Source organism: Trachurus trachurus, assembly GCF_905171665.1.
Source record: "Trachurus trachurus genome assembly, chromosome: 16".
Classification (NCBI taxonomy): domain Eukaryota; kingdom Metazoa; phylum Chordata; class Actinopteri; order Carangiformes; family Carangidae; genus Trachurus; species Trachurus trachurus.
This window is the reverse complement of record NC_139902.1, coordinates 6,987,383-7,043,125: the sequence shown is the minus strand read 5'-3', so window position 1 is coordinate 7,043,125 and position 55,743 is coordinate 6,987,383. Positions and strand designations below refer to the sequence as shown.

General features: G+C 43.6%; 2 protein-coding genes across 2 annotated transcripts; both read right to left on the bottom strand.

The window, feature by feature from the left end:
* Positions 1-3,586: 3,586 nt before the first annotated feature.
* Positions 3,587-7,084, bottom strand: LOC310998991 (S-adenosylmethionine-dependent nucleotide dehydratase RSAD2-like). Its single transcript, XM_083989275.1, has 6 exons — positions 6,814-7,084; positions 5,221-5,382; positions 4,887-5,119; positions 4,649-4,798; positions 3,937-3,969; positions 3,587-3,752 (listed from the first exon to the last, which is right to left on the bottom strand). The coding sequence occupies exons 1-6, from the start codon at positions 7,070-7,072 to the stop codon at positions 3,588-3,590; spliced, it is 1,002 nt and encodes a 333-aa protein (XP_083845401.1). The 5' UTR covers positions 7,073-7,084; the 3' UTR covers position 3,587.
* A 5,066-nt stretch (positions 7,085-12,150) lies between these two features.
* On the bottom strand, positions 12,151-54,432 carry mtmr11 (myotubularin related protein 11). Its single transcript, XM_083990138.1, has 17 exons — positions 53,886-54,432; positions 44,786-44,855; positions 35,394-35,530; positions 35,152-35,221; positions 34,666-34,805; positions 28,853-28,937; positions 25,822-25,969; positions 25,410-25,497; positions 24,725-24,813; positions 23,771-23,898; positions 22,655-22,733; positions 21,628-21,698; positions 19,958-20,130; positions 19,571-19,741; positions 19,217-19,435; positions 17,840-18,157; positions 12,151-14,303 (listed from the first exon to the last, which is right to left on the bottom strand). Exons 1-17 carry the CDS (start codon positions 53,940-53,942, stop codon positions 13,854-13,856), a joined length of 2,493 nt encoding a protein of 830 aa, XP_083846264.1. The 5' UTR covers positions 53,943-54,432; the 3' UTR covers positions 12,151-13,853.
* Positions 54,433-55,743: the final 1,311 nt, after the last annotated feature.

The window sequence follows — 55,743 nt, the reverse complement described above, 5'->3', positions numbered from 1 at the left end:
AATAAGTGAAACAGCCCCTCCACAGGTGTTCCCATTCCCAATAACATTAATTATGACTCTCCTCTATTCAAGTGTCCCATTAAGTCTTGTGCACAATAAGGAGCCTCACTCTGAAGCAGCCAGAAGGCATTCAGCCATTATTAACTGGATCATTCACACCCGAGTCTCTTCAGATCTGTGACGTGATCAGCAACACTTTAACAACCCCTCAGATGGAAACCAAGTTTCTTTAACCATGTTAGCATGTCCATAAGTCTTTTATATGTACATACAGTAGGCTATATATCAAATACAAGACATGAATGAGTTAACCTGCAACCCTGAAACCTTGTCAATACAGAGCGCCAGAGTTTGCATTAGCACAGCTGTGTAGAGTTTTGGTCCATTTATAGAAGTAACAGTTGTTTGTAAATCTGGTACAATACACTCATTCCGGGGATATCAGATATTTTGAACTGAAATACATCGTGGGCAAGGCAAGGCAAGGCAATTTTATTTGTATAGCCCATTTTTACAAACAGTTTGTCTCAAAGGGCTTTTTACATGGCATCATAACAACATCCTCTGCCCTTAGACCCTCACATCCACTGAGGAGAAACTCCATAGAAAACCCTTTTAACAGGGAAATACAGGAGAAACCTCAGGGTGAGCAACAGAGGAGAGATCCCTCCGCAGACATGCAATAGATGTTGTTACAGACAAGAAAACTTTTTATAAGGGGCAGTTTGGTATGTACAGCACATACTCAGCAATTCGAGAATACTGATACGACACAACAAACTCCACAAAAACTCCCAAGTGTGGGTCTGACTGAGGGTGAGATATGTGACAGAGTCACTGGTGTTTCCTCTCACGTTAATCGTCTATTCAAAATCATAATACACATACACGTCTCTTCCACCTGTCAACCTACCAGCAGTGGTGGGCGGGGCTTAAGGCCTGATCCAAAATTTCTCTTTGAAGAAATTAGGGAATAAATTATTCCAGCAAGCTCCTCTTTTTTCACGTTTTATGTGGGAGAAACATAAATATTAATATTATTATTATTTTGTTTAATAATGTGTCTGGAGGGGGCCTTTAAACCTCAGGTTTTTTTGGCCACTTGAGGGCAGCAAGCTGTTAACACAACCTTGAAAATAGAATATGAAAATGGATTAATTGACAAATCCTCAGTCATCCACCCTGTAAATAAAGATAAATGCATCTCTGTTTCCTCTCAGGATGTTGTTGTTCCCACCTCTGACTGATCTAAAACCAGCTCATTCATGGTAACATACAGTATGTGTGTGACATTGTGCCTCTGGCATTTCAGGTCTTTTCAGTCGGATGTCCATTGACGCTCCAGCTGTCGTCCGATTGTCATCAGGGAGCGGGCAGATCAGATGAGGCCTGTCTTCTTGCTCTAGGCTTTCAGCTGCTTTTGTCTATTTGAATCATCTATTGATCAGCTGGGCCTTCGGGGCTGCTATCTGTGGGCAACAGTTCCTCCACCCTCCACCCTGCTCAGCCTGATAGTGGGGAGGGATAAAACAGTGTGAGGGTGACGACGTGGCACATTATCACTAGTGGAAAGTCTTGTTTGCTTCACCATGTTGCCCAAAGAGCAGCAGAACATCACTATATAATGTCTTTTTTGCAGAGAACTCCTGCAATGACATAGCTGAGTTTATATACAGAGAGTTTCTATAGGATTTAGTAGAATATCAGCTATTAATGTGATGTTTTTCTCTGTTTGGTGTTTTCCTCTTCTTTGTGTCGACACTATCCACATATTTCAAGCAGATAACTGAATGTGACAGTTTGTTCCCATTTTCTGCCAAATTCAGCACCAAAACCAGAAAATATTGTTAGCACTGCCGTGTGTGTTTCACCTCTGTCGCTGCTGGAAAACATTGAACGTTCTAAACGCTAACATTATACCATGCTAATATGCTCACAATCACACTGCTAACATGCTGCTGTAGTTGTCGCAGAGGCAGCCGAAGGCAGGGGTGACAGGATGGAAAAAACCATGGGTGTACCCTGCAGTAGAGTTTAGACAAACATATCACACTAACAACATTATCTGAGTTGTGGCTGCAAAAACAGTCATAAAATGATCAAATTACCAGGGACGCGGCAAAAAGCAAATCATTTGCAAATCATCAATGAACAACAACTGAGGTCGATGGTTAGGTCAGCTGCTCAGCAGGAGTTTGGTCATAAATCTGAGTACGGTGTGAAAGTCGGACACCTTACAACATAGTTAAGGACCACACTTCTCCTCTATGGACACTGGATGTTGCCACACTGGACATTAATGGTCCAGTAGACTACAGAAAACATGAATGAACTGATCATCATGTGTCATTAACAACAGAAGCAGCAACAGAAAGAGAGGAGGAAGAGGAACCTGCTGGTGATATGACAGAGCAGATAAACACGGCTGCACACTTTCCCCCGCAGCAGCCGGCAGCTGGCCTGGCTGAAGCCCTGACACACTCGATTATCATCTCAGCAACGTGAAATATACCTCCAGAGAGAAAATGCCGTGTTTGTGTATTTTGTGTATCTGCAGCTGTTGTCTCTGCTTGTTGTTTTCTTTACCTTCCTTAAAAAAAACCTCCTGCCTGGCTGACGCACAATACTGTTTCCAAACAGGATCAAATTTCCTGTATACGTCCACATAGTGAGGGACAATTTAATAATGTGCCTCGGCCAGTTCTTATCTGCTGCTGTAAATGCTGTGATGAATTGTACACTCTAAAACCACACATAATGTCTCTGTAGGAACTGACATTTTATAATCAGCTGGATGTCAGTTTTATAATAATGTTATTTAAATGCTATGAATGTGACTTTTGTCGATAAAGGAGAAAATTAAAAAATTAGTTTTAGATTTTGAGTTTGAGCAAACACCTGTCACCATCTGGTGGACATTGCAGGTAATATGGTAAAAATGTTGTTGTCCAAACATATTGCTCATTAAATATATTTAACTGCTCCCTTTGTCTGACAGTTTTCACATTTTACTAATTAACTGTAAATCAAAATCTCTTTTGTTTTTCTCATTATGTAAAAATCCCCAGAGGATTCATGTTTGTTTTTTTCATTTAAGCACTCGTGTTAAACAATAATTTTTACTCTTTTTGCCACTCATTGAGTAGCATGAGTTATAAATTACATTTAGTTTAGTTTTTTTTATATTCCTAGAGCTGTTGTAAGTATTTATCAGTGTAACCTCATGCACATAAGTGTCCTGGCTGATATCTTTTCTGTACTAAGGCACCGGCCTGGCTGATTAGAAATGTAGAGTGTAGGCTCCATGTACACACACACTTTGCCTGGAAATTAGTTTATTCTGTTTGTGTCATCAAAAAGATTCCAAATGTAATAGAATTTGTATTTGTATAGTCCCAAACTATACCAAACATTATCCCAAGGCACTTTACAGGGTAAGGTCAAAACCTTTCAATGTTAGAGAAAATGATATTTGGTCACAAACCTCCTCATTTGCAGCACAAGGAAGCAACGAGTGTCAGATAAAACATTCATCATAAGAGTTTAACAAAGGTACTGTAAGGTCAAAGTAGTTGATTAGCAGAATTTTACCAGTCCAGTTTCATTTCAGCTTTGCTCCACACGTATTTTCCTCCTCTCGCCAAAAACATCTTTTCATCAAAGCCACTAAAATGAATGGCGTCCTCTACACCGACATCTAGGATGGACATGGACGGGTCCTTCCTTCCCTCTCGACAGTCCAGGAAACGCATCTAAGAAATAAAGAGGGTAAATCAGTTTGGGAATAGCACACAGAATGATTTCTAACTGCTTCAAACTTAGTTTTAGTACTGGAATGAATGCACTTTCCTCTAGTAAAGCCGTTACACTGACTGAGGTTACATGCATGTGGCCTGTAACAATATTGTGTGTAGAGCAATGACTTCAGGTACTCACATATTCATCCAGGAGGAGGTAGGAGTTCCTCATCTGTGAAGACAACAGAGATCACAGATTAACATCTTGCTTTTCTTGGGTCTGAATTTTCAATTTCAATCCCAACAACACTATTAACTGTACATGCATACAGTTTAATTATATGTGAAATCTATTGGGAATTGAAAATAGTTCACAAACTGACATGTGTCAAGCCCATACCAATATCTTATGTAGATAACCTATACAGTATATCCATATATCCAAGCCTGTGAGTATATGACACCGGTTTCTCACAATGAGAAGATTTGACATTAAAATGAATGAAAAATAAGATACAAAAAGGATATAATAAGAAAAACATACAAATCATACATTTGTATATGTTAACATATGTTAACACATGTTGTACATATACCATACTAAATTCATCACAGGAATATGTACTTTCAGTATATGCACAAATACATTTTACCATATTATTAAATTGAATCTTCACATATAGGCTATATGACAAAATGAGACATTTTATAACATGTGATGATATATACTGTATATATGACCGCATTACTAATAATATAGAGACATGTGATATGATATAATCTGTGTCAGGGGTTCAGATGTAAGACGTTTGTTTGAACTGAGATGTTTTCAGGGAATGGGTGTTACGTTACAGTGCAACATTTAAACATTTGTACAGCCACAGTCATCGCCCTTGTTTGGAGTCTCATACCGTCTCATTGGACTCAGGGACCAGGCAGGAGATGCTGCTGTGTCTGTCCAGAAACTCCTGAAACTGCTGGTCACTGATGACGAACCTCTCTGCCTCTCTCAGGGCGTCCTCTCCTGCGTTCTCCCCGTCAATCAGCAGACACTGGAAAACCTGTGCACAGAGACGATGATGAAGATGAGGATGAGTGCACGAGTGATAACACAGACTCACACCGACCCATTCTCTCCTCTGTCTTTACCTTCCAGCGGACCGGGTTGAGCTCCATGATGTGCTCCGTCATGTCTTCGTCGACGTTGAAGGAGTTGATGACCGAGTTGATCTTGAAGGCCACTTTGTACCGCTGGCACCAGCTGTAGATCCTGTAGAGGCTGTAGAGGTGGCGAGACTTACTGCCCTGAGTCCTGCCAATCAGCTGGTTGGTCGCTTCATCAAAACTGTCACAAGAGATGGCCAAGATGTCCAGATGGTCACCTGAAGAGAGAGAGTTACAGCAACTTTGAACATGTTTTGCCCTCAAATGAAGGAGAAATCTGAGTTTGTTTGGGAGGATTGACACTGATTTGGCCGTGTACCATATTTCTGGAACCACTTCTCTTTGATCATGCTCCCGTTGCTGATGATGCTGACACTGGGCAGCTGCAGCTCCTGTTTACAGTACTGGACCAGGCTCCCCAGGAACTCGCCCTTGTCAGGCAGGAAAGGCTCCCCTCCTGAGAAGTTGATCTTCTCCATACCTAAAAAAACAAACAGACCAGAAATACAGCATGCACACGGTACTGTATGACTGCATGTTTGTATTATTGCTTTTTGACAGATATATCAGCATATTGATCACCCAAACACACATAGCATCATTACATACACCCACAGGGAAGAGTTAGGGGAGACGGGGGCTTGTTGTCACACTTTTCTCTTACTGTACATGTTTCTTGGAATCAATACATCATGTAAAGAAAATGTGCACCAGATGAAAGACCAATGTCTCAGGTATATATTTTGTATTCATGTCATCTTCATATCTTGTGTCAGTGCAGAGTTATAAGCAATCAAATAGAGAGTGTGAACATGTGACATGTTGCCCCACCATTGGGCAAGTTGTCACACTATATGGGGTAAAATGTCACACTGGATTTTGCAACTAATTAAACAAGGACAAAATTATTGTTGTTCATTTTTTTGCTTGAAAGTGAACATTGAAGTCAGTCAGAAAATGTTTATCATTGAGCTTGAAAAAGTCATTGAACACAGCTATGAACAAATGTTAACATAAAATATTATGCAACATGCACTGGATTAAAGTCCTTACGAACTGCTGGCATGTAGGCTTTGGCTCTCACCCTCAAATACCTGTTTTACCTTATAAGCTCAAAATTACAGATAGAATTAAATTACAAAAAAGAAAGCATTCTTAATTATGTTTTCACATGTGACAACTTACCCCAAAATGACAGAGACAAGTTGCCCCAAACTACCACGTTTGCTAACACTAGCTCTAGCTTAAAGTTAGGTTAAAATAGAACAATGGCTGAGGTATGACAGGATAGCTTAATCTCTCTTTTAACAAGTCCATGCATCACTGTTAGGATTTTTTTAATCTGAAAGACGCTTATTTTGAAATATATAAAGTTGATATATTTTACTTTGGGTTGTGCAAAATGGTTAATTGGTGCTCATCTCAGTTTACAATGTGCTATTGTATGACCCCTGACCATGTAAAAGAAGAAAACTAGTATTCCACTTTTTAGTTTCCCCCTCTGGTGGAAAAGATAATTGCAATGTGACATCTTACCTGTGTGACAACAAGCCCCTACATAAGACATAGCCTACAGTGTTCAAAAACACTTGATGTATGATATACAGTTTCTCACATTCATGTTGACCTTTACAATTATATAATCACAGTTTCTTCAGGTCAAAAAGCCTAAATAAGTCCATGCTGTGAGTTTGTCCTCCAGACTTTGAGAGTAACTTTTTCATTACAATGACTGTGTGAAGGGAGAATGAAGTGTCCACTGAGCCATGTCCCTGTCAGCAGGAAGAGTCCTCATAAACCCCAGTAAGAAAGTGGAGAGAAATAACAGTGTAACTTCATTTATTTGACATTTATCTGACTGAGGTGGACGTGAGACCCTCAGAGAACACAACATCTGCTCTGACAGATTTACCTGCTTCCTTCAGAAGACTCAGGCCCCTCTTGGCTTCCTCCAGAGGCAGGACGAAGGAGGTCTTTGCAGTGTGGAAACAAAACCCACATTTGTAATTACATTTGCGCGTGAAATGATAGTTGACACTTGTTGGAGTAGTGGGCGCTTCCTGGACTCTCCTCCTGTCCTCTGGTGTCCAGACAGGTGAGTCTCTTCCCTTGGAGGCTCCTGATGTCCAGCGCTTGACCGCCGAGAAGACGCTCAGACAGAAGTGGCGCATGGTGCTGATGCAGAGCTGCAGCAGCAGCTTCAGACACAGCAGCAGGCGGGAGACCATCATCAGACTGAGACAGGGTGGGGGGACGGATGTCCGGAGGAAGTGTGAGGAGGGCTGCTGGACTGTCTGTTTATAAACTTGAAAAAAATAAACTCAGCCTGGTGTGTGTGGGTGTGTGAGTGTGCATGTGTGTGTGCCAATGTGGTGCTCAGCCAGCAGATAACTGTGTATGGTGGTAGAGTGATAACATGTGTAGGAAGACATTATGATCAGGTCTTGAGCCATTAAAGAGGTGCAAGGTGTGTGTGTGTGTGTGTGTGTGTGTGTGTGTGTGTGTGTGTGTGTGTGTGTGTGTGTGTGTGTGTGTGTGTGTGTGTGTGTGTGTGTGTGTGTGTGTGTGTGTGTGTGTGTGTGTTCCGTTCAAATATAGTCGTTTTCAGTGAGGTTTGGTTCACCCCTCCCCTCAGTAACACCACGCTGCGTTCTATTTGAGTCTTATTTTATTCATTTTTATCTCATTCAGTTTCCACCTTTTAATGGCCCTTTGCCCAAGTGATGTCAGACGCTACGTAACTGTGACGCACCCAGCAGGAGAGGACTCAGGAAAATGTCTCTCTTTATAAAAAAAAAAAAAAAAACGTCTCTCTTTATCAGCTTCAACCCACGAGACAGAGTTCCTGCCGCTTACTTCCGTTTTTCCCCTGTAGTTAATGTAAAACTGTGAACATACTGACCAGTCTTTTTTTCAAATGCTGGATTTATAATAATAATAATAATAATAATAATAATAATAATAATAATTATTATTATTATTATTATTATTATTATTATTGTTGTTGTTGTTATTATTATTATTATTATTATTATTATTATTATTATTATTATTATTATTATTATTATTCAATGATAGCTTGGCAAAATCTAAGTCTGTCACTGTTTCTTCATCACCATGTAGGCTACTGTATTGCTCTGCAATATTATCACTACCTGCTGCAATACTCTTACTCATTTACATACTTTTAATATTTAATGTCTATCTATCTCGTATCAGTACTACTGTGTCTTGTGTCATTTTTAGGTTACAGTGACACAAAAAAGATCTCTTTTGAACCCTCAGCGGGTGCTGAAGGCGTTTTGAGGCCACGTCAGTCTCGTGCTCTCCTGCTCCACTTCAAGCTCATTGGTGAAACTCGTGCGTCTCCTCTTCTCTGATTGATGCAAATGTAAAAACTCCTCAGCTGCGCCGCTCTGTGTCCAGTCTCTGCTGCTGCTGCTCCTGCTGTGGAGGAGGAGGAGGAGGAGGAAGAGGAGGAAACCGGAGAAATCGTCGAAAGCGATTCAAACGCACAGACATAGCTGCACGAAATGGAAGTAGCGCTTTGTTTACCTCCCCCCACATGCCTGCGGATGATGATGATGATAGTGATGATGGTGGTGATGATGGCGCATCCTTTTCATTTGCATATGTAAAAACGTGGGAGGGGAGGTGCAGACTGTTGTTGTGGTTTTTTTGTCCCAGATTTAAAGACAGTGTCGTATTTGCTGAATGACGATGCGCGCCAGAAAGCAGGTCGATGAAATCTGGATTTTACCATGAGAGGAACCGGCATGGACCTGCTGTGGAGGATCCTCGCAGCTCTCAGCTTCGACTGCTTTAAAGACTCAGCGTCGTCAAGGTGAGTGGCAAAAAAAAACCTATTTCAGCCAGAATGCAACATAATCCAGAGATACCTGTTTATTCCTGTCATATTTTAGACTTCACCACCCTGGATAATCCAGTATTGTGTAATCCTCACTGCGAATGGCAGCTCTTAAAAATAGGCTACATGTGTATTTCTGTCTCTGGGGACAGATTTGAAATGATCAGGCTGTCAACCAATCAATCAGCCATTCACTCAATCAATGAGAGATTGATTTTTTTTTAAATAGGCTACTGAAGGGAAATATCATCCCTCACTTTCCCAGTTGTTATGACAACAGGTTTTCTGAGGCTGGTGTTGCACAACTTGGTCTCAGTGGATCTAAAATCCCATAAATCCGGGTGTAATCTGTCCCCCTTTTAGGTGTGTCCACTGGGGAATCCAAGAATATCACCATAAATGATCCTGTGTCTAGTTCAAATGCCCGAGGGTGCCCTGTGCAGCTGAACACACCACTCGTGTTGGCATTTTACCTTTTGTGCACTGAGACTGTGAATGTTGAGCAGAGCTCCGGCTCCACAGCAACAGGCGGCACCTGAGTCTAAATGTGACACAGATAATATAGAAAGAGACAGATTCATGTCAGCACACACATGCGTGACTGGCAGCGACTCCAGCAGCTACACCCTAACTGATCTTCAGGTCTTGTTTTACCAGTTTGGCCTTTCTTTATTCCTCCCACATCTGTTCATCTTTTTCTCTGGAAAACCCTCCGGCTTGATCTCATGCTGCTGTATCGGATAATAAATATGGTCATTATTGACTCATCTGATGATTATGTCACTGATTATTTTAGAAATTATGGAAATTGATACCTCACAGGCCAAATGGCTATATTCAGTTGCCTGTTTTTACTTCACCAACAGCCCACAATATACCAAATATATTCATCCTGTTAGGTATGACCAATGAAAGCAGCAAAACAGCCCATTTGAGAGGCTGGAACCACATGATGTTTAGTGTTTTTGCGTAAAAAAGGTTCAAACTGTTTGTGTTTAATCAAACAAACTGCCACATTTCTTAAATCAGTTAACGATTGACATATTTTTGAGAGAGTTTGGGTTGTTTTCTGTGGCAGTGAGGAATTAATTCTTGTTCTAAGATCTTGTGCTGAAAAACATAATTTGTAACTCATTTTGTCAATTAGCCTAAAATGCCAAACTGCTTATTCCAGCCTCTTGAATGTGAGGCTTGTTTGTTGCTTGTTTATTTTCATTATGTCAGTAGGCTAACTTGAATATCTTGAATTTCATTTTTTGACTTTTTTTCCCCCAGACAAAACAGGGAATTTAAAGGGAGACCTTTAGTTCAGTAAACTGTGATGGGTTAGTGATACACTACTAACTAGACTAGACGAAACAATTAACTTAATGACAGATTGGTCAGGATTTTTATTGGTTTAATTTCTACTATAGCGCAGACGACTGAGGGTTGTTAGTGGCCACATTACCACTGCTGCTGCCCTATGCAGACTGGATATTGAGCAATGATAGCCTACTAACAGCAAGAGTTCCAGCAAAATAAATAATATATGATGAAATTAATTTACTTAAATCTTGTCAATTATTACTTTTATTTTTGGTTTTACCCTATTTTAGGCAGGCTGGGCGTTTCCCCCTGTTTTCAATGTTTATGCTAATGTAAGATAACAGTCTCGTAGCTCCAGCAATTTAGCTAACGGACGGATAAAGGAGTGATATAATCCAACCCTGGGCTAAACGGAAACCGTTTTTTCAGCAAACACTGATTTATCTTTTAGAGGTTAATATGAACTAATACATTTAGGTTTCTATCTATCTATCTATCTATCTATCTATCTATCTATCTATCTATCTATCTATCTATCTATCTATCTATCTATCTATCTATCTATCTATCTATCTATCTATCTATCTATCTATCTATCTATCTATCTATCTATCTATCTATCTATCTCTATCTATCTATCTATCTATCTTAATGCCCAGTGCTTTGCCTCCAGTAGTCCACCTACATGAGGAAGATCTCTTTTAGATCTGAGAAAATAAAAAGCATTGGGAGCTACAAATATTTGTAATTGTTTACCTAGAAAAACTTGATTATTAATGATTATAAAAGTAGGTTATTCTTGTGTTGGTGATTGACTGACTAATCTTCAGCTCTGCGATGCATCCACCTCACATCCTCTCTGTCCCCTTCCTCCTCAGGTCTCCCACCAAGCTGAGCAGCAGTCAGGCCGGCAGCCTGGAGAGCAGCTCCCTGAGCGGCTCCCTGTCCCTGGGCCCCGACGTGCCCCACTGCCAGTGCTGCATCTCCTACGAAGTCCGCCTGAAGCGCCTGTCCTGCGGCCACCTGTACTGTGACACCTGCTGCGACCAGATCGTGAACCTGGCCTTCGAGGACATCGAGGGCCTGTCCGACTACCCCTGCCCCATGTGCAAGTCCATCCGCCAGCTGGGGGGCCTGGGCCCGTCCTCCTCCGGCTACTTCTGCGGGCCCTACAGCATGCTGCAGGACCACGGCAGTCGGTGGGGATGAACTTTGAGCTCTGGCGTTGGAGGGATGTGGACTCTCTCCTCTGATGTTGGACTTCTGACCTATTTGGTTTTTAATGCACTGCCACTGCCATCCAAGCTACGTGGTGACTTTGGACTACATCATCTTACTTCATTCGGTCTTGCTCTGTCGTCTGTGATAACCAGGTGAAACATGAGAATGCATGACTCTAACATCCGTAGGTCTGAAGTGGCAAAATGCATAGACTGTTGGAAACTTGCATGTCATCATGACAAATGTGGAAGAGGTGTCTCTTATAATTCAATAATAATTCAATTTATTCCAAATTGTCATGCAGCAATGTAACATTCAAGAAAAACACCTTGTTCATATTTTTAATAGCATGCAGGTTTTCTACCAACTCCTGTATAAAAAAAACTACTGAGTTTCATTCTGTTGAATCTGTTGTTGAGAACTGGAGCGACCAAACCAGAGCTTTACATGGATTAACTGTGCAGCAGATATTTTGTAACTTAACATTTCCTGTCAGACCGGTTCTTCCTTTGTACATTTCCTCTTAAGATATTGAGCATTTTGCACATGACTGTCAAATACTTTTACTCTGACTGTACATATCATGCTGGACGGTTGGATTTAAAATTTTAATTCTACTGTACAATGCCATGCTACTTTTGTGTTCCAGATCATATTGTAAATATTTATTTTGTTAAAAAATAAAGTCTGTGAGCTGTGTACGAGAACGGATGGTTTCATTTTTGTGGATCAGATAAAAAAGTATGGACAAAGTTCAGAGTTTATGAACTGATAACTTTTTATTTATCAGGATTAAAACATGCTGTTACAAAAAAAATATATGTACATCTGGCAAATTTAAGTGAAGTTCGTACCAAAAGCATTAAATTATACAAAGATGCAGGCCGGCAGGTGTAAGCAGCTGGATTTGATTTCCCATGCAGCTGGATGATGATATTGTGTTTTTTTTCTCCATGGAAGACAAGCAAATGCATTGGCATCACACCTGGAAAGCTCTGAAATTGTAGCTGATATCAATATTGATGTGATGAATATTTACACCAATTTAATAATTCATAGTGCTATCAAGTGAGGTACCTTTATGACAGAGAGTCAACATCAGTCACATCTGACTACTGTTATCCTGCTTTAAACTATCTAGAAAAAAACATGCTTAAAAAGAAAGAAAAAAGAATAGAACAGAAAAAATACCAAAAGGTGCAAATTCATTCGTCCGTGGGAATGACGGCAGTGCATCTACTTGACACCCACATCATGCGAACGACAACCTGTTTGGATTTAAAGGCGCAGGAGCAAATACCTCTCTTCTGTGATTTAAACACAGTCAGACACTTCCAAGTCCTTGACCTAAATGCTGGCTGCATACTAACACACAACCAGACAGGACTAAACTAAACTGAAGGAAATAAGCTTCCCTTTTGCCTCCAACACTGATACCTTCTAAAGGTACGACGACCGAAAACAAAGGCAGAATAACATTCTTGTTTTTCAGTTCCACCGAAATGATGGAGAAATTCTCAGAGTAATACTAAATTTGGTCAGAAATCACACTTATCTACATGAATGACATCAAAACAATTGACCCATAATGGTCAAAAAATACTTGAAAAGACTACGGTTTAGATAGGATTATATAACTGCAGGCCTGCAATGAACTCAGTCGTGCAGGAACTGTAATGTACTGCAATAATATTCAGTGACTGCGGCCGCATCCAGACACATACAGGCTAACATAACACTGAACTGAATATAGGCCTCTCGCTGCTCCCAAGCATGCATGCAAGTAGAGAGATAGGAGAGCAGTACCAAAATAGCTCTGATGCCCTAAATTCCACATTAAAGTCACTGGTCTCAGCGCCTGGAGTTCAAAAATGACAGTTTTAAGAAATAATCTAATTTAAAAAAAAAACAAAAAAAAACAATAATTCACTTTTCTAAACACTGATATAGCAGATGTATTATGTCTTTGCATGTTTACAATGACAAAGAGCTAGAGACACAGCCTGATGGTCACACACAGTGGAAAGCTGTCCGTTACACAGCGTTGTGTCCTGTCATGTCAAAGTGGCCTCAGGAACCACCTGATGACATCACTATCTGTGTCCTGTCCCGCTGCTGGGACACGTTCAGGATAAGAAGCTTAAAATGGAAACTACAGGCTTCTTTCTTTCTTTCTTGAAGGGTGGTTTGACATGTACAAAGTGTGTCCTGACAGTTCACCGTGTGCTTGTGAAGCTTTCCGTCGTACGTTATGAAGCCTCTTCAGCCCTTATTCTTCTTTTGTGGGTTTGCTTCACTGCAGTTGGATACATTTCATTAAAGGAAAAGTGAAAACCAGGATTTGTTTTTTAGCAAATATACAAAAGTTGTCACATTTTTTTTAATACAGTACAGAGAATAAGTAGCAGAGTAAAGAACTCTTACACCGACGATTTCAATCGAGTGCAGTTCACTGTGCTCCTCAGTACATGGTAGCAGAGGGGGTTTGGTCAGGTTCATACTGTGCAGACAGGCTCTCAATAATGCATAAGAACAGTGAGGATGAGGGTCGGACATCAGGAGGGTATGGATCCGTTGCTCTTGGACAGCTTGGCGTTATTGGATGCTGGGTAGTAGCGCTGGTCGGGGCGGCCTTCTGTAGATGAAGAATGCCCGAACAGGAAGGTGTGCTTGCTGTTGCCTCCGCCGTCTTTGTGGCTGGTCCTGAACGGCGGGGCGGAGGTGGGTGGAGAGCCTCTGGAGGTCTGGTGGTTGGTGGAGGTAGGAGGGGGCGCCGCCCTGGGCACGCCGGCGCTCTGAGGCCTCGACGACGGGAAGAGGAAGGTGCCGTTGTTGGTGTTTTGGTTCAGGTTGGTGTCGGTCCTTCGGGGCTCGGCCGTCTTTGCGGGCGGGTTTGGATCCGAGCCGGAGGACACTTGTGCTAGTTTGTCTTTGAGCTGCTGCACCTCCCGGGCTAGTCGCTCCACCGGGTGGGGGTGGTTGGCAGAGATGGGGTGGGAGAACGCCTGAGGATGGAAAGCCACATGGTTAGTTGGTCTCACGCCAGAATGAGCTGGAGACAAACTGAAAACATTGTTGGCTTTGGTCTTTTCACATTATATAAAATATAGAATATTATAGGGAGCCTAAGAGGAAGCGGAAGAGAAGCTCGCCATCGGACCTCAATTCAGAAAAAATCTCCATGTAAGTGAATGTGAGTCAGAATTTTATTTCTTGATCTGATTGAATTGTTGTCATGAGAAAAATATATGACCTTAAAGGAATAGTTCACCAAAAAATGAAATTCAGTCATTATTGACTCACCCTCATGCTATAATAATACTCAGGAGTAGTTTTTTATTCCTGTGTATCTGGAGGCCCGGCAGTTGGGTTCGTAGTCCAACGAAATCCTTATATGACAGTCAATAGCTCTCAAGTTCACGCGATTCACGCGTGCATCATGTGAACGTGAGAGCACGCCCAGGGCAAATTCAATACAGGACTGTTTATGCTGTAAAAATGTCCTAAATGACATCGTTTCGAGTAAACTCTGGACTAGATCCCTTCAGGATACTTGGATTGCGGCGGACGAGCAGTAAAGAGGAATATTACAAGGTTTTGTGTAGTTTTATGGACATTTTTGTGTCGGGCGCTATTGACTCTCATAAAAGGATTTTGTTGGACTACGAACCGGCCTCCCGGGTCTCCATATGTATGTACTTTGAGGAACAAAAAACTACTCCAGAGTATTCATGCATGCATTAGAGCTCACAGTTCTTACACAATATTATAGAGAGCCTAAGTGGAAGCAGGAAGTAACACTCGCCATGGGACCTCAATTCGGAAAAAATTTCCATGTAAGTAAACAAGACTCAAAATGTTATTTTGTGATCCGATTGAATTGTGCCATGAGAAAAATATATGACCTCTACCTATTTAAAACATTGTGTTTCATGCCAAAAAATCAGCAGTTTGTGGTAAAACGGCAACGGAAGAATTTATTCGCTCTACGTACTACAGTAACAGGCAGTGGAGTAGCTGACAGGGCGGCATGTGGTGTGTGACGTGTAGTCTTTCTGGTTGCAGATTTTCGGAATTTTATTTTATAATAGTTTTACAACAAACTGCTGATTTCTTGGCATGAAACGCAATGTTTTAAATAGGTAGAGGTCATATATTTTTCTCATGACACAATTCAATCAGATCATGAAATAAAATTTTGAAAACTGACATGGAGATTTTTTCCGAATTGAGATCCCATGGCGAGCGTTACTTCCTGCTTCCACTTACAGTAGGCTCTCTATAATTTTGTGTAAAGAACTGTGAGCTCTTATGCTCTTATGCTCCTGTTTGTTATTTGAACTGAACTGTGGAGACATTCCCATCACAAAGGTTAAGTAGTATGTGAATGGACAAATATCTTGTGTCAATGCTGCTCAGAAAAACAAAGAAAAAGGATTTGTAGGCCTGGAGGGGAAGTTAACTGGTGTGTGAAATAATGGGGGGAAACCCTTCAATACCACAAAAGCACCGGATTTTCCCCTAATCTCTCCACAACGTGAACCTGAGATGGTATTTTAGCAGTTTTACTTGTTCCTCTTCTGCTCCTTTAAAACAGACGAGTGCACCCACCCACACAGCCCTCGACTATTCTTAACATCACCATGGGGACACTGATGGACGCACTGCTGCTACACACATCACAGAGGCTGTAGTCACGTCCATATTGGGAATTGTCGATCGACAGCTCCAACTAATCTGCACATCAAAGAGACAGCGTCATTCGCTGAGTGAGCAGTCGTCATGTGAGCGGACGGAGCAGGGAGGACACGATGAGGCTGAAGGCAGCGGATGTTTAGGAGCCTTCAGGAAGTGGAGCGGGGCCAAGTGTGATAAAGCAACTGTGTAGGATGGTGCCCACTTCATAAACTCAATGACGCACTCAAACCTGCTGAATTTAAATTAGCTACTGAACAGAGCTGCTGTCTGACGCCTCTGTATCCTGTTGTATAAGTTTTTTAGTATAAATTTGGGTATACAGAAGTAGACAAAAATGTTTGCACCCTTCCGTTAAAGAATGAAAAACCCACAATTGTCACTTAAATAACTGACAAAAGTAATAATAATAATAATAACGAAAATTAGAAATTGCTTTTGAATTTTAGCTCAACAGATTTATTAAAAAAACAAAAAACTAATGGAACTGGCCTGGACAAAAAAAATGAAATATAAAAAAAACTAATATTTTGTTGTGCAACCTTCTGAGGCAATCACTGCAGTCAGGTGATTTCTGTAACTCTCAGATTTAGATCTGGGCTCATTGAAGGCCACTTCAGAACTGTCCAGTGTTTTGTTCTTAGCCATTCTTGTCTCTTATGTCCTTGTTTTATGCATTTTGACCTTTGTGTCCTTGTTTCGTGAATTTTTATGGCCTGAGGTCTTTTTAACATCATGCCAGAGGACTATAGTTGTAAATTAGCCTTTGGTTAACACTGGCACATTTACAGAAATGTCCATTAATGTGCACTGTCCTCTAAATAAATAAAAAATAAATAATTGTTTTGGGTCTACCCTGTTGGAGGACCCCTGACCTGTGACCTAGACCGGCTTTCTGACACTGGGTGGGCAGCACATTTCTCTCCAGATGCCTTGATAGTCTTGAGATTTCATTGTAACCTGCACAAATTCAAGACACCCTGGTTCAGCAAAGCAGCAATGCAGCCCAGAACAGAACTGAGCCTGATCCATGTTTCACAGTAGATACAATGTCCTTTTCTGTGTATGCCTCATTTTTGCATCCATGTACAATGAGCTGTGACTTTCCAAAAAGCCTCAGTTTTGTCTCATCTGTCCACAAAGCTTCTGGGAGAACGTCCTTTACTTTAGTCAGTTTCAAGTGATTTCAGTGACAATTGTGGGTTTTTCTTTCTTTAACTTTAACAGAAGGGTACCAACGATTATGTCCACGTCTGTATGTGTAACCCTAACCCTCTAAATCACATCCTTTTCATCTTTCAGTAGCTCTAAGCATTTACCTGGTATTTGTAAATATAAAGATGACATAATTTTATTAAATAAAATCTTATATCAATGTCAACAGTCAATCCCTTGATATGCACATTCTGGTTTTTCTAGGCTAAAACATTTTCTACCCAACCAACCAAGTTTTGAATCTTGGTTGGAGACCAAATTTCTGTCAATATTCAAAGTTGTGGAGTTTCAAATATGGAATATGTTACTCTCTTAAAATGTATAGTTCTCTGATGTTTGTTCTTGTTGCATATAAACTGGACCGGTTTTAGTTCCTTCACAGACATTTTGTTAATATTAAAAGGCAACATGATGCCGGCCTCATCATTTAAACCTGTGACTCCAGACATTCCTGGCTTGTGACTTTAAAACAAAGTAATAGTTGTTTGCTGGCAGCCCTTCATCACATGAAACGGCGTGTGGTGAAGACGTGGTAACAAGTTCAAACAAGTTCAGTCAGAAGAAAATAATCAACTTTGTGAAATAGGAAAAGTTGGAAAGTCCTTCTGGATCACTAACATGAAACAATTACCTGTGCATGGAGAGCCCCCCGGAGGTAGCACTCCCTCCACAGGCCCATGCAGGGCCCCATCAGGAGGGGCAGTAAGGGCTCGTAGGGGTCCAGTGGTCCTTGAGGTCCGGAGGTGGAAGTGAGGCCCTGAGGTACCTCGGTCAGGGACCAGGCTTTCAGCAGCCTCTCCAGGCCTGGCACGTTCTCGGAGGACGGCGCCCTCCGGTGGCTCTTCTTGTAAACCCCCGAGCTGCCGCTGCGCCAGGGAAGCAGGTTGGCAGGACAGGAGAAGGAGCCTCGAGAGAGGAGGAACACTGAGCCAGGGATGGTGTCAGCCAGCTGGTGGACAGACGAGACAGAGAGGAGGGACAGAGAAAGATACAATTAGTCAATGATTTCACTCAAAACACCATTGCAGGTTTAGTTTAGTTTATTTTCACATTATATAGCCTAGGCAAAAACAATGAAAAAAGTGAAATTAAACATTGTACAGAGGAGGTGGAAGCCAAAAAAGGCTTATGTAAACTGACTGAATTAAAAACAGTGGGAGTGTGAAGTATATACAGGTTTTTTTATTCAAAAATAATTACTCAACTTGCTTATTAAATAAATGTACACTTCTCTCACCAGAGAAGATTATTGACATCATCAGGATCTAAATGACAGGAGCTGTGTCTGCGAGTAATGTCCAAAAGTGTTATTTTATTTATTTATTATTTTACATGAGCTCTCTATATAGTCCTCTATATAGAATTCCCTGTATAGTGAGTAGGGAGTTGAGTGAGTGAATGATTTCAGACACAACCAGTCTACCACTAGAGGGGGAAGTTGTCTGCTGACAATTCACAGGACACTGAAAAATGTTAGTAGATGAAACAACTTTGCAGTAATAACATCTGTAACAGTTCCACTCTGATATCTGAGTTGTTTTGGGCTGATGATGAGGTAAAGTTGGAATGGTTTTTCAGAAAACAAGTCTTTACAATAGCTACTTTCATAAAAAGTGCCTGGACACTAAGAAAAGCAAATTATTTATATGAATTCCATGTGGTTTTTGTTTTGTTTGTACTCTGATGATTTTGTTTGTTGTCTAAATATGCCCTTATGGGCTGGGCAACTTAACTGGTGCATGACACTTAACAAATATAAATGTAATCATTCATTCATATAGGTAACCTCCTTCAGGTTACAAACTTTATTCTCTTATTCAGCAGTAAAAACTGCCTGTGCAATGTAGTGTGGGGCCACAGAAATCACGTAAACTGTTATCTATCTATGCACAAAACTCATAAGAATACACTCATGAAACTCAACATCCCAGCTAGTGTCAGACAGAGAGCTCCCCAGCATGGCCACTAGAGGGTGTGTTGCATCATGTAAAGGAGTTGGCAGTCCTACCCTGTGTGTGTCTGGGTTGGTGTTGAGGTTGCCGTTGAGCAGCGGTTGGAGGGGAGGGGTCGGAGGGACAGGTTGGGTGAAGCGGTCTTGTCGGTGTTTGCTGTACTGCAGGGCCCAGTCCCACACCGGAGGCAGAGGAGGGTCGGACGGATCTGAAGAAGAATCTGGATGATGCACATCTCTCCAGCCGTTGACGGGCGTGTAGGACTGCCCCAGGTTCTGGGTTAAGAAGAAAGTTTTCGTTAATCTATTTTCTTTCTTTTTTTTTTAAATACAACTGACTAGGGGAACCTATAACGGTGCATGTCCGTTAGGAGTGGGAAGATGCCAGAGCCCCTCTCAGGTGTCCAGTACCTGGGAGCGTTTGCATCTCTCTCTCTGGCAGTTGGCCAGGAAGCTGGAGAAGAGTGGCAGGAGGATGCTGTCGTGCAGGGCCAACAGGAAGTCCTCTGTCAGCTGGAAGCGAGACGGATACTGGGACCACAGCTGCCAGACACAGTCTAAGAAGAGCAGGAAGACTGGAGCCTGCAAGGGGGAGAGGAGGAGGAAACAAATTAGTTAGAGGTAAGATGGATGAGGACTGGATGAAAAAGTGAGGGGAAACTAGTGCAGTAGAAGGTGGAAAGAAAAAAAAGGAAGGATGACAGAGAGGAGAGGAGTGAAGAGAGTGACCAAAAGATGGAGGGGAGTGGACAGAAAATGAAGGACACTGTGATTTCAGCATCGAACGTGACCACTCGCCTCCTCTTTGTCGTTGTCGCGGTGATAGTTGATGCGGCTGTAGAAACGGTGGCCGGCCATCACCCACTCCTTCTGCACCAGGCTCTGGAAGCCATGCTGTGTCCGACAGTGGGGGTCACACATCACCTGGACGAGGCTGGACACCACGCAGCTCATGTCCCTGTCCTCCGCCTCTGTGACGGAAAACAAGAGAGAGCAACAGTGTGAAGCCTTGTTAACCCTGCATTGTTCCTTTATCTGACACATTTAGACATTTCACAGCAAGGCGGATGGAGACGTGGCTCAGTGTCTGATTGACCTGGTTTTATTTACCATTAACTTCAGGTTTATTGGTAACACTTTATAATAAGTACATACTATTAAGCATTAGTTAATAATCATTTTTAATTTCCCTTTATCTTTTACAGAGAGAGTAGGACAACAAATGTGGATGCTGATGCAGGAGTCAAAGGCACAGAGAGTTTTTCTTGGTGTCTAGTGCAGTGACTCATTTCTGCAGTGGGACATTTATTGCTGATCCAGCCGATGGCAGATCTGCAGCAACAAAGGGACTTGGAGCCAGACTGATGTATGAGGCTCTCAGCCAGGCAGACGAATAAGGTCCCGTCTCGTGTTAGTCACGTACAGCTGCAGAGTGGCTGAGAAAGTAAAATAACAGCAGCCAAACTGGTAAACATCCTGGGCTGAACACAGCCATTGTCTGGGTGCAGCGTTGGATCTGACTCTCTGGCTGCTCGTGAATGTAAAATAAGCAGCAAGGCCAGATGATTAAAAGTTGCTAACAGTCTGGAACCAGCAACATTTTATCTGTTATTGTCCTGTTTTTTTCCCCCTTCACTGTCAGACACTTCTATCGGTGCAGCCTGGACGGATAACAAAGAGCTAAACGTTCCTGTCAGGAGCAGCAATAACAACAACACAGGCTCATTAGTTGGCAGGAACACCTGGAGGAGAAAGTTGAAGGCATTGTGTGCAGGCCCCAGTCAGTCAGACACTCTGAGGTCACCCTCGCTGCATGTTTGGGTTTACCTGCTTTGTCCAGCAGCACTCCCTGCCACCTGATCCAGCTTACTATCAGGTGGTGATCAGTTGACACCTCTGCTGCACACAGACAACAGTCGGCATCCTCCTCTTTGCAACACATAGCTGCACAGAGGTGACCTTCTCATTCCAATAGACCTCTTCAAAACAGCATCAGTAATCATGGTGGTCTGTGAACATCCTATCATGCACCCAGCACCTCTCGTCCAGGGTATCTCCAAAATAAATGAACGCAGTCCCTATTCCTAAGTTTAGTTTGCAGAGCCAGGGCTGTAGAGAGATGAGTTGGGCTCTGTTCCTCCCTCACCAGAGGCCACATTTTATATATGTATGTTATATACTGTATATGTATGTACATAAAATATTTCATTACAGTCATAATTAATTTAAGAAGTCTAGCTTGTTTCTCACGGCTCAGCAGTATTGCTGGTGTGACTGTGTTTTTAAAAGCAGGTTGTACGGAGCGCGCTACAGACAGTGTGCATGTAGGTTCAGTGGAGTGTGCTTGTTCTTAGTATATATGAAGCTCCTTCAGGGCAAACCCTAATGTGGGATTAATGAGAGGGATGCGCTGTGAATAATGAATGGATTGAATAATACGAGCCGGGGTCTGGGGTCACATGACTCACCTTGCAGCGCCACAGTCAGGTGACCGCCGCGGAGCAAGCAGGCTACCTCTGAGGCTTTCCTTAAACAGGACCTGGAGACAGAGCAGCAGGTTGGTAAGATGGACAACAACAATGTGTGTTACAGACTAACGACTAAGAGACACAACACCACAAATACTGCATAAATACATACAGGAACCCATATAAATACACTGCTTTATGGACATTAAGAGCAGAGATATTTACAATTCTACAATGAAAACCAGAGGTAAAAAATAATGATGAATAATATGGATGCTTCATTTAAATTGCAGATGTAATACTTTAAAGGGATAGTTCAACATTTTGGCAAATTGGCCCATTGCCATAATTCCTATAGTTTTAGGAGTAGGTTTCTTACCTTTAATTGTCGGTGCAAGCTATTTTTAGAACGGCGGAGCAGAGCCGTGAGCTGCTCAGAGCTACGCTACGGAGGCTCATGGGATTTCTTGGTTTCCCTCATCAAACTTATCAAATACACAATCCAACAACTCCAAAACGCTCTGGTGGACAAGTTGTGACCTGCACATTCACCACGCTATGAGATAATAACTGAACGTTATGAGACAGAGTTGTTTTCAAGGTAAATTCATGAAAAACCGCTGATGCACGTTCCTGTCAGGGACAGTTTTTTGGCAAACAGTCTCTGCATTTGCCTCAAAAACAACTCCGTAGCATAGCTCTGAGCAGCTCACAGCTCTGCTCCGCCATTCTAAAAATAGCGTGCACCGACAATTAAAGGTAACAAACCTACTGCTATGACTATAGGGATTATGGCAATGGGCCAATTTGCCAAAAATTTTGAACCATCTATCCCTTTAAAATCTTTTAAGGTTGTGTGGTTTTTGAATTATCTAGACATTTTCAAGGAATTTCGGGCCAGTTCTCCATCAGTCGGTTCACAGTGAGACATGGAAACATTATAATCACCGATAGGAAAAACATGATTCTTTCCTGTTATGAACATGGTTTGCCAGACTAGCCAATAATCACGATCATCAGCAGTTACCTCGTGTAGTCTAGCCAGTGGGTGCTTTCCAGGGTAGATAACCATTTGTCATCAGGCACCGACACAGATGTGGAGATATCTACAAGCCGCAACAGGAATCAGACAGATCATATTCAGACATTATTCTCACAACGGTTTCAGATGACACAGACACCAGATGACCTGATGGTAAGAACTGGTTCAGGACTACAGACACAACAGTGAAATGAGTTGTAGGAAATTCTAAATAAATCTTTCAATAAGGCGTAGCTGCAGACGTGCAGACAAAGAGCAGGGCTTCTCTGTTCATACTGTGACCTCTAAATTGGCCACTGATTGTGACTGATTTCTATTCTAATCAGTACATTGAAAATATTTGATACTGCAGTCACCTTGTTAGTGAAAGTGTAGTGTTAAATGTTTACAATCACACAAGATTAGAGCCAAAGACAGCCCCCTCCCCCCTGTAAATCAATACGTATCTTGAGTGGGGCCCTAAGTGTAAAATCCATATAATCCCTGGGAGATTAGTTATTAAAACAATCTCCACAGTCTCTTTTCATTTTCTATCTAGTTGCTGTGACGAGTCAAAGCCCACTGCCACCCTGCATCTGAGTGGCTGTTTTTACAGGACAATCCTCTGAGCCGTGAAGCTCTCACCAACAAAAGACAAAACACTGAGCTGACAAATGTGTGAACCGTGATAATCGGTGACCTTTACACATTGTTTATGTGCAAGAGAGAGTGAGAGTCTGTGTGTGTGTGTGTGTGTGTGTGTTTGGGAGAGATGGGTCAGCATTTCAGTTCCAGGGCCAGTAGTTGTAGATCATCATGGGTTTTGTCACTTCTGTTCTTACCCAACCATGGAATGTGCTGTGTGCGCCATCATGACAAAAACAACAATAAAGTCTATCCCACAAAAAAACTGTTTTGCTACAACTCTAAAAGTGTGAAGAAGACCGTAAACAACTGTTTAAAAAAAGTTGTGTAATTATACACTCTCTAATAGCATTGAGACATTTTGAAGAAAGACAATAACACTTCATTAAATATCCAACATGCTCTAGTTTTTGTGTTGTGTTACGTGTTTGTTAGGATGTTGTGAGTGGATTGTGTGTGGGTTTGTGTGGCACCCACCTCCCAGACAGAGGGCGCGCAGGCGGCTGTGTGCCAGCTGGACGTCAGCAGGTGAGGGCAGCTCCTCGCCCAGCTCCACCACTACACACAGGGAGGACTGGCAACCGAATAGGACCATCTCCAGGTTTCTACACAACACAACAGCCTGCTGTCAACACACCGCCACGTCATGCATCTGGATTACCTTTCTATTGAGCTGCATGGTGCGTTTCACAGCCATATGTTTGTTAGAGGAGGGTATCATCTCCAAAGATGGTAATAGTTTGATGTAAAATGCTTTTAAATTCCTACTGGATTCCTCAGTACACAGAGCAATACTCAGCAAAAATACTGTGTTTAAATGTTGCTTCATTCAGTAGAACACAGTAACCACCTACTTCAGGTGTGTATTTCTAGTTCAAGCCTTTGTAAATTTCAGTGAGCACTTTGGTTTCCTGTCATCATACGGTATCGTTTCTCTTCTCAGAATGATTAAAATAAACCCGGTTCCGTTGCTGTGTATACTGATGTTATCTTTTGCAACACTTCACACATTCATCACAGTGTCAGTATTTTCTTTCTGTAAGAGTGAACCCAAATGTCTTTTCTTTCAGTGGCTGGTGGCATGAACAAGCTACAATTAAAGCTGAGTGAGGCAGCTTTGCTATGATGAAATTTAAGCTGAAATAAAGGGTTTGATTGAACCTCAATACCCTGAAATGTGAATTGATGTCATCACCTGAACAAAGACAAGTGTGCTGGCCTGTGAAACCTGACAACCACCCATCAACAGACCACTCACTCATTGTTCTTTCACACTGTGATGGTCCTCTACCTCTGTTGGATTACCATAACTCAGGCTTTGCCCTGTGATAGTCACACCCTGCAGTGAGGTATCGGTGGTCAACTGTTAATGCGTACACTGACAGGGATACACACATTAAAATCCATTTTAAGAACATCAAACACGCCCACCTGATGTCATCTTTCTCATGATAAATGTTGTTCTGGAAGCTGGCCATTCGCAGTAGATCACTGCCGCGGGGGTGTCGCCAACACCAGCGCTGCAACACAAAACACAAAACACAGTCACCGTCAGCCTCTTTAACAACACATTCCATATTGTTGAAATTCCCTAAAGGCTCTCCCTGCATCTGTGTTTGGCTTATAATTTGTGTCATAGGAATGTTAATAACAGGGGAATATGTGATGAGCACCTGAGACATTCACTTTTTGTCCTATCATTTAGTTTTGAATGCAAACGCCTCCTTTCTAAAGCATTAAACAAAGAGTCAAACTTTAAGGCACAAACTTGCTTCATTCTTTGGCAGCTGGGTCTGTTGTGACCTAGAAAATCTTCCCCAGAAAATCCTCCTGAGTACTCGCTAATGCACCTTTGTTATGTTTCCTTTGTGTGCCTTCCATCTTTGGTTTTTGTGATATTTTACATGAACCAAATATTTGCACTGACACTGTTTCAAGTCCAGACCTGTTCGACTTATAAAGAACATGTAGAAACCCTGATTCAAAATGTTTTGTTAGAAATTCACAAGATATTTTAAATACAGGTTACGATTCTTAGAATATTACTGACATGTTAACACATGAATTTATACAAGGTGGCAGGTTGAATAAATTTGTCAGTACTGAGTGCACTCACAGGGATGCGTCCCTCATTGAAGTGAGCGAAGCTTTTCTTCAGCTCAGTGTCCAAAACCTTCTGTGGAACCACGATGAACCTTGGCAGACTGACAGCAAGCAGAGAGAGTGCTCAGTTTAATTGACAGGATATAAAACAGTAGTGTGATAGTAGCCATGTAAGATGTTCGTCCTTGGCTTTGCTTGCTTTCTTCTTGAGAGGTGTATTCACACGTCCCTGCAGTGTGTGGTTTGTGGTGGATGATTTGACACATTACTTCAGTTAAAATGCAACACTGAGGAAATAACATTCAGTAAAACTGATACCACAATATAACACATTTAAAGGTCTAATTTGAGAAACAGATAAAAACAAAGATGTGTGTTTATAACACTGTAGATTTGGTTTCTATTCAAGCAGGGTGTGAATTTACCTGGTGGACATCTCGAAGCGGTCATTCACGGAGCTCACTCTCCAGCCACTGGCCCCGCACCTCTCCAGCTCTTGCTCCCAGTCTAAGACAGACTCAAACCAGTTCATGTGGGTATCTCGGCGACGGTTGCTTAGAAACTGCTTCATTTCTGGGGGAGGACAGAGTGTGCGTGCAAATATTATTTTGATGCTGAATCACTTGAGCTACTATGTGTATGATATTGGATTATTTGTTATACGTGTAATAACTTTATATCCTAACAACATAACAAGAGTGAGTAATAAAGCTAATCTAATGTAAAGGGTATGCCACTTGTTTTTATCTAAAATTTATATAATTGTGGACTGAACCTATTTGGGTTTCAGACAGTTTAGTTGCCCCCTCAAAGACAAGAACTGTTGCCTTGACTTTGTGAGACTATGATAGCAATTGTTTCCTCTTTTATGATATTTTCAATGAACCAAACATTTAATTCACTCATTAAAGCAGAAGTAAGCGATCCGGTCGTTTTGGCTAATGCTGCGTTCCAGGCAGGCTTTTGAAACCGTAAATTACAGCTTCAAGTCACAACTTACGACTTTGTAGCGTACCAGGCAACCCACTCGTGTTTTTCCGACCTGTTTTACCTGTGAAAGTCACTATAACGGCCACTCGTAACTTCCGACCCGTGAACTCGTACCAGATCGAACTGGTACATCTTCACTGGTCGGAAAAACACAAGTTACGAGTTTCCTTGAACGCACCATAACAGTCCTCGTCCCTACGTCACCACATTCACGGCGTCCCTTGGCTGCACACACAGCCCTGCATGCCGTTCTCTCTCCTCATTGGATAAAAACTGTAGGATACGATAAATGTTTTCTCCTCGGCGCAGAGCAGAGTGACTGACAGACCCGTGTTTCGGTCCAAACACTCTATGTAAGTGATTGCTGTCGGAAGATATAACTATTTAAGACTTATATTAACACAAATATATCACTTACTTCTGCTTTAAGGGGATAATTAGCTGCATCAATCAAAAAAAAAAATCATAGGGTACAGTAGATGTATCTATCTAGCAGCATGGGAACATGGAAACTGAATGCATATCTGAAACTGGCTAGCCAGCAGGCAGCACAGCTGAAAGCCTGAGCCCCTGCTTCCTTTTCCACTGATCTAAATTTAGTCAGAGATCAAGAAGGAAAAAAACAACATGCAAATACAATCGGAATAATTTCAAGTACATCTAGGAAAGTGTGTCTTTGTGGCACTAAATGTAGTATTTAGTATATGTTAATACCTAACAGTGACACAACACAGTGGTGCAGTGATGTCGTCACACTTGAAGTCAAACATAATGCAGAACACTGACCACACACTGGACACACTTGACCCCCTGGGCCAGAGTTGAAGTGTAGGTCATCTAATGACTTGTTTCAGAGGGGGGCTTGCATTATTTATCCAACAGCTGACAGTCATCAAGAGCCTGGTCAGCCTAGCGTAGCTTTAACATAGCATAATGTATTGTGCAGATGGGCTCATATTTCCTTATATAGGTTGAAGCAAACAGCGAGTGGCTCGTTTGCAACTGAGCAAAACTGTTGTTTTTTTATGTAAGGAGATACAGTGTGTCCTATTTGCTGAAACAGAGTTGGTTCTGAACCTCCAAAGACACAACATTACATTTAATTACGTGGGCTTAATCTTTCCCAAACTGAGCTTTTCAATCACTGTCAAGATCAGCTCTAGAAACCCACAGAGAGCCACAGTCTTCCAAACCACTGAGAGATTTGCTCACATCTGGCCACAGTTTCAAAGACAGAATTCTTTCGTTGCGTCATTACAGAGGAGAGAATGTTTCTAATTTTGCCGAGCAGAGAGGATGTGAGCTTTATATTGTCATTATAGTCTGGACAGAAACCGTGAGCTTTCCTGTTTAATATTCACTCCGTTATTGAAGACAGGAGAAGAAGAAGAAGAAGAAGAAGAAGAAGAAGAAGAAGAAGAAGAAGAAGAAGAGCAGCAGAATGTAGAAATAAACAGAAACAAAAATAGATGAAACAAAGTTCAAGTACATTCTGTCTCCGGAGTGAAAAACCAAAGTGAGAGCAGACTTGCAGGAGTCACACCAGTAGAAAACTCTGATATGCTTCAAGCAGCCAGGGAGCCAACACACTCATACTGCCTTTCTGAATCATGTGGCCATTTGCTTCTCACTTCCACTGAGCTGTTATCTCTCTGAATATTCATCATAGAGAAAAATCAGGTACAGAAAAAACTGAAGGATTGACAGATTCAGTGACAGGTACTTAGAGCCATCGACTCTCCATTATTTTCATGTCACTGAAGTCCATACAGACACACACAAAGCAACAGTACTCAAAATAAAAAATAATTTACCCAATGACTCTACAGTGTAGTTTTTGGGTTTAGGACCAAGTTGTGTAACTGTCCACACACACATAAACACATGACATTGGTTTGTATATCAAGTCCAGTGTGTATACTTTAAAGGGATAGCTCAACATTTTGGCAAATTGTAGGTTTGTTACCCTTAATTGTTGGTGCAAGCTGCTTTTAGAACGGTGGAGCAGAGCTGTGAGCTGCTCAGAGCTACGCTACGGAGGCTCATGGGATTTCTTGGTTTCCCTCATCAAACTCATCAAATACACAATCCAAAAACTCAAAAACTCTCTGGTGGACAAGTTGTGACCTGCACATTCACCACGCTATGAGATAATAACAGAACGTTACGAGACGGAGTTGTTGGATTGTGTATTTGATGAGTTTGATGAGGGAAACCAAGAAATCCCATTAGCCTCCGTAGCGTAGCTCTGAGCAGCTCGTGGCTCTGCTCCGCCATTCTAAAAATAGCTTGCACCAACAATTAAAGGTCACGAACCTACTGCTATGACTATAGAGATTATGGCAATGGGCCAATTTGTTGATCTACCCCTTTAAGCATTATAGACAGACTGACATGGTGTTGTATCAGTGCCAGGCAGGGAATGGGTGCTTTTATAGATTCCACGGCATACATTAATGCACTCACCTACACTCCCGAGGGCAGCGTTCTGGAAAGATAAAACGGACCCTGGTTTGAGAGGCTGGTAGGTCTTGGCGATGGTGTAAGTGATCTGAGGAGGGAAACCACAGTGAGCCAATCAACATGACAAAGGTCATCAGCTTTCAACGGCGGCCGAGGGACCCGCCGCATCACATCAGCTTCTCCAGGCAGAAGTCTTCAGACTCTGACATGGCTAATGTACAGTATGACAGTAACCAGAGCCTTGGATCTGAGCCAACACACACACAGAGGAAGCTGCATGAAAATATTCACTGACCCAAGCACATACATCACTAGTAGTAAAATGTAAAATGTAGCAAAGCACAATATATCATATATCATATATATTGTGGCAAGCCAGGAGAAGCCACAGGCTCAACCCGACAGGGAAACCCCAGGCTCCGGTTAGGGGAGGTAGCAGGGGGTGTGTTCTACCCAGTGGAGGTGGTGCAGCCACTGGGAATCTGGCACTGGACACACCTGCAGCCCATCAGGTAATCAGGGGAGAAGATTTACTCCCTGCTCTCCCACTCAATCAGGCTGCTCTTCGACCAGGAGGAACGACAGGCAACAGACGTCAGAAAGCCAGGAGCCAGAGACGTGGGACTGTTTGAGTAGCCCTTGGACCCCGTGGCAAGTAACCCATGCCTCACCTCTCTCCCTCTCTCTCTGCCCTATCCAGGAGCCTGTTTCGTTGGAGACCCAGGACTGAAACCTGAGGACAAACGCCCCAGCCGGGAAGAAACCTTAGTTTACCTTTAACCCTGTGCCCCTCTCCCTCCCTTTAACTTGTCTATTAAAGACTTTTTGATTTTGCCTCATCTGTCTTGGAGTCTATTTTATGTGAATCTGGTTGCATTCTCCCCTGGGTTGCCACATTTGGTGGAGAATGCGGGCATCGTGATCCAACGCTACAGATTCACTATAAAATAGACTTCAGATGGAGGCGGCCCTGGCCCAGCTCATCCAAACCCAAGCCCAACAGGCCCATAGCCTTAAAGCCTTGCAGGATGCATTCACTGTGTTGGGAAAACACTTGGTGAAACCAGAGAGGCCAGTGGGACCCAGTAAAGTGCTAACGAAACAAAGTGCAGAAGATGATATTGAAGCTTACCTGGAGGTATTCGAGAGGACAGCAGAGAGAGAGAGGTGGCCCAGGGCAGAGTGGGCTGGCATACTGGCCCCTTTCCTAACGGGGGAAGCTCAACGGGCCTGTCAGGACCTTTCTCCCCGGGACGTCAACAACTATGACCTGCTGAAAACGACCATTTTGGCCCATTATGGCCACAACATCCCAACAAGGGCTCAGCGGTTCCATGCCTGGGCCTACGACCAGACGGCCCCCGTACGCCCCCAGGTAGCCACGTTGATACGTCTGACCCGCACCTGGTTGACCACAGGGGACGGACCCGCGGCCCTTGATAGAGTTGTTATGGACCGCTGCATTCGAGCACTACCTGCAGACGCCAAACGGTACGCCTCCCAAAGTAATCCTGAGACTGTTGATGCCCTGGTAGAGCTGTTGGAAAACCACCAGGTAACCGTTGAACTGCTGCGAAGCAACCGGGGGGAGAATCCACGTCCCGGCCGCTCTGACCCCCGGGGAGAGAAGCCGAGGGTGAGAAGGGGGGGCCAGGAGGTCCGACCTCAACCAGGGGCCAGCCAGCCGGGCCAGCCCCGGGCAACCCCCCAGACCCGACCGGCAATTATCCGGGAGCGTCGCAGATGCTTCACATGTGGTCAGGAAGGCCATCTATCGTGGAACTGCCCCGGTGATGAGGAATCGATGCCGACAGCAGAATCGGCTGTGGCCCCCCAGGAAGCGGGCGGCTATCTCACCACCTGCTGGGCTCATGAGGACATGACGGCCCCAAAACTCCCCGTTCGAATCAATGGGCAGGATACAGAGGCCCTCCTGGACTCTGGAAGTGCTGTGACCCTGTTAAGGCCCGAACTGACGACAGGACCCCAGGGGCCCTCTATCCCGGTCTCCTGTGTCCATGGGGACTCTCGGGACTGCCCCACCGCTCACATCAAGGTCCAGACCACACGGGGCACCTTTGAGTTGATCGCAGGGTTGGTGAAAAACCTGCCAGTCCCTGTACTCATCGGGAGAGACTGCCCCATATTTTGGCGTTTGTGGGGGCCAAACAACCTGAGGAAGAAACCCCGGGGCAGCGGGAAAGCGAGGCCCCGGCCTGTCTGTGCAGCTGGGGTCCCCGGCTCCTCTGGGGAGGAGACCAGTGAAGACGTTCAGGGACCAGCTGAACCTGTAGGGGCCAGGAACACTGAACCCGAAGAAGCCTCATCAGACGACAGGTTTTCAGAGGCTTTTTCTGAATTCCCCATTGTAGAGGAGGAAAGGAGGCCCCACCCAGGGCAGTTTGGAACCGCCCAGTTAGAGGACCCCAACTTGGAACAAGCCCGAAGGAACCTGATTGAAGTTGAGGGCAACCGAGTTGAAGGGGTGAGTGCAATCATCTTTCCACATTTTATGGTAAAAAATGGGCTCTTGTACAGGGTGGTTAAAAAGGGAGAACTCATTGTTGAACAGTTGTTGGTCCCAAAATGCTATGTACCTAAAGTGTTGTACCTAGCTCATTCACACCTATTAGGGGCACATCTAGGAGTAGAAAAAACGTACGAGAGAATCCTGGGCCGCTTCTACTGGCCTGGGGTGAAGAGGGCTGTCCAGGATTATTGCAGAAGCTGTGCAGAATGCCAGAAGACAGCCCCAAAGGTAAACTATCAGAACCCTTTGATCCCTTTACCCATTATTGACACGCCCTTCCAGAGAGTGGCCATGGATATTGTGGGTCCCCTCCCTAAATCCAGCAGGGGACATCGGTATATCCTGGTCCTCCTTGACTATGCCACTCGCTATCCCGAGGCTATTCCCCTACGGGCAGCTACGGCTAAGACTGTGGCCCGTGAGCTGTTCCTACTGTTTAGTCGAGTGGGCATTGTCAAAGAGGTCCTCACCGACCAGGGAAGCTGCTTCATGTCAAGAGTAATGAAGGAGATGTGCAAGCTGTTGAAGGTGAGCCAGTTAAGGACGTCTGTTTACCATCCACAGACAGATGGTCTTGTTGAACGGTTCAATAAAACTCTCAAACAAATGCTGAGAAAGATCATTGATGTGGATGGGAAAAACTGGGACCAACTAATCCCCTTTGTCTTGTTTGCCATCCGCGAAGTCCCACAGGCGTCCACAGGATTTTCACCGTTCGAGTTGCTGTACGGACGGAGGCCACGGGGCATGCTGGACCTGGCCAAGGAAGCCTGGGAACAACAACCATCTCCCCACCGCTCTATCATTGAGTATGTTGACCAGATGAAGGACCGGATGAGCATGGTTTGGCCCCTTGTTAGGGGGCATATGCAGCAAGCGCAGCAAGCTCAAGCCAAAGTCTACAACAGGAAAGCCCACGTCCGAGAGTTCAGGCCTGGTGAGTTGGTCCTGGTCCTCATCCCAACCACAGAATGCAAGTTCCTGGCCAAGTGGCACGGGCCCTATGAGGTCATGGAGAAGGTGGGTGAGGTCAACTATAAGGTGAGGCAACCGGGGAGGAGAAGAACTTGTCAGCTTTATCATGTTAATCTTCTGAAGAAATGGCATACCACTGATGCGGCCCCGGCGCCCGCCTTGACTGTTAAAATGTCCAGTTTGAATGCACAGGTACCCTTCGGCCCTCAGCTGGCACCGTCCCACCGCCAAGACCTGGTTGAACTGACAAGCCAGTTTCAAGATGTGTTCTCTGACCTGCCTGGACGTACGGATGTGATCCAACATGACATAATCACCGAGCCAGGAAAAAAGGTGAGGCTCCGGCCCTATCGCATCCCCGAAGCTAAGAGGCAGAGCCTTCGAGAAGAGGTAAAGAGAATGTTGGAGATGGGGGTCATTGAAGAATCACATAGTGCCTGGTCCAGTCCAATTGTACTCGTTCCTAAACCCGATGGCTCAGATAGGTTCTGCAATGATTTTAGAAGACTGAATGAAATCTCTAAGTTTGATGCTTATCCTATGCCTCGGGTCGATGAGTTGATTGAAAGATTAGGCCCCAGTCGTTTTGTGTCGACTCTTGACCTCACCAAAGGTTACTGGCAAGTCCCCCTCACCAACCGGGCCAAGGAGAAGACCGCCTTCGTCACCCCCGATGGCCTGTACCATTACACCGTGTTGCCCTTTGGAGTACACGGAGCCCCCGCCACCTTCCAACGGATGATGGACCAGATACTCCGACCCCATCGTGAGTATGCAGCCGCTTATATTGACGACATCATAATCCACAGCACAGACTGGACCGCCCACCTAGGCCACCTGCGGGCAGTCCTGAGAGCTCTGCGACAAGCCGGCCTGACAGCCAACCCAAAGAAATGCCGTTTGGGGCTAGAGGAGGCCGAGTACCTGGGATACACCATCGGCAGGGGTAATGTGAGACCCCAACTCCGGAAGGTGGAGGCGATCACCACCTGGCCCCGGCCGACGACCAAGCGACAGGTAAAGACATTCCTGGGTCTGGTTGGCTATTATCAATGTTTTATCCCCCACTTTGCTACGATTGCGGCCCCTCTGCATGAGATGACGAAGAAGAACCACCCTCACCGGGTCTCCTGGAGTGCTGAAGCAGAGGAAGCCTTCTCCACCCTTCAGAAGGCCCTGTGCACGGAGCCCGTGCTGGGTGCCCCAAACTTCAGCGAACCGTTCATTGTGCACGCTGATGCTTCCGGAACAGGGGTCGGAGCGGTCCTCTCACAGATCAGAGGAGGGGAGGAACACCCGGTGACCTACATCAGTCGTAAGTTGAAAAAACATGAACAAAACTACTCCACCATAGAAAAGGAATGTCTGGCTATCAAATGGGCTTTGACCAAGCTGCGTTATTACCTCCTCGGCCGACGCTTCACCCTGGTAACAGACCACGCACCACTCAAATGGTTATCAACGGCCAAGGACACTAATGCACGGGTCACAAGGTGGTTCTTGGAATTGCAAAACTTTAATTTCTCTGTTGAACACAGGTCGGGCAGGGCCCACGGAAATGCGGATGCCCTATCCAGAAGAGAGGACTGCTTGTTTGTTGGCGCTCCCAGCCCCGGCCTGGAGCTGGTGGGGGGGGTATGTGGCAAGCCAGGAGAAGCCACAGGCTCAACCCGACAGGGAAACCCCAGGCTCCGGTTAGGGGAGGTAGCAGGGGGTGTGTTCTACCCAGTGGAGGTGGTGCAGCCACTGGGAATCTGGCACTGGACACACCTGCAGCCCATCAGGTAATCAGGGGAGAAGATTTACTCCCTGCTCTCCCACTCAATCAGGCTGCTCTTCGACCAGGAGGAACGACAGGCAACAGACGTCAGAAAGCCAGGAGCCAGAGACGTGGGACTGTTTGAGTAGCCCTTGGACCCCGTGGCAAGTAACCCATGCCTCACCTCTCTCCCTCTCTCTCTGCCCTATCCAGGAGCCTGTTTCGTTGGAGACCCAGGACTGAAACCTGAGGACAAACGCCCCAGCCGGGAAGAAACCTTAGTTTACCTTTAACCCTGTGCCCCTCTCCCTCCCTTTAACTTGTCTATTAAAGACTTTTTGATTTTGCCTCATCTGTCTTGGAGTCTATTTTATGTGAATCTGGTTGCATTCTCCCCTGGGTTGCCACAATATGCATATCAGAAAAAATATATATATACTAGATTTAAAAGGAAAAAGGCTAAAACTGCATATAATAAAATAAAACACATTGATACAAGGGGAGTTCTGATATGTACAGTATATGCAATAGATGCTAGCAAGTTTAACACACCTCTATAACCTGTGCGTCAGGAGTGAGGCGGTCAAACAGGAAGCAGATGACTCTCATGTCCCTACAGTAAAGCACCAGCTCCTCTGGAGTGAACTTCAGGGAGGAGTTGGGGGTCACCAGCTTAGTCCTGTTTGGGCCGACTGCAGCAACACAGGGGAGAGAGGTACTTAGCAAACATTAAACAGATCCAGAGAGTTCTATAGTATTAGGTTACATACATACCTACAGTTCTTAGGTTAAATCTATAGTGTGTGGCTCCACTGAGAGATAAGCCTTACATGCACATTCCCAAAGATGCACTATTTATCTTGTCCCATAGGAGCTGAAGATAAACAGTATCACAGCAGACGGTTTTAAACTGTACACAGCTCTGTGTGTGTGCAAACAGGGAGTGTCATATATAATATAAATAAATAAAATAAATAAATAAATAAAATATTCTTATTGTAAAACCGAGTTAATCCACAGGCAGGGGGTTGGACTTACCAACTACAACCTTCTCTATAGACGCCAAAGCCACATCATGATCTCCTAACAGCACCGGGTCGGCATTGTCCTGCAGAAGGAACATTATTATTAGAAACAGCAATATTCAGTTCTGAATATGACATTTAAAATATTGATTCACAGTTTTTCTATTATATAAAATGTATTACCGGTAGTATATTTTACAATGTCATCTCTTAACATCACGTGGAGCAATTACACAAAGCATTTCCGGTACTTACATCAGGTTTAGGACTGTCCTGGGGAACGAAGGCCACTCTGAAGTGAGTGCAGAAGAGGGTCCCAGAGAGCCAGCCTCTTCCTTCCCTGGCAGTCAGCTTCTTCCTCACCATAACAGCTCTTTGAAGCACACACTCGCCTAGAGAGAAGAGAAGTGGCACAGAGGTTACAGGATGGAGTTTATGGGCAGCATACGTATGTCAGGAAAGGGGTTTTTATTTTTGAGCACGTTTGATTGTGAATGGTTTGACCTCTCTGAGTGAGATTGCATAACTGAAAGTGTATGGGGGGGGGGGGGGGGGGGTTGATGAGGGGGGGGGGGGGGGGGGGGTTGATGAGGGTAAACAGCAGGAAGTGTATAGACGGAGAAACAACAGGCATGGAAGTTCACCAAGAATAGGCTGCAGGGAGTGGGTGTAACAAACACCTTCAAACAAAAGGCTGAGTCCTAATGTAGCTGCTTGTTGCTGCCAGCAGTAAAGGGACAACCTTATGGATGACAATAACTTTCCTCTGAATTACATAACACCTGTTTGGTTTGTAAATAGTCACAAATAATTAATGTACACAGGTACATTCAAACTGCAGTTGAATATCAAGGTAACACAGCTTCAATGTGTGTTCAATAAATAAATCATCCATGGTCTTTAAAACTCAGTGGATAATTTAGGAGAAATGTAATAATGTGCTTTTGAAAACTTTTGACAAAACACGTAGGCTATATATTACCATTATTGTACAATTATTGGTAAGTACAAAATCTTGGACTTGGATAGCAACCAGTTGAAACTGTGACAAGTTCAGTTCAGTTTTATTTTTATTTATATCCCGAGGGAAATTGAATTTGCAGCAGGCATCATAACATAATAAGAAGATAGACAAAAGACAGCGTCAAAAACATCAACATGTCACTTAGGGGTGGGAAAAAAAATCGATATTGCAATATATTGTTGTGCTCTCTGTCGCAATAAATAATCGATACACTGACGGCAAATATCGATATTTTGTTACAACACACATTTACCCCGTTGTCACAGTCAGTACTTTTTTTTTCACCGTCAGTACTTAATCTCTCCTGTCCTTTTTGTGGGGGCGCTAATCCCGTAAATGAGGGTAAAGTAGGCGTGAGTAGCGGCAGAAGAAGAAGACCCACCCGCAAGTTGGTTTCCACTCTAAAGTGTGGACCCACTTTGGCTTTTACGAAACAGCTGACAGGAGAACACTGGATAAAGAATATAATCTGCAAGAACTGTTTTGCGAAGGTAAAATATACAGCAACCACACAGACAGGCGTATGTGTCTCTCTCTACAGTCTATGGTCTCTCTGTGTGTGTGTGAGTTACTACGGTTACCGCGACGCTCCCGTCCCCCGGATATTTCTGCAGCTTGATTTACATGATCCGGTCTGAGACATGTAACTCATGGACTGAGGAGTCGTCCACTGCGTCTGCACGTCACACCGACGGTCGTACATTTGTAGGAGGAAGTTGTAGTTGCCGTTGTTGCGGTTGTGCGCGACGTAGAGCTGCCGCTTCGACTAGTGAGTTTTTTCTTTTTTCCCCCCAATCGCCCGTTCATTCAGGGAGGACGGAGTGTGGGGGGGGGGGGGGGGGGGGGGGTTGTTGGCGCTGTCTTATACAGTAATGTTACAGAAAACCTGCATGTTTTTTCTCCTCATGTCCTACACTAGAGAACTTGTTCTTCTTATCACCAAAGAGGCTGCTCTCTCTCTCTGACAGCTGATTTTTTAAATACCATGAATGGAAAGCATAAGAAACTACATAAAACAAGTTGCTACTGACTTTTCAGTATCATAAAGCACTGTCCTGGTTTACATAAGACATGTTATTAATGTTCATGCACTTTAAAGCAGAACTATGCAACTTGGCCGGAAATAGCTCGCTCCTTCGTTGGTTTCTCTTTTTTTCCCTCTCCGGGGCTCCCCCACAGTTCTGGGAGGCACATGTCACTGTCGTAAAAAAAAAACTCGCCGCCCCACCTCCTCCACCCCCTCCCTACACGTGCTTGTGTTTACTGCTGAAGGTAGAGAGCGGTGTTTGCTAAGCACGGAGCTAATGCTAACACGGAGCTAACGCTAACAGGGAGCTAATGCTAACACGGAGCTAACGCTAATACGGCCACACACAGACAAAGACACAAAGACACAGACATACACACACACATGAATAAAGGTTCCAAAACGCGAAGGCGTGTGTGTGTGTGTCATGATGTATTACATTATCTTATAAAAGATCCATGGTGTGTGTGTGTCTGTTAGCATTAGCTCCGTGTTAGCCACAAGCCGAACTTCATCAGTACAAACATGTTTCCATGGTTTCCTCCGACTTTCCGAACTCAAACCAATCACGATTCATGACATGCATGACGTCATCTGCGTTCTTATCTCGTACTGCCGTAAGGCAGTTTCTCGCGATAGTTCTACCCATTGATGAGATTTACACCGAGACGGAGGACTGATCTTGCAAGTGCGGTTTTCAGCCAGTGGGGGGGGTGAGCGCATTGGCCTAGACCCCATTCACCTCATAATAGGTCACTCTACCATCACAGTGACTCTGAGCCACAATAATTACAGCCCAAATCCTGCATAGTTCTGCTTTAATGTCTCCAGCTGTACAGTGTTTATTAATTTGTACACTGTACAAAGTTTTGGAATAAATGCATGAGACTTTTTCCCTTTTATGTTTTTTTTTCAGTCACATATATCGTGATATATCGTTGATGAAATTTCTTGCAATATATCGAATATCGCAGATATCGTGTATCGTGATATTATCATTATCGTGGGCCAAATATCGCCACAGTATCGAATCGTGAGTTACCCATATCGTCCCACCCCAGTACAGGACTTTTAACCTTGATGTGAAGCAGGCAGGACTTGTTTTTTGTTTAAGATTTCTACATGTTTTATCCAATTGTCATGGTGTAATGTCTGTATGTTTTGTTATGATACCTGCCTAAGGACAACGGATGGAATTTAGCAACTGTGCTAACTCCGGCATGTTTATATTGATGCTTTTCGCTGATATGTTGCTTAATGTGCATTGTCCTAATCAAATAAATAAATAAAATTCAGGTGCAGTAAAGGTTTTGATAGGGCGTCATTTAATGCGCAACTGCAACGCAGAATGAAACCTTCAATCTTTCAGTTTCAGAAAAACAGGACCACATACCAGGGAGGAACTCTTTTTGCAGCTTTAATAATATTTGTCTTGCTGAACTATGTGCTGTATGTGTGCAGGACTTTATTTATAATCTAGAGATGCTGTTGAGAGTGATGAGCTCTCGTCTTTGACTAACAGGGAAGGAAGCTGAAGAAGCATCTGACATTCCAGGACAGAGCTTTCAAAACAAACCTCTTCACCCAGAGGCTCATCTAACACACACACACACACACACACACACACACACACACACACACACACACACACACACACACACACACACACACACACACACACACACACACACACACACACACACACACACACACACACACACAGATGTACTGTACATTAACACCCTCAAAGAAAAACACAAAGGAAAACTAATTCACCAAGAGACACACACACACAGAGCAGTGAGACAGCAGCACCGCAATACAAAGCCTTCGCCAGCTAGACTGTGGGTTTCCATGGCAACAGAGTCCGGGAGTAGAGTAGACGTGGAGAAAATGGCCTTTTTGTCCATGACAAGAGGATGGTTTGGCCAGACACATGGCAAGGCAAATGTTTTCGTTTCATTCAAAAGACGGGGAAAGACTTCTGCTCCCTGGAGACTGAAAAAAACAGACCGAGGAAACAGAAAATTCCTCCACTGCACATGTGGAAGGAACTAGCAGGGACCTTAAATTGAAAACGAAAGTAAAGCCCACTGTGCCCGGTTCTCTGCAGAACGCGCTTAGCTTCATGAATGTTTAGGGGATACCAACCAACACACAAACAGGAAACAGCCATTTGACACATCAAACATTTGTTTATGCTGTGAAAGAAACACCATAATTTGCTAATTACACAAGAGGAGCTGAAATCTTTGGGCGTGCTCTATTATTACGCCTATATTCCTTAGCCTCCAAAACCATGCATGAAAACCATAGGCATGGACTTGTGGAGTAAAGCTAACCACACACGATGGAGCTAGCTACAGAGATTTAAAATCCTTGGGCCCGTGAACACAAGTGAACCCTTGTTGAGAGCTTGTCTTTCAAAGGATAATCTGTGGCCTTGCATGCCTCCGTACAGTCTTCCCAGGGTGCAACAGAGCCGAAAACAATCCTGCAGCCTGTGAATTTGAGAGCCGAAGGAGAGAGGAAGAGGAAGACAGGGAGCAGAGAGAGGCCTGCAGTCCTGCTCGCACTTGACTTTGGTAATATGAGAAATCTGTACAGGTGAGTACCCCTGCCGATCCAGGGTCAGCTGTCAGACAACTGTCCTCTAATCAAATCGAATCTTTGATCATCTTGCTGGAGAACCACAGACAGAGTGACAACATGCTGTGTGAATACAGTATCACACTTTTATTTCCTCCAACACAGATTAAAGCCACACTATGTAATATTTTACATTAAGTTTAGCGCTATTTGGTTCAGTGCTTTTTGCATACTCATGCTGAAAACAAATGCTTGTCACTTCATTTATAAGTCCAAATGGATGCTGGGCATGTCAGATATAATGAAATCCCATCCAGATGTGTCTGATATATTGAGTTCACGAAAATGAGATGGATGTGAGGTTGCAGTGATTCTGACCCCTTGACCTTTAACCACCAAAATCGAATCCATTCATTCTCAAATCCAAGTGACTAAACCAAATTTGTTCCTGAGATATCATGGTCACCAGAGTGGGACACAGAGACTGACAGACAATCTGAAAACATAATTCCTGCCCAATGGTGACAGCCATGGCTGGAGGGCAGAGGCAGTATATAATATATAAACAAACAGTAGCAACAACCATGAAGAGCAATGAGACAGTTACATCAGCTGCTGACAAAATCATAGGGCAGCCAGCTGAACTGACCAACATTAAATGCTGGGCTGGAGTTGGGTTTTGACCAGTTCAAGGACAAGAGGTGAAACCACCTTCCTTAATGCTGTGCCTTGAATGGTAAATTGACTTATATAGCATTTCTCTAGCCTCTGGACCACTCAAATAGCGTTTACACACCCACACACATTCATGGTGTGCTTGATATCTTAAGTGGAGTCAGTATCTCGCCCAAGGACACTTCGACATGTGGACTGGAGGAGCAGGGAATCGAACCACCACCTGCTCTGCCCCCTTTGCCACTTAAAGAGAAATGTGAGTTCCATGCTTTTATTACACTGACATTCAACATTTACTGACATTTCTTATCTGTATTTGAATAGTAAGGCCTAACATGCAGAATAAACATTGTGGTACCAGCCCCATTTCAAATAATGCAAAGTGCTCAACTCAAACACTGAGATGTTGTTTCAAGAAGTGCTATACAGTATGTATATATAGCGTTTTGTTTCCACATTCAGTTTAAATGTGAGTTACTCCTTTAATGTTTCAGCTGCCTTTGTTGATGTTGTGGTCACTGAGTTGGACATGAGGAGAGAGAGCGACCTGGAGGATCAGCCTGAGAAAATACAGCTGAGAGACATCTGAACCACATGCTCTCGGCCTCTCTTTTTATTTGTTTTCAGCCACATTTGTTCCTCATTTTCAGCTAGAATGCGTGCTGAGCCAAAGGTTTCTGCCCTCCTCAGACCTCCAGAGGGAGGAAGAGCTGGGGAAGTCTAGGAAAGCACAGAGGTAGTGATATTGACTGACGTGCAGCTGATGAGTATATTTCTGTACAGATGACAAAAAAAAAACAATATAAAACAATATAAAAATGTCAGAAAAACCAGCCTCTATGTGTTGCAACAACCACAAACTGTGACAACAGTTTCGAACTTATTTAACCAACTTTCTTTTTGCTAAACCGGTCTTCGTAGAGTTATAGACAACTGTATATTATCAGAGGTATTCAGTAAAATGCCCCCAAAAAACTTGTGTCCAGCCATGTAGAATACACTGAGAAGTCAAACCTTCAAACCTTTTTAAATATCGAGATCAACATCCAGGTGGATATCAACGTACCAGTGTCTTGTCCATCAATCAACGAGCCACACGCCTGATTGACAGCTTTTAAATCCTGCAGTAACATAAGACTGAGGAGAAAGGGGATTGTGAAGAACTTTAGTCTGGGGGGGGGGGTCCTGGCCTCTGGGCATTGTGTGTGATTGGACAGTATACCCCATCCCCCACTCACAGCATTGAAAAGGTACATGATCTACCTATGGCTGCTGGAGCTGTCCTGACCTGTTTGCCCTCCCGCGGGCCGGCTCGGTTTCTGCGGTCCTGTGTCCTGGTGTCACATGAGAAGACGGTGGATGCTGAGCGCTGTCTGTTAACTACTGACAGAGGGGGGACGACTTCGGACATATTTCTGACTCGGTCATCCACGTGGTTTTTCTCAGCTGCTCAGCAAAATCTCATCCAGAATGTGATGATTAAGGCCCTTTCCGATCATACAACACCATCTTATAATAATAGTGTTATTGGAAGATTCTGTTTTTACACTGGGTTTACAAAGGACCCATCCTTTTGAACAGTGTGTGTTTGTTTGAGAGGGAGAGTACACTGGTGCAATGTGAGCCCTTTCACTATGACTGGTGAATCCTTTGTGTCTGAAAGTGAACTTGTTGTCACAAATCGTCTCCTCTGTTAAATGCAGACCGTGCACAGAGCCAGAGGGTTGTGTTTTTGAAAACATGCTCAAAACACAGACTAACAGTAAGTCGTTTCAGCTCGCGGAGAGGAGCTAATTTAGCTCTCGACGGAAAAAGACGAGAAGGATTCTGAAAAAGCACGAGGAGCGTTCTGCCATTACACATCTGTCTTAATATAAAACAGGTTCTCATGCACAGCTGTGTTTCCAATCTGTCTGGAATGAAGGTGGAGAGAGAGGAGAAAGAGAGGACGGGCCGGGCTGAGAGAACTGTAAGGTGTTGTTGGAGATGAAGTCAAAAGCCAGTAAAAGGGAAAAAATGTCCAGTACTGACAGTCAACATTTTCACAGTGAAATGCTAACAGCTAAGAATAGGATCTCTGTGAGTGTTTGTCACGGAGCAGCAGAGCCTGGAAAGTATTTGATGAAAACGCACTGCTGGAAAAGAAATTAGGCTGGCTAAGTGAGTGAAATAAGGAAGGAAGTGTGTGTGTGTTTGTAAAGAGTATGTACTGTACACACACAGATGAAAATATGTGTATGTGAGAGAGGTCAGTGGAAGCCCACAGGGTCCCACTGTGTATCAAAACAACAAAATACAAAAATGTTAAAAAATACAGCTCAATTAAACAACACGACTGAGAACAATTAGTAACTGAAATGATCAAAAGAGAGACTCATTATAAGAAGATGAAAGTGGGGGTGCTCTGGTGGGTGAGTGGTCAGAGAGCACGTCCCACAAGGCCTCTGGCCCGCGTGCAGGAATCAAACCCCTTCTGGGACGTACATTTACTGCGCGTCTGTTCCCCCAATTTTCTCTCCTCGTTTCCTGTCATATCTCCACTGTCCTATCTAATAAAAGGCAAAAAAGCATGGAAAAAAAAGATGAAAATAGGATATGAGAATGAGAAACAGAATTTCATCTTAAACCGACTCTAAAAACACACGTTACTCTGTCACAGTGCTCTGACTGCTTATGCAGCATTCTCATGAAAATCTCCTGCAGGGTGTTGCTGATGAAAGAAAAGGAGCAGGCCGGGCCAGGGAAATAACCTAAAGTGGAAGACCAGTGCTTTGCTGCGGCCCTGTACTATGCAGAGGATTACCACTGGGGTTAATAGGTTGATCTCTAGTAAGCCCTAGCTGGCTAAACGCTCTCTGCAGCAGGGGTTGAACATATTTGAGGAAACAGGAAAGTGATTTTCAAGAAGGACAGGGTGCTGTTAGAGTCACCTGGAGCATCTGGGGTTATGTGGCAGCTCAGTGTCACTGGAGAACACATTTACAGTCGGAGGGGAGGGACAACACAGTTAAGATGCCACTAATAGCCTGCACCAGGACGCTTTACTGTCCTGCCCTTGAGTTTTTGTGAGTTGTTTCTCAAACGATTCCTCTTATCACCACAACACAGACTGGGCAGTCAAAGAGAGAGACCTCCTTCAAGGCCCATGTGAAACAACATAAACCATCCCTAAGCCATCCCTCAGCCAAATTCAGTGCAAATCAGCTCAGTAGTTCCTGTGTAATCCTGCTGACACGAGTGAAAACATAACTTCTTCAGCCGTCAGCAGAGATAATAAAAGAATGTACACATGACTGCTTCAGGTGTACTACAAGAACTGCTGCAGTACCTCTTATAGATATAGGCTAATTCTTCACAGTTAACGCGCAGGTCCATTCTTACAACACAAGACACATTGATAAACGTCATCCTCCTTTTTGCCGCACTACACATACAGTTTTCTTTTGCTTACAGAGGTTCTATACTATGGAACTCTCATCTTCATGTAGCAAAAATATCTTCATCCCTCAATAATTTGTCAGTCAAGACTGAAAGCTTACCTGATAAACCAAGATTCCCAATAGTTTCTTTTCCAGTATAGTTATTATTAGATCATCTTCTCTTTTTGTTATAAATTGGCACTTGTACTTGTACTTACTATTCTTGTTTCATTTCTATTTTTGTAACTGTCCTTATTTTTTATGGTGCAAATAAACAAACTAAACATATAGTATGAAAAGAATGACTCTACATGAGCTGAAACTCAGCGGTGTGTTGTTCTTCATCCGTTCTCATCACAGCTGCTCTTAGGGCAGGAGGGATTTATTTTGTCATGTGGCACTGATTTAACTCTGAGTGACTCAAACGCCGCCTATTAGTTTTTAATTTCTTTCAGTATTTCAGTTCACGATAAAACCTCAGTGAGGCTCCCGGTCTCCTTTAGTGTGTTGGTGTTAGCTTTTCAACGGCAGATGTTTTCCCTTCTCTAAAGGCCGAGCACCTGCTGTGACATTCCTGGTCCAGGTGTGGCTGCAAGTGCAATATGGAGATTTCAAAAACCACGGTGAGCAACGCCTGCAGCAGCAGCAGCAGCAGTTTTCTGCCTCACTGTCACCGAGTGATGATATTTTATCTGAGCCCGAAGGAGCGGAGGCGGCTTCATACAACAAAGTGTTACATTATTTAGCGCCTCCATCACAGGTCTGTGACGTCAGCTACAAACTGCGTATTGCGACAGTGACTTGAATCACTGTTTATCTACATGTGTGGCTTTGACAAAGATGTGAAATGTGTGGATTTCACAAAAGCAGAGATTTATAAAGAAAGAAGCATCGAGTATCTATCTTCTCTTACCTGGTAGACAGCGCAGTCCAAACACATCTCGACTCCTTGCGTTCACCCCACTCTGACTCAGCATCCTCTCCTGTAAGAGACACAGAGCTGACATTAACACTGGTTTCTCTGTTTACTTTAAATGTCACTGCACCAAACAGGAGATGTCCTGTGCTTTAAAAACAGTTTGGCATTTTCAAAAGCCGGCGTATTTGCCTTCATTTTGTATTAACCAAAAAAAAGAAAAAATTACCAAATAGTCTGACGATTTTTTTAACGGACAAAGACAAGTGAATAACTCCATGTTTGCAGAATGCAGAAATTCTGAGAAGAATTCATAAGAAGCTAAATATCCCGAATACGCAGCGGTGTCCATCTGAGAAGAATAGGCCTCTATTTTTAATCCATGATGCTACAGACTTGAACTTGTTTACACAAGCGCTACAAATGTAGACTAAACAGCAGACACTCAGCCTGTGGACTGAGCCTGGGGTCACCTTTGGTCTTGTTGATTATATTTAAATGATGGCTCTGCCTGCTTCCGTCATCAAAGCTTGGGCCTGTCCCAGCGGACTCATTGTCAAAGACAAAGAAACAAAGCCAACCACACAATGCTCCATGATTCTTAGTTTCCATGTTGCTGTTGTGTTTGTTCCTACTCTCTGTAACGGTCATGAAGTCTTACGTCTGCTCTACAAGCTCGCTCCAAACCTCACCGAGCCACAGAGGTTTCTATAATCAGACTGGGAGCTTACTAGCACATATGCTTCCACTTAACTCTGCTACTAACACCCCCCCCCCCTCTCCTTACGAAGGCCATTTACATTTATCGGCTAGAAATCCCATAATATGCCAACCCCTGCAATGTGAGAGGATGATATGATTACACAGGTGGTGAAACAGCTTTATAGTAGTTCAGAAATAGAATTCGAGTTCACATCCAAGAAAACTATACATCGACTTCCCTCTCGGCCGTTTGGCCACAGTGGAACTATTTAGCATTGTTTCATCTGAGGCACTGGCTTTATCATGAAAGGCCAGTATTTCTTCAAGTCAGCAAGGATGTGTGAACAAAAACAATGAGTCCACTCAGTCACCGGTGTTATGCTAACAATTTTGCAGTGTGGTGAGTTCTGTGTTAGCAGCCTGCTCATGAAAACCTGAGACTCGAAGCGTGTGGCTCCCCCCGTAAGAAACACGGGGAACGTTTAACAAAGAGGACCTTTGCTCTGTTGAAAGGCTGTAAAATCACACCTATTCACAGCTGCCTGTTTTCTTTGCAGGCGAGAGCGTCTGGCTCTTTTATTAAGAGATGGAGACACAGTTTGATACTGATGCTGATGGAGCTTTTCATACAATAAAGCAGAGCTTGTAAACTGTTAAATGGCCATTTTCTACATTGTCTAAAACAAAAAATAAACACCGTAAGACTGTTCACTTGTTAAAAACAGAAATTCAAAGACTTCATGGTTATATGCAGAAATTAAAGCAGATATCAGCTTCACGGCCGTTTCGGCTAATGCTGCGTTCAAGGCAGGCTTTTGAAACCGTAAGTTACAGCTTCAAGTCACAACTACGACTTGGTAGCGTTCCAGGTAACCCGTAGCTCGTGTTTTTACCATCCTGTTGTCTGTGAAAGTTCCCTATAACGGCCACTCGTAACTTCCGACCCGTGAACTCGTACCAGATCGAACTGGTATGACTTCACAGGAAGGAAAAACACAAAGTATGAGTTTCTTTGAACGCACCATGAGTTAGCAGCCCCCGCCCTTGTCAGGCATCAATTGGTCCTCGTGCTACGTCACCACATTCACGCGCATCCCTTGGCTGCACACACAGCCCTTCATGCCGTTCTCTCTCCTCATTGGATAACACTTGTATCCCACAAGGAAAATTTTCTCCTCGGGTTACAGCAGAGCAGAGTGACGGAGAGACTCGTGTTTAGGCTGAAATACTTCATGTAAGTGATTGCTGACGGAAAATAGGACTATTTAGGACTTATATTAACAAAAACATTCCACTGATATCTGCTTTAAGCTATGAATGCAAATAAACTGAATTTGAAGAAATTGAAAAGAATAATAACAAAAAGGAACATAATAAACCATGCTTATTTAGAAATTATTTAAATTGAGGCTAAGTGAACCATTAAACCAGTAAAAAAAACAAAAACAAATTGTCATTGTCAAACCAAATTAAATGAGCTCTAAATAATGTTACATGTTTGCTGCTGTGGTGCAATATCCTGCTACCGATCATTCCAGAGGTTCTTCCCAATACATCTGTAAAGGGAGTGTTTACTCCAGGACTGAGGTATGGTTACTGTTCCACCAATTTTACAGACCAAATTAAAAAGCAGAATGCTTGATGTTAGCAGAAAACCACAGGGGAAAAACAGGGCACTTACACACTAAAATTTTTATGAGGCTTGGTTTCTTTCTGCCAGCGCATTGTTCATTTTTTTTTTCCATCTGCTTTTAAAACGTATCAAGCTCTCTTTCTGTCTCTCCATCAACACCCACAGAGAACCCAAGACTGGATTCCTCCTCTCTCATAAGTACATCAGAGGCTGCTCAGATCTCGTGTTGTTATTCCTTTCATAAATCCAGTGTGTTGAAGGTCGTCAACACTGACAAACCTGTGCCTCGGGGCTTTGTAAGGCCAGTGAACCTACGAGGTAACACTGCAGCACACGAGGTGAAATATTACACTCCATGCAGCCTTGGGTATTGTGATTAAGGGAGAATGGGAGATATGACTCAGTTAAGCTATAGCAAAAACTCAATTTGTGGTCGCAGCAAATGTGACAGTTGAAAAAGAACTACAGTTTAGCATTTATGTGTGAAATGTGGGTATTTCTCTTTAACTTCCCTTGTACAGACCAGCAGGCAACAGAGATAAGGAAAATGTCTCAGCATTAAACACACTGCGGCTAAAGTAAGGGCGGCCCTTGAGTCTCTGAGTCACATATCACTCGGAAACCACATTTCCACGACTGTGTTTTTGCCGACTTCTCACTTTTGCTTTCACTGCGAGACTTCGGCGTCCCCACTGTATTGCTTTCACTGCATCGCTCCCCCTCCCCGCTCTGCCTCTCTGCCCCACTTTTGCCCTCCTCTGCTCCTTCCCTTCATCCTTAGGGACAGTGGCCAAGACGTACTGCAGTTTCCATTGCTCATGGCTTCCCCTCGCTACTGTGGCCAGCCAGACTTCTGCAGTAAGCATGCTTGTTCGTGGGTCTGGACTGGAGCAAAGCTACTTCTCTTTCCCCCCACACAACAAGGCCAAACTCACAAGAACAAACTGAATTTCTGGTGGAATCCTGCAGAAACAGAAATCCTCTGTTACATCTAATTTAAATCTTCTATCATGTCTTCAAGTCTTATTTTCCATGGAACAGCAAGGTTCTGGTGCCGACATTTATATGAGCCACAATAAAAAACAGAACCCTGTTAAATTAAGAATATGATTCTCATTTTCAAAATACAAAACCAGACCCTCAGCAACCCCTAAATAATGCCAAAGTCTCTTTTAAAAGCTACTCAGATTGAGCTTGGTTCTTCCTGGACACATCAGCCACTGTTCACTGAGCTAAAAAATGTCACAGCCTGTTTATTTGTATTGTGCTTTTCATTTCCTCACATGAATGAGGGGCAGTATTGTGGCATTGTGAACTGGCTTGGAAGCAGAATGAGGACATTTTGCTAAATAGAGCTCACTTTGAAGTGTTTCCCCTACAATAAGAATAATGTGCAGGGTTTTTTTTAATCTTTTGAAATAAAATATACAGTGACACATCACCATTTTTACATACCCATGCCTTTTCGTTAAAGGGATAGTTCAACATTTTGGCAAATTGGCCCATTGCCATAATCCCTATAGTTTTATGAGTAGGTTAATTACCTTTAATTGTCAGTGCAAGCTATTTTTAGAATGGCGGAGCGCAAGCTGCTCAGAGCTACACTACGAAGGCTAATGGGATTTCTTGGTTTCCCTCATCAAACTTATCAAATACACAATCCAACAACTCCAAAACACTCTGGTGGACAAGTTGTGACCTGCACATTCACCACACTATGAGATAATAATGGTTACGAGATGGAGTTGTTTTTGAGGTAAATTCATGCAAAATCGCTGATGCGCATTCCCGTTGGGGGCAGTTTTTCGGCAAGCAGTCTCTGCATTTGGAGTTGTTTGATTGTGTATTTGATGAGTTTGATGAGGGAAACAAAGAAATCCCATTAGCCTCCGTAGCGTAGCTCTGAGCAGCTCGCGGCTCTGCTCCGCCGTTCTAAAAATAGCTTGCACCGACAATTAAAGGTAACAAACCTACTGCTAAGACAATAGGGATTATTGCAATGGGCCAATTTGCCAAAATGTTGAACTATCCCTTTAATTCTTTGGCTTTCAGTGAGCAACAGACCTGTAAGACTGGCCAGTGTTTGCCACAAGAGAAACAGACGACACAACATCAAATATATTTATGGACTAAAGGAAAAACTCCTAAGAGAAAGCAAAAGCACAGTGGACTGAGGTGTTCAGTGGAAATAGTCTACCTAGTGTGCCTGATAAAATAATTTTAGTGGTTAATACTTCATGTGAAAATGTCTGCATTGTAGTGAATATCCAGCTTTTAGCCCATTTCTCCATGAACGCCTGCAGCTAACAGCCCAGCTCTTCTGAAACCCTCCATCATGAATGTCCTGACAACATGGGAAACTTTACAGTCTCACATATAATTACTGGTTCCTCTTTATTGGGATTCTTGCTGAATGATTTGCAACTCACTGTCTCATAAAAAAAAGAAAAAAAAGGCTGTGTGATGATGCATTATATAGGTCAGCACAGGAAGGGTCAAAGGTCACCTTATGCCAAATAAAAAACTGTTTGCTTACTTTAGAGGGGTAACAGTTTGACAAGAATAAGAGTCTACCAGCTCTCTGAAATTGTCTCAGTCAAGTAAATACTGTATGCTAACACGTTAACAATGATGTAACATGTTCCTTGTCACATTCACTAAGTCAACACACTAATGACATTAGAACTGAACACAAAGTGCTGAGGCTGATGAACGTCATTAGATTTGCAGGTATTTGCAAACAAAATAGGCCATGCTTATCTTTGTCCTATACGATAATAATTAAATATTTTCGGATTTAAGGTGGTTAGTTGGACAAAACAAGAACTTCATCTCCTGGTAATGTTAGAAATCATAACAGCTATTCTCATCCATATTCTGATGCTTTATGGACAAACCAACAAAACGACGAATCCAGAAAATAACCATCATGTTAATAAATCACGAACATTATCAACACAAAAAAGCTTACTGACCTCATTCTGTTAACCAAACACACCTCAAACTCTTGTGTGACAAATCACACACTATTTGATCTGACAAGTACATTCTCATCAGTCACCACGTGTCATCAGCGCAGCCTTGACACATCCGTTTTGTTTATTTAAAGGGCAGGAGGGCTGCCATAGTGACAGCGCTCTATGACTCAAAGGTCACACACATCCGACGCCCTCAACAGCCACTACGTCCTTCAACTGCAATGGCCTGCTCTCGGTCTCTGGATCAAACTCCCTATTTGTGTCATTCTCAATAACACAACCTCAGTGCTGGGGAGCGTCAGCTAATGGCTTAAGTGAAAGACTAATGATGAATATTGAACATTTTCAGCGGTGTGACAGCGTCTGTCTGAAGTGTCTGTAATGTTATGATGACAGTCATCTACTCTGGCAGCCCAGCTCCCAGGAGTGAAAGAGTCAGACCTCTATACAATAACACTGGAAGCAGACAAACGACCAAGCCCCTCAACACCCAGCCCTTTCACTACTGAACAGAGCCACTGGTTAATTATCACCCAATGCCAGATCGATTCAGCCTCTAATGGAGCCGTAAATCTGCTCCGGCGTTCAGAAGGGCCCATTGTTGTGCTCTTTTTAAGGAGCTTCAGCAGCCCGGGGGGGCTGGGGGGGGGCTGGCAGCGACTGTGACGCCTGGATCCTATGGGAGCGGGTGTGGGTGATTGTACTGCTCCGGCCCACTGCTATCAGGCTTGGATCTTCAGCCACTCTGAACAGAGCTCAGATGATCTCTCCTCTGGCATTTTTTGCTTCTGTGGAGCTTTGTGCTGTGTGCCTTTCATGCTGACTGCTTCAAAGCTGGCTGGGAGATGCAGATAGAGTGAACTCCAGGGGATAGACATGGCCAAAATAACCCTGAATAACAGTCCTTATGTGGCATTTATGTACTGCTGTTATTTTCTGAATGAGACTTAGATTTAGCCTTAAATTAAAGGTGTTCAGAAATGGTTTCTTGTCCCATTTGTCCCACCTCCTTCCACGAGTAGTAAGGAAAACAAATTTGATTGGGCGTTATCGAGCGGGCGGGAATGTTTGGGGCGGGACCGAAGGAATTTGATTGGATGTTGTCCAGTTCGGTGTATGTGTGTGTGTGTGTTTAGCTAATGTAGCTAACTGCTAGCTCGTAGGCTAGCTACGTCAAAGACACTCTTAACGTCTTTGGCTACGTTATAGCTTGCTAACTTAGCTAGCTAGGCTAAGTGATGGACCGCAGGGATCTGCTACTACTCGCTGTCAGAGCTTCTTGGTTTTTCTCAGATGTTTGATTGACAGATGACGGATCCTGATATCATTGGCTGATGAATCGTGAGCAACTTGACACATAATTCTTGCGCCTGCCCTGCATTATCCAATGTGAAAAAACCTATCCCACTTTCACCCCGGATCTACTAAATAGATTTTTGATAGATGAGTGATTACACTAATTTTAAGACCCATAGTGGCATCAATAACACCTTTAATGTGCAAAAAATGACATTGATGACACGTAGTCCAGCTTCTACAATGTAAGGATCAGCTACTTTCCATGATCTAGATCTTTCTAGATTTATTAGAGAATGATAAATTAGAAAATGTGAAAGAATAATATTGTCAAATAATATTTTAAAAAGTATTAGATGCAGCCTTGTCATATGGTATAAATACCATCCAAAATGGCTTGGCAGAGATAAACACAGTGATTCAAGAAGATAAGATTCGGTAAATGTGCAGACTCCACAGCCATCTGGTCCACATTCAGTCCAGGATTGGATTCAGTTTTCTAAAGCAGTCTTAACACACGCTCATGGAAGTGAAGCCCACAAGAAAGTGTGGGTGGCCTGTGCATAATAATCTACACAGCCTACTACTCCACATTACCATAACCCAGGCTCAACCATCTTCATACATGAACACATGGGATTCCACCAGTGAGGGCTTGAGGTGATTTCTGTGTCTTATCCTGAGATAATCAAATTCATAAACTCCACCAACCCCCAACTGCTGTCTCCATGGCGACAGCCAGATGTTGTGCGGCGCACATCAACCCCCTCTCCACATGCGAGCCTCGCCCGAGGGCTGAGTTAAGAGGCATCTTTTACTGTTTGCCCCTGCGGCTGCTGAAAATAACCGGGGAGAGACACAAAGCCAGGCGACACACAGACAGAGCCAAGAGACTGTTCCCAAAAGGAGCAGGCGGCTCTGAACACAACACACTCGTACCATGTGTACATGTGTCTATCAAACAAATGAGTGCTCCCGACCTCCTTTCCTCTCAGGTGCACTTAAACACAGCTTATGTCTTGCTGGTCATTTTAAAACACAGCAACACGGGGATTTCACCTTTGGCATTTGAAAGCAAGTCACTGCAGCATCATGTGACCTTTAAAAGCTTTGGCAAAGACAAGAGGCTGAAACTGGCTACAACTGTTCAGTGCCGTTCTCCAGAGATGACCGCCTGTGCCATTTGTTTTTGAGCACAACAACAACTGAATCCCATATGAAGTGATTAAGATTCACCGCCTCGTCACTGGCCTGCACCGGCACGCAGCCAAAGACAGTGACATTATGTACCCTACCCTCACAGTAATTATGCATCTCTGTCCTCCAGACAGAAGGAAGCAGCAGCAGCAGCAGCAGCCCTCTGCTGCCTGGTGTCCCCGTGTAAAGCTGCCACCCTGAACTGTGGACAAAAACAACACGGGACAGCCCATGTTCACACACTGAACGGCCTCTCTGAGGGGGGACCACAGCTTTTTAATCCTGCGGGGCTGCAAACTACCTGGCTGTTTATAGCAGAGCATGGTGAATGGGCGCCGGTGTTTCCTGCCTCCTGTCACTAGTGTTGTGGTGGTACTCGAGGCCGGTTCTGAGACCACATTTTCCGGTCTTGGCCTTGTCTTGGAATCAGCTACATTTTCACTCGGTCTTGTCTCGGTCTCGGTCGAGCTGGACTCAGGATTTTTTTCTCAAGGCCAGACAAAACCACAGCTGCAGTGACATCTTAATTTTTTAACCATTCTCTGTCACTCGCTCACTTTGGTTTATGTGATGTAATTCCATAACTTTAATATTATTAAAATTGTTCTACAAAGGTATCTGCTTGTATAACTATCTGAAAAGCTTGGTTGCACCATATTCAACAGTGGGAGGAGACTTCAGCAGGTTGTGTGCTGAGTTATTCTTTCCAATCCAAACTTTGTTTCAATTAAAAATGGTATAGATTTTACATAAAATTATATTTTCTTTTTAGCTGAGGAATAATGTAAGTATTAAGCCACCTGATTATTATGAGGACTGCCACTGAATACAGTCCTGAAAATGCTCTGGTCTTGGTCTTGATTTGGTCTCTGGTCCTATGACCACAACACTGTCACATCTGCTGTTTATCACGAGGAGAGCTGACACAGTGCTGACAGGTCAGGTATTGTTACTGTTATTGTGTAGTGAAGTGACAGATCCCCAAACCTTTAATTGACTGACTGACAAATCACCACCTCACTGAAAGAAAATGGTGTCTAATGAAGAGGAAAACTGACTTATGAACATAGGTAGACACTTCAAACCTGATGCCTGCAGCATAACGTTAATTAAACTACAGTAGCCTAGTTACCTCTGTTGGGTCTCTATTATGGAAATGAGTAGCTGAGACTTTGCCACCATGCTGCATCATAAAACGGGACAGGACAAGTTAACTAGTGTTTTTGGGAGTTTTTTCCACTCAACACAGCTAGTTAGCGTCAGTAAACTGAACTTGACGTTACGACCTTACCTTGATATCTGGGAGCATCTGCCTCACTTTGAACGTGGTCTTAGATCCTGTCAACATTTTTTCACGACTGCTCCGGTCAACTAGTTAGATGGGGGAAAAAATACGAGCGAAATAAGAGCACACCGAGTAAAAAAAAAAAGAGAGAGCGTTACTATAAGCTAACGGTCGTTGAGTTAGCGTCCTCCTTTTCCCATTTATCAGGCGAGGGAAAACCGAGTTGAAAGGAGAAGAAAAGGTCCAGCGTCCACCGACGGCTACCCTGTGTCACCGGCTGCTTCAGCGGAGGTGTTCGGTGTGGTCAGGCGAACTGTTGTCGCTCTTTTCATCGCTATTCGCGCTGACAGCATCCGAGTCCCGACCGACCGACCGACCGCACACTGGACGAGCCGAGCAACACCGAGCCGAACCGAAGCCGACGGACGGTCACCGGACTGTTACTGACGGCTGTTACTGAGTGACTAACGGAGGAGAGGTGTGTTCGCCGTTATACCGCCGCTTTGTCGCCCATTGCCTTCTGTTTGTTTATGCCTTCGCCATAGTGAAACAGTCACACTCACACACACTGGTGGAAAAAAAGAGGCAGCCAACCAAGTGCAGCAGTGGAGCTTCTTAAAGGGCCAGTTACACGGAGAACACAGCGAAACTTCAACACCAAGTTTTATTTCACTCACTAAGTTGGAGCAGACGATGCCGGTGTAAAGATGCCCGTGTTTACTACGTCCCCTGAACTCACCACCACGGAGGTACCCCCACCCCCCAGTGGGGAAAAAAACGAATAGGCCTATACTATAAATAGCAAAAGTACTCATTTTGATGTGTTTTTATTATTTATTACGCTACATGATAGGCAAAAAGCATCCTATCCTGATAATATGGGCAGACACTGCAATAAAAACTTGATTGGTCATTTTTGCTTTTCATTTTCACTAGGTGTGATTTTGGTTGGGTTTTGTATCTGACAAACATTCACCTTTACGTCTTGAGAAGAGGATCTATGTAACTACACAACACATATGCTGTTGATAATGCACAACAATGTAATGAAACATTTTTCCTTTATCAAAGAAAAAAATTGAAATGCTTTTTCAATAAAATTGTGATTGATTGTGCATCGTCTTAGTATCTATTATAGTATTCGATTGTTACTGATGCATTCATGTGTAACCACAAGCCCACTGGACACTGGAGGTGCAGGCCCCCCCCCCCCCGGACTATAGCCTCTGTAACAAGTGGCTATATGTTCTCACTTTTATGTCACAGAGGCCCACAAAGAGAAGCAAAAATAACTATAGAGACACAAAATAACACAAGATGACTACAGAGGAATATGCAGAATAACAATAACAAAGAAGAGATGAAACTGAACTACAGTGAGATACAAAACGACAGACACAAAGTCACCAAAAAGACTAAGAATAACAAGAGACACAGAACTTACAAAAAGGAAAGTGATGCAAAACCTAGCGGTTTTAACAGTTTTATCTACTTTTTTTGCTTGGTGGTTTTAAAATTGAAAAGTGATGCAGGCTGCAAATGAACCCGAGTTATTTGTAAGGAAACAATCAATTACATTCCAAGGAAACTACTTTTGTCATGCATATGGTTAATGAAATAAACCAGAGAGGTTTGCTTTGCTCAGGCTTTTCATTCAGGCTAAAACAGCAGCAGCAGCAGCAGCAGTAGCAGAGCCAGGCAGCCAGCAGTCCATAAAACCAATCAACTCCTGACCCTCTGGTGTTTCTACCCTGAGAAAAATCCCTCCTGGAAAACAATAATCCTGTTGAGCTACCAGCTACAGCCTGTTTTTTGTTCAGCAGTACCTTCTTTGGATTCTCTGGCGGGTCTGTGTTGGGACCGG

Coding starts and splice junctions, on each gene's coding strand:
- mtmr11 (XM_083990138.1), bottom strand. CDS start 53,942: ATGTTGACAGGATCTAAGACCACGTTCAAAGTGAGGCAGATGCTCCCA. Junction 25,498..25,821: donor CGCTTCGAGATGTCCACCAG/GTAAATTCACAC, acceptor GCTTGCTGTCAG/TCTGCCAAGGTTCATCGTGG. Junction 24,814..25,409: donor TCAATGAGGGACGCATCCCT/GTGAGTGCACTC, acceptor TTTGTGTTGCAG/CGCTGGTGTTGGCGACACCC.
- LOC310998991 (XM_083989275.1), bottom strand. CDS start 7,072: ATGCGCCACTTCTGTCTGAGCGTCTTCTCGGCGGTCAAGCGCTGGACA. Junction 3,970..4,648: donor TCCCTGAGTCCAATGAGACG/GTATGAGACTCC, acceptor TTGTCTTCACAG/ATGAGGAACTCCTACCTCCT. Junction 3,753..3,936: donor ACCTCCTCCTGGATGAATAT/GTGAGTACCTGA, acceptor TTTATTTCTTAG/ATGCGTTTCCTGGACTGTCG.